The sequence below is a fragment of the Rosa rugosa genome, chromosome 1, assembly GCF_958449725.1.
Source record: "Rosa rugosa chromosome 1, drRosRugo1.1, whole genome shotgun sequence".
NCBI classification, from domain to species: domain Eukaryota; kingdom Viridiplantae; phylum Streptophyta; class Magnoliopsida; order Rosales; family Rosaceae; genus Rosa; species Rosa rugosa.
This window is the reverse complement of record NC_084820.1, coordinates 57,207,180-57,258,592: the sequence shown is the minus strand read 5'-3', so window position 1 is coordinate 57,258,592 and position 51,413 is coordinate 57,207,180. Positions and strand designations below refer to the sequence as shown.

Genomic DNA, 51,413 nt, shown 5'->3' with positions numbered 1-51,413 from the left:
TAAGATCCAATGAATTAATGCAATCAAACAACTAACACATCGCAACTATCCTACATCATCGACCTCGACTAGAGAGTACTTGAGCAACAAACCCTTATCTGCAACGGAAGAAAACAAAGCCAGATGCTAGGACGCGAGAGCTTGACGAAACATTGGTCATTTCAAGATTTCAATGAAGTTGCCCTTGAAGATATTTTAGCGAAGCTATCATTGAAGAGAGCACAGGCTACGAGTAATATTGAATGTGTTCATATTAAAGTATCTTTAGTAAGGTTGGTAATTTTGTTAGTCAAAATAGTTAAAAAATTATTTTATTTGGTCACTTTTAAAATATGAATACATCAGTTCTCTCTATTTTAACTAGTTTTGTATTGACATTATTAAACAATGAAAAAAGTAAAAATATTTTAAATTAACAAAAATAATAGAGAGTTTTTTTTATCACATTGGATATTTAAGAGCCATGTAACTAAAAAATAATACTCATCCACTAGTCTCCTAAGTGGTGATCAACCAAGGACCATCTCCATCTATGACTAGTTAGCCAATTGAAGAGACAGATCCATTATAAAAGTACAATAAAAAGCAAGTCGCCGAAAGTAATCGACGGTTGAAATCACCACTGAAGGTGTTGCACAACACTTGCATATGAAGCAAAGTGATGTAGATGGCTAGGATTGGTGTCGTCAATAGTCATCAATCTTAATCGTGCGGTGGCGATGCTGTTATGCTGTAAACTTTGCCTTGTTCAAGAGCTTAACCCCAAAAAAAAAAAAAGTAAAATTATCGTTAAAATTAATTCCTTTAATCTCTTAAAATGTAGTTAGATGTGAAAAATCAAATTGTTTTATTTTTTAATACACAAAAATAAAATATAAAACAGAACAATGACAACAAACTCTTTTGTTGATTCAAATGACGCTAGAGACATTAAAAATGAGAGACAATTAAACGAAAAACAAACCTTCTATGCCATCATGATGGCTTAAATTAGCTAAGTTTCTTTTTTTTTTTGGTAGAAATTAGCTAATTTATCAACAACAAAATTTGACTCTAAATTTATGTGTATAGTGAAATCAAAGTCGGCCAATGTCCACCATTGCAACTAAAATTTGGGGTAGAATATTATAAAGGGTCTTTCTATTTGAACCCAGCAAATTTCTAAACAAACCCAGCAGCTAAAAAATTGTCCCTAATTTTCCAATTTTGCCCTCATTATATTACACCTAGCATACACAAACCCACAAGTGTAGCGGTTGCTATTGTTTACTGACGACAATCCGGAACAAAAGAAACAACTGAGATCAAGGTGGTTCCTATTGCCCTTAAACTGAAAATGGCTTCCACCGAGATAAAGAAGACATAGAATTTTGCTGCAAGCTCGTCATATTGTTCTGCTGCATTGTTGGCACAGAACTTTGCAAGTTCAGGGATTGCAATTATTACACGAAACTTGGAGATTTTGGGTTAGCCAAACTTGTAGACCACGGAAAGCTATCGAAAACAACAACTGTGGCCGGAACCATGGGCTACATGGCTATGGAATATGTTACAACGGGAAAGGCTAGCAAGGAATCAGATGTCTTTAGTTTTGGAGTTGTTGCTTTGGAAATAGCTTGTGGGAGAAAACCCATTGATTCGAGGTATGAAGAAAAGCAAATCAATTTGGTGGAGTGGGTTTGGGAGCTCTATGGAGAAGGGAAAATTATCGAAGCAGCAGACCCAAAATTGTGCGGGGATTTTGATAAGAAGCAAATAGAGTGCTTAATGATGGTTGGGCTATGGTGTGCTCATCCAGATTACAACTATAGGCCTTTGATACAACAATCAATCCAAGTGCTTAACTTCGAAGTTCCATTGCCCAATCTCCCACTGGCGATGCCAATGGCCTTTGCTCTTCCATTATCACTCTCGATGTCGTATAGTGGTGACACTACTGGAGGTCAAAGTGAGTCTTCAGGATATGGTTCTACCATCAACTCCACACAGCTAACCTCATCTTCTACCCCAAATTCTAATCCATTAGCAACTATTCAGTAAGCTATTTGATAATCTGTAACCCAACTTCTCCTTCAAACCAGGTGATATGTTAGTTTTGGAAATTTATAAGACTGTTATCAGGCGCTCCAGCATTGTCTTGAACATTTTCAGCTACTCAAGCTGATCTGACTTTGGCTGTTGTGTTGTGTTTGCTGGGTTTATTTAAACAAGGTTGCTGGGTTTGTTTAAATCAGGGTAAAATTGGAAATATAGAATAATATTTAGAATGCTGGGTATATTTAGATATTTGCTGGGTACATTTAGAACAACCCTATTATAAAACAAAAGTTTAATAACCAAATTCTCAACAAGACAACAACTGACGGGCTTAATTATGCAATTAGCCCAACCCAGTTCACTACCAAATTTTAACCCCAAAATGAACGGACGATACCTTTCGCCATTCCCTACTAAAATCCTGACCGTCAACGAAACGCAAACAAATACTACAAAACCCTAAACTTTCACTCGTAACACTCTTAGCCCGCCGATAAAGCCCTCCACCCTCACCATTCGAAGCCGCGCTCGGTGAGTACCAATCTCTCTCTTCATTTCGATTTCGATTTCGATTTCATGCCATTCAATCTTCAAATCGACAGCTTCAAGCTACTTGTTCTTGCAATTTTGGATCTGTTTATGATTTAGAGCTTTGTTTTGATTCGCGTATTTGAAATTTTTGGGGAGAAAGTAAGTGAGGTTCCTAGGGTTCTTCATCTTTTCTTATTTATGTATGTATGGTCAATGGTGTGTTTCAGTTTAAGATGTGGATGAGGTTTCGGTGATTGAATCGTATATACTCTTAGCTTCATTCATTTTTAGGTTTGTTTTGAACCACCCTTTTGATTAGGGTGTGTGAAACAAACACTGTTCTCAGAGATATTGTTTTGAGTTGTGAGTTTGCATTGATATTAGGTTCGTATTGATTTAACTGCTGCTATCCACATTTGTAGAGATGGGTGAAGCAGTCAAGGTTGTGGTTCCAGAGTCTGTCCTAAAGAAGAGGAAGAGAGAGGAGGAATGGGCTTTGGCAAAGAAGCAGGGGCTTGAAGCCGCCAAGAAGAAGAACTCTGAGAACAGAAAGCTTATTTACAACAAATCCAAACAGTACACCAAGGAGTATGCTGAGAAGGTACGGGTTTGTTTGGTTCATTATATCAATTTGCAATCTGCTTCTTTGAATTGATTTGCCCCTTATGTTTATTATTCATGTTAACATTGTTCTTGTGTACTTTATATAGGACAACGAGATGGTCCGGTTGAAGCGTGAGGCAAGGCTGAAAGGAGGATTCTATGTCGAGCCAGAGTCTAAGCTCTTGTTTATCATTCGTATCCGTGGGTAGGTCCTGATCCTTAATATTCAGATCTTTATAGTTCTGGTTCTTTTCCTTATACTTTTAATTTTTTTTATTTTCAGTATCAATGCCATTGATCCAAAGACAAAGAAGATCTTGCAGCTTTTGCGTTTGAGACAGGTAATTCTCATAGCTTTGGAAATATTGATGGTTACCTCCAATGTAGCCATGTTGTTTGTTTGGTACTTGATTGGAATCTGCTATTCCTTCATGGTAGAAGTTGAAAATGCATCTAGGAGTATGAAGTTAAGAATTTGTTATTTCTAGTGCACTTGATGTATTTAAGCATTGTATAGTTTGAGTTTCTCACTTTCATATAGGCATGCATGTTTTCATGCATTTTAATTTCTGGAGAAGTGTAAATCTCTGTGCTCGTGGGTTCATCAGACTGATGAATATAATGTATTTCTTTAGTCAATGAGCGTTCAATGAAGATTGTCTGAGAACATTAGCTTAAACAATATTGTCTATTCTTTGTTTTCTGAAACAGATATTCAATGGTGTCTTCCTGAAAGTAAACAAGGCAACCTTGAACATGCTTCACAGGGTTGAGCCATATGTCACTTATGGGTGCGTACATCTAAACCCTTTGTTTCACCTGTAAACATATAAATGTATTGCTAATAGGAGTTGCATGATTTCAGATACCCCAACTTGAAGAGTGTCAAGAAATTGATTTACAAGAGGGGTTATGGCAAGTTGAACAAGCAGAGAATTGCCTTGACTGATAACTCTGTTGTTGAACAGGTTTGTGAAGCATGTTGCTAGTAATGTTGTTATATTTTTTTGCTGTTATTCTAACATGTTTTGGAACTCTCACAGGGTTTGGGCAAGCATGACATTATCTGCACTGAGGATCTTATTCACGAGATCTTGACAGTTGGACCTCATTTTAAGGAGGCCAACAACTTCCTGTGGCCATTTAAGCTCAAGGCACCATTGGGCGGTCTTAAGAAGAAGAGGAACCATTATGTTGAAGGTGGAGATGCTGGAAACCGTGAGAACTACATCAATGAGCTTATTAGGAGAATGAACTAGGTCGGGGCTGTTCTTGATCAATTCTGTTTTTCAAGGGCTTTCTTTGTCACTAGACTAGAGTGAAGAATCTTAGAATTTTTTTATGGAGTTGAATGTATTTTATCTTTAAGGTTGCTGAAGACTTGTTATGATGTTGGAAAGTTTAATCACTTCCCTTTTGAGACCAATGCTACAAAGTTTTGCTTTCATAATAGTGTACTGTGCTGTGATTTAATGATTTAGTTTTGTTCCTTCCAAGATGCAAAATTATAGAGCTTTCTTGCCTTTTACTTCATAACTTTGTTTCTGTATGCTATTTCTTGCCTTGTACCTCACAGGCTCACACCGTGTTAACTTTGAAGTACAGAAAATACAATTCATTACAAATATAATCTGTGTCTTGAGGCATTGAGTTGATAAAGATTGATCCAGAGCCCCTTTAACTCTTCCAGTCCAGGTTATTCTCATGTAGAAAACAGTGACCAGCCGTTTATAAAATGAATCTTCCAAGATGAACCAGCTGTCGGAACACATGGGCATAGTATTCAAGCAAGTCTTCAATAGTCGTCCTTGGATCTCAAGTGCAGAGTTCTGCACTGGGATGTAGTTCGACCAGTCAATAAAACCTTTGAAGGCAGCACATACAACAAGCCCTCTCCGCTGATCATCACACAATTTTGAAGGCAGTTTCAATCCCACCCTGGCTGGGCGTGGACCACAGTAAACTTGTATCATAGGAGAAGTAAATGTTGTATGGGCAGGAAGGATTAAAACTAAGACCAGAAATTTTATGACGCCACCCTCCCCCTCCAAGATTGAAAGTGGCCGCCTCAGAACATTGAAGCAATAACTGAAGTCTTTTCCACTGTTTTGAACCATAGCTTCCGTAAAATTGAGTTTCAGCCGTTGCATGTACAATATCAGAAGCTAATCTTGACATATTCTCGTTATTGAGGAAGGACCAAAGAAGGAGTTTGTTCTGCTAGTACTAGTGGAGTACTTCTGCAAAAGCCAGTTCAAGATGCTATAAGTAACTGATTTTGAAACTCAACTGATGCATGTGGAAGAAAATCAAGACAAAAAGTCTGCAGGAAATGAAGAATTAATTCGTCCTTTGAAACGAGGAATCGCAATAGATGGTCATTTCATTTCTCCTTCCACTGCATTGTGCTGCTCAACAGTTTGAGCTTTCTACGTTTTATTTGTTTTGCTTTTGCGCGCTCAACAGTTTGAGCTTCATAACCTCTTACCATGCATATTTGGTATTAGGAACAAAGTTGGGCGACGAGCCGACGAGATGTTGTTCCCCCAATGTGACCACAACCACAGATGATGAATTGATCAAGTTTTCCAAATCTTGCTTATAAACTAAACGGTTTCCACCCACTTGAACATCCAATTCTGGGTTAAAGGTTCTCAACAATGCACTAATACCCTGACACTGATTCAACTCTTGTTGAAAATGAAGGCGTGAACTTTTTCCATCAACTGGATTAAAAACAATGAGAACTCTTTCATGTAGAAGGCCTCCAAAGAGCAGAAAGCAAACCCTCGAGTGCACCAGTTTTTTAAGTGTAACCCTTGCGTAAGAACAATATTGACCAATAAGGTTAATTAGTTCTGAAAAGCTTCAACTGCTCATAGGTTAAGAGCTTCATTGATCTTAAACCTAAGTTTTATCTCCACGGACAACAGGGCCAAACAATTAGCTGAGAGGAACTGAAGACTAGTCGAGTCTGAAAGAACATGTTCGCGCCTTTGAGGCTGGTAGAGGAGATGATGGAGCCGCAAGTGGCGGTGCCAGAACATGTTCGCGCCTTCAGTACTTCCCTCTAAGTCCGAAGAAGAAGTTGTTTTCTTTACATAGATGGAGTCTATATTTCAACAGGAGTCCCATCCCACAAGGAAGTTGTCCATGCACACACCTATATAAAGCTCTTAACCCGCCGAAATTACACACATATTTCTTCTTAACCCTATATCGAGTAATCCAGTTTACCGTTTCGTTAAAATTTGCACTCTTGTTGTTCGAGCAAATTCAGTGATGAAGATCTTCAGCAGACAAAGAAAGTTGATATGGTTTCGTGATTTGATACGCCGCAAGTCCAAAACAATCTTCACTCGAAAACAATATAAGTCAGAAAAAGAAGAACAAGAACGAGAACAAGGAGGAGGAGGAGGAGGAGGAGAAGGAGAAGCAGAAGAAGTAGGAACAGGGGCAGAACAAGAACAAGAAGAAGAAGAAAGAGGAGGAGGAGGTAAAGACAGGTGGTTCAAGGAACTCCCAGATGACGTCATGCAACTGATTCTGCACCGACTGCCCCTATCAGATTATCTTAATTGTCGTGATGTAAGCCCTTGTTGGCGAGCCGCAATTGACAGTAAGCGTTGGCTTCCTCCTGCATGCTCATCAACTCGCATGGCTTTTGCACGGTTCTAGCGTGTCAATAACAGACATGAAAACATTCTACATCAAAACAGATGACGACTACTTGTTTGTAAGCGATCGGAAAATATGCACATCAAAAAACAATGGCACAGATTATTATCTTTGGAATTGTTTTGGATCAGTTGAGGGATGGCTGATCATGGGTACTATAAGAACAAATGCTAAGAGCTTCTTCTTCTTCTTGAATCCAGTATCAGGTGCTCGAGTTATGCTCCCATCACATTTCGCCCCCAAGTTCTTCCCGAGAGTAAAACTAGTAGCCTCTTCAGTACCAACCACAACAAAGTTGCAGCCGCGGCAGCGGAGCTGTTATGTGACTTGCCTTCACCTTCAAGAAGAAGGTCTTTTGGCCTTTTGCACGCCCACTGATAAATCATGGACCTTCATTGAGGCCGAGAAAGCTCTACAATTTTGGGATATAGAAATAGTTGATGGGAAATTATATGCGGTAGGTAGCCACGTATTAGAGCTTGTCATGGTGATTGACATCCATTTAGATTCCCATGATAGCAGACTTCATACCTACACATCAAAAATGTTGGTTACCCTTCACCCCAACGTTAAGAGCATAGTTGACGGCAGAGTCCACCATCGGACTTCTCATATAGCAAAAATGTTCTGAATCAAAGGAGTTGTTTATGATTTCGCGTCAGGGTCCTATTTGTAAAAAGAGCGAAGGATTTCAAGTGTTGAAGTTGGAGTATATATAATGGTACTACCTGTCCTCAGTGAGTAGAGATTGTTGACCTTGGTGATCGGGCATTGTTTATGGGCGGGACCAGCAGCAAATTTATCACTTCTCATGATAAAACAGTTGAAAGAAACTGTATCTATTTTGTTTTCAGGTCGTATACAGATTAATAATCTGGGGTGTTTTCCCTGACAAATAGGAGCATCAAACCTTTGACTTTTCTCAAGCATCAACACCTTGAACTACTGCATCTGAATGAGTATCTTTGGTTCACACCAAATCCTTGGTAGCTAGCTTTTAAATAGGAATTGATTAAAAGCGACCTTTTTTTGTAGGATTACTTACAAATACTCCTCGAATTATAAGGTTATTTTTATTTTCATATCCAACTATTAAATTTTTGTATTTGTATACCTTAAATTTCATTATGTTAGCATTTTGATACCCTAACCACTGACACCGTTAAAATTTACTGATAATTAAGGACATTTTTGTCAATTCATCAACTTTTTAGTTAAAATTAAATTTTTTTTATTGAACTTTGTAATTAAAATTAAATTTTTTTTTAATGAGATTGTTTCTGGTGTTGCTCAAACCCGAGAACGTTTGTTCACCGATGCACACCAAGACCAATGGCATGGGTTGTTGTGATTGAGTTGTTTCTTATTGGCTTCTAATTTATTTATTTTTTTTAGATTTGGTCTTTTTTTTTTTTTTTTTACTTTGCTTAACATATTTATTCCCAAAAAATATATATACGAATTCTTCTAGTCATTTTTCATCCACAATAATATATTTTACAAAACTTGTAATTTTATTCAACAATATTTTGACAGACTGCTAATATTTGATAATTTCAAAAAAAAATTATAATTTGATAAAGTAGATGTCAAAAGTTATAAATTCACTGAAGTGACGGACATGCCCTTAAATTTTAACGATGTTAGTGGTCAAAGGTATCAAATTGTTAAAGGAATAAATTAATATTAGTGTCTTAGAGGACTGAATGAGACTCACTACTAGCAAAATTAACTATACACATTGAATGAAATCAGTGGATATAAATGCTAGAGAAAAATTCAGCAATTGTCCCCAAACTATTGTGCCAAGGCCAATTTGATACCCAAACTCTCAAACGTACCAATGTGATGCCCAAAGTCTTATATTGTTAACGTTAGAGTCCGCGGGGGTCTCTAGTTAGCTTTAGAGAGAGAGAGAGAGAGAGTGACACGAGATGTATAGTGGTTCGTCTCCCGCCTTAGCGGGAAACTACGTCCACTTGAATATTACACTAGTGTGTTGAGCCTTGCGGCCCAAAGGGATTACAAGAGATGTAATGGGATGGATGTTTAAGTGGGAGGAGGCATTCCTTTTATAGGTGAAGGAAGCCATCTCTTTTACGTTGTTTTCGATGTAGGACAAGCAACCACCATTTCTAGTCTAAAAAGCCTAGTTGTGAGGGCATGTTGGCAAGGCCGGGAAGGTGGCTTCCCGGCGATGTATTTGCCGCTTCCGGATACCGTAGCGTAGCTTGAACATAGGGCTACAAGATGCAAGTAGCGGTTGGGCCTCTCCATGGCTTGTGGGTGTCCCAAAGAGGGTGTTACTTATGCTTGGTGATGTAGCAAAGTAGCTTGCTAGTAGAGGTATCTACATATATTGATATCCCAAGGAGCTTACACAAGTGGCATGGAAGATTTCCCACATAAGTTATCGAATAGATTGTGGCAACACAAATGGATCCTTGAGGTATGTAGAGTTTAGAGTTACTTTAGACCTCTTTACTATTGATATACCTTTGAACCTATTGTAGAAGCTTTGGTCACTGGTTTATTTATATTCAGGTATCCATTGGATCCATATGATCGTATATGGGATGCTCATCAAAGCTTTGCACCATTTCATGTGTCAACTGGTTTGAAGACTCAACTTATTACCTACAATTTTTTGGGATTAAAGGAGAATCTCCCAGCTGATATCCTTCAAACAGCAAGAGTTTTGGCACGGAGGGATGTCTTGACATGTAACTTATATCTTGACACCTTGGCAGATTACTACATTGTCCTCTACTTTGCTGGGATTCTACCTGTGTTTCCTTCATTCGACATCATGCTTAATGGTGATGTTGCACAATCAAATTATACTGTAAGAAGCTCAGAAGTTAGTGCACTATACTTCACGCAGAGAGGAATAAATGAGAAAGTAGTGATGTAAATATCAAGGCATGGAGCCCATCATCTCTGATGCACCTTTCAACTTCTACTTGTTTCTGAGCATGTTTTCATTCTTTTGCTGGGTACATTGTTCGGTGAAATTGAGGGTATTTTGGGGATTAATTAGATTTTTTTAAAAAATAATTTTTATAAATTATTTGCTGGGTGTATTAAGAAATTTGCTGGGTACATTTAGAAACACCCTTTAAAAATATAGGGAGAAAGTGAAAATTTATACATGCCTTAGCTAGAAAACACAAATTTTATGCATAAAAAACACGCAAATTTACATGTAAAGGGTGAACACATATCACTTGACTAGACCAATAAGGTTATGCGGACCAAGAAAATTCTTTTCGTAGCCATATAACCTTCCCCCGGATCGGCGGACTCTAAACTCGAAGTCTTCACCTCCCTCTCTCTCTTTCTCTCCCGCTTCGTCTCCGGCCCCGACGACCGGAGAGATCACCCAATAATCGACCCCCATTTCCGTCAATCCTCGCCGCCGAAACCATTCTAACTCACTCTCCGCCGTTTACCTTTCCATTACGGCTTCTTCATTTCTAGATCGAAGAAAAACCGTTTTCTTTGCATTCCATGTGGCGGCTCTGAATCGGAGGGTTAGGGTTTGCGTGGCATGATGGCTCGGACCAGATCGTCGTCTACACGACTGAGGTACTGTAATCCGGCGTATTACCTGAAGAGGCCGAAGCGCTTGGCTTTGCTTTTCATAGCGTTTGTTTGCGCCACTTTGATCGTCTGGGACCGTCAGAGTCTCGTCAGAGAGCACGAGGTAGGTCTCTAATTCTCTCATTTGCTGAGAAAGTTTTGAGAATTTGAATTATGAAGAGGTTGATCTAGAGAGAGGATTTAGATGCGTGTTGCGAAATGTATTTTGCTTCTTTTGGTACCTTTCAATGTGTGCTCTGTTCTTTCGATTCGGCTTGATTGTAAAGTTTTCGGAGCAAGTGTTGAATTAGGCATGTGGAAAATGTGTAATAACTATGTTAGGAGGAGCATTGAGTTCATTCTAAGAGGTTAAAATATCTTTACGAGTATAGTCTATGATGCTGCATATAGGAGTAACTAGATGCCATAGGAGACTGAAAATGATGTGCGATCCATCTTTTATTTGACTGTTATGTTAGAGATGTAGCTTATATTTGCCTGATTTGAATGATCTTATTTATGACTTGCAGGAAGAACTATCTAAGTTGAATGAAGAATTGAACCGTGTGAAAAATTTGGTAAGCATTTCTGCCTTGGTTTCTGTTACACTCATAGTTCCTTCCCATCAATTTCATTTTTTTGTTAGTGATGGTGTGGTACTATTACACCCATTGTTATCACTGCTTAATATTACAGTGATCATACTTTGTTTCTGCTACTTCTCCTAACTTCACTGTGTAATATGTTTCCGAATAGAAGATTAAAGAACTATAAGTTCCCCCATTATTGCACCTTTCTTTGAAATTGAACAACATTGTCCTCTGTGGCTCTTTGCAGTCTAATTTGACTAGATGTATGTGCTTTAAGATGAACATATGTATCTAATAATATTCTGCAATAATCTTTTAGTCCATTCTTTAAGGGTTGTATATGCGTCTGCTAATACTATATTGTACACTCAGCTTGAAGATTTGCCGATCGGCAGGGATAGTAAGATAGAGGTTGTTCCAGATGATCCAATTGACATTGAAAGGAGAGAAAAGGTGAAAGAAGCTATGATTCACGCTTGGAGTTCATATGAGAAATATGCATGGGGCCAAGATGAGCTTCAGGTACAATGAACCTTTAAAGTTAACAATGTCCGTTTCATGTTTTAATGTTATATCTAAACAATTTGAATCTTACTTCTAAGACATAAAGCATTTTACACTTTAGAAGTTGTGTATAACATTATTCGCATAAGGCTTTTGCGCCAAGTACTGTTCGGTATGGCAAGGTTTTATTTAGTTCATTGTTAGTATTTTTAGCTGAATTGTGTAGCTATCTAATAAAGTTATTGCTTCTTCTAAAAAAATAAAAAATAAAATAAAGTCATTACTCGTAAAAATAAGTGAAATAACAGCCATCACCTATCAAATTTCTGAGAACTGTTACTGTATAGTGCTCAAATTTTCATGAATGAGCTGTACATGATTCCCTTAAGGCTATGTACTCTATCTTTCCCAGATACTAGACAACAATTTTCTCCGAATTTCGTAACCCTATTTATGGTCTCATCTAAATAAGTATGGTCATCTCTTCAGGGAGCTTGTCGCGCAAACCTATTATCTTGTCCTAGGTGTTATAGATACTCTATACATTTTGTAAGCTTTTAAGCAGCAGTAAAATTTAAGTATTACTTGCAGTTTCCAGATCTCAAAGACTCATATGGTGTTGTGGAGTATTATTTTGGTTTAGAAATTGTTTGGCACCTTTTCTCAAGTAATGGTAAAGAACATGGGTAGCAAATATTATGAGGCAGGGATTTTTTGTTGAAAGAATAAATGTTGATGTCCACATTTTTTAGACTTTTAACTAACCTTTCAGGGTGGAAAGCCATTGGTCAATATTCTCGTGGGCATAGGAGAAGTGGAGCTTTTCTGATGTGTAATGGAATGATACACTAGTAGAGAAATATTAGTGAAGTCAACAGAAGATTCAAATTATAAAATACTAGTTTTTATTACTTTGCCAACACAATTGTAGGAGACGATATCCGTACAAAGTTGGTACATGCCAGATTAGTTTCAGCTTCTGTCTACTATGTTGTTCAATAGAATCTATGTAGGTACTATTCATCTGAATCTGTCTGGCCTAAAAGAAGACTAATGCGTGCTATTAGTGACATTTTAGCTTCAGATAGGCCTACAAGCATGATTTGAGATTTCTTTTTTTTTTTTTGGTTGGAAATATGATTCGAGTCTATTGAAAGACTAAAACATGCTATTAAGGAATGAACCAAATTATTGCATCATTTCTGGTCATTTCCCACGGAAAGTCCTATCGTATGAGTATCCATACATGATTTATGTTTGGCAAATATCTGTTGAGGATAGAGAGTTCAATATTAAAAGCTACCATGGGCAGAAAAATTCTTAATGAATCAAGCAAGAAACTTTACCAATATCTACTTTAATATACACTACATCTCTTCCTGTGCTTGCTAAAACAACTATATGGCCTTAAAATTGTCTAGTTACAGTAATAGCTCTATTTGTATATACTGCAAAGTAGATATCTGCAAAATCACAAGTGAAAGTGTTTTCTTCTTTGTTACTGATGATGTTATTCTGTTTAGAAAAAATTTCTGACATCCATTTTTATTTTCCATGGACCAGCCGCAATCAAAGAATGGTGTCAATAGCTTTGGTGGTCTTGGTGCAACACTAGTAGACTCTCTTGACACGCTTTACATAATGGGTCTTCATGAGCAGTTTCAGAAAGCTAGAGAGTGAGTTGAAGTTTCTATCTTCTTTTTACTTTCTTTTGTTACAGATTCAGCGCATAGCTGTATGTATCTGTTAACCTTATTCAGTTCTTTCACATTTTTTTATTGCACTTCTATAAGCCATCATAGATGAGCATTATAATACAATGTCACTTGGTGCCTTTGGCAGGGGGAAAAGAAAGTTCCTCATTCAATACATTCTCTGTTTCTATACCTATATCTGTTAACAAATTGATATTCTCTTTTTTATACTTATAGATATAGTATTCTTATTTGTTTATTTTATTTATTTTTGTTTTGCCATTTTTTGCATCTGATGTCCTTAACTCTATATTTCACAAAATTTTGGTGTTTGTTCTTACTTATACTTCCATTCCACTGTTGACCTCTTGTTTTTCGTCACTACCTCATTCTGCTAAATTATATACAATACTGTTTACTTACTTTATCAGTTATGTTTTGTTTGTAGTAAATGTTCTATTCCCTGATTTGTTAATGTCTTATTTCTGGCAGGTGGGTTGCAACCTCATTGGATTTTAACAAGGACTATGAGGCTAGTGTATTTGAGACAACCATAAGGTTGCAATATAAGGTTTACTATATGGTTGATTTAATTGTTATCTCCCTTTTAGAACAGACTGTATGGGCTTTTACTTTCTTCTTTTCCCTTTATGGAAAGCATCTTTTCTGATACGTCATATTTGTGTCCTGAAATATCCAGAGTTGTAGGTGGACTTCTCAGTACGTATGATCTCTCAGAAGATAAACTTTTCCTTGATAAGGCTATAGAGATTGCAGATAGATTGCTGCCTGCATGGAATACACCTAGTGGGATCCCTTACAACATTATCAACTTGGCACATGGAAACGCACACAATCCTTCATGGACTGGAGTAAGTATATGTCTACTTATTTTCCCATTGTATCTCCAAACAATTAAGATGGACTCCTTTTTTATTCCTAATAATGGCAGTGAGGGCAACTCCAAATGATAAAAGCTGTTCAATTTTTTTTTTTTCGGTCTGGAGCTGTTTCACTTTTAGTAATGAAATAGATGCAGAGGGTTTCTTACTTGGTGCTCTTTGACTGACATCACTTTTGAAACCTTTGATTGCCACTGGATCTACAAGTGATTGGTTAGCTTGGTGTTGTTTCTGTTAGTTTTTATTTGTTGCTAAGAAATACAAACTTCAATTATAAAAGAAGAGAGATCACATGAAAGTTGTTTGCTAAAACTGTGGTATGCATAGATCCTTTTCCGGATTTCCGAAACATTGTAACCGTATGAAGAGTTCATTGGAATTTGATTTGATTATATACTGATATTTGGGTTCACTTTGCTCCTAGGGGGAAAGTATCTTAGCAGATTCTGGGACGGAGCAGGTGGAGTTTATTGCTCTTTCTCAGAGGACGGGAGACCCAAAGTATCAGCGAAAGGTCCGCATATGATCATGTTAACTAATGTTTCTTTCCTTGGTCAAATGATGCATTTGAAGGACTTTAGAGTCTGATATAGCTGATGATGTCTGTCATATTCTGAATTGCTGCTCATAATTCAAAGCTTACCTTCTATATCTATCAATGTTCTTGAATAACATTTCACAAAACCGTGAATTGATTGGCTTGTATGTTGATTTTCAGGCTGAGAATGTTATAGCGCAGCTTAACAAAACTTTCCCTGATGACGGTTTGCTTCCTATTTATATTGACCCTGACAGAGGAACACCAGGATACGCAACCATTACCTTTGGTGCCATGGGTGACAGGTAAGTATTAAAATGTAATATGAATTATGCAATTTTCTTATTTTTCAGCTTTCATAATATATGCCGGTGTCAACGGCTGAAACATGTATGATTGACTTGAACAAATGTTTGCAGCTTCTATGAATATTTACTCAAAGTTTGGATACAGGGGAATAAAACTTCAGCAGTGAAGCCTTATAGGTAATCAGCTTGTCACTTTTTGTTATTACAGTTTACAGCACATGTCATTTTCTAATGATTCAATTTTAAGCACCAAATTTATCCTAGAACTTAACATGGGAATTCAAGAAAGGTGCTAACTCACTTTTGTCTGGATAATAGTAAGAACCTGTAGTTTTGATTTTTTTATTTTTTATTCTCAAACTCTTTCTTTATTTTGCTGCAACTGTGATAGATGTTCTTGGTCTTCAAATTATTTTTTTTTATGCCAATATTCTTTCGTGAAATGTTGGAAGCAGAGATATGTGGGAGAAATCAATGATAGGTCTGTTGAGCTTGATCAGGAGAACAACGCCATCGTCTTTTGCATATATATGCGAGAAGAATGGAAATTCTCTCACAAACAAGGTAAGTTGTTATTTAAAGTATCAAGTATGCCACATTAATCAATCACTATGGTTTGTATTGTTTTGAGTGACATTTTCATTGTCCGGCAGATGGACGAATTAGCATGCTTTGCTCCAGGAATGCTGGCTTTAGGATCATCTGGTTATGGTCCTGATGAATCTAAGAAATTCTTATCACTTGCAGAGGAGGTATTGAATGCTTGAAATTTTTAAGTTTCCTCTTTCAAGATTAATATGAGCCTGTTTGCTATGTTTGCTATTTCATGAAACTTGGACAAACTCTATAAACTGAGATAATATAAGGCTTCATCTGTTAGTGAGAGAGAGGTTAGGGACCCAACTATTCATATGTATTAGTTTTGTAGAAGCAACTGGAATTAGTTAGTTGTCTGGATCCCTATGTATGTGTATGCCTGTTGCACTTAAAAACCCTGGTCTCATTTTTGTGTTAGAGAGCTCTATCATGTGTGTACTAAAACCTTCAGGGCATAAAGAAACTTAAATCATACCTTATCAACTCTTTAAGGTCTAAATCTGGTATAGAACTGTATTAACTTTTGTATATCAGGGCATTTTGGAAGTTTAATAGATAGGATAAGGCCAGTTTATAGGTTTTGATGTGACTACAACAGCTTTATTGCATTTTATTAACTTTGAATGGAATCATGCATCATGGAACTGTTTTTCTCTAATAATTTTTGTTCTAATGGCACCCCCTCTCTCGTGAGAGTATGGTGGAGAATGAAGTGCAAAGCTCAATCTCCAGTGGGTAATTTACCGAGCCAAAAAGAAGAAAAAAGATTGTAGTTATTTTAGTAGTTGCTCTTTTGTTACAGATAATTTTCTTATTTTGTGTGCAACTCGACTGAGCATAGATGGACGTGTCTGTCTTTTATTGTAATTCAGATTTCTCTAATATATGCATAAGTTCATCCTTCCTATTAGAAAAGGTACAAATAAATGCTGCATTATATTTGCCAAGTGGGGAAGAAATACAAGAGTTTCATGGGTGAGAAATTATAAAAAATTGACCACAAAATGGTTTGGTGTCTTAAATGTAATTTATTATCCTTGTTTAGGTTTTTGAGCTCATTCCAGCTGAAAACATTATTTCAAATTCTATTTTAATGTTTTCATAATGATCAAGACATCTTTCTGTGCATTTTGGATCGGCAGCGACAACTCATGTTTATTTTGTGGTGCCTTCAATTCACTTGAGGGGTGACCTAAGCCTTTCTTTGTTTGATAGACATTAGACGAGCAGCAGACAAGATCCAATTAATAGAGATTTGGATTTAGTGATAGTCATTTTCATTTTAAGCAACTTGCAGCTTCTTTTTCTGATCTCTGAGACACATACTATATTTCTGTTTCTGAACTTGTTTCATTATGTTATTTGTCAAGTTAGTGTATGTCTTGTCTTTGAGCCTCTGATTAAGCCTATTTTGCAGCTTGCTTGGACATGCTATAATTTTTACCAGTCAACACCAACAAAATTAGCTGGGGAGAACTATTTCTTTAATGCAGGGCAGGTTAGTTTATCCTAATTTTAGTTTTGACGATGAAGCATCCATAATTCCATATATTTTCTCAAGCGTGTTAATATTTGACATTTTTCAGGACTTGAGTGTGGGTACGTCATGGAATATATTAAGACCGGAGACAGTTGAATCACTCTTTTATCTATGGCGTTTGACTGGAAACAAGACATACAAAGAGTGGGCCTGGAATATTTTTCAAGCATTTGAAAAGAACTCCCGTATAGACTCGGGATATGTTGGACTGAAAGATGTAGGCATTTCTCCAACCCATAACTAAGTTTCCCCAATTCAAGTTTTCTATGCATTATTATACTTTACTTTTTTACTCATGGTTGAAGCTCTCGTGTATGGCGATGCTTTCTTTAGAGCCTGTTAACTGAAAATCATGCTTTTTTCACCAAAAGCTATGGTCTCTTGGGACCAAAATTTTTCATCATATCCTCATATCCTTTATTGCTTTCGTCTCATGTATATTTGAAACAATTAAGCTATTTGCCCTTTTGTAAATTTCTGGCTTGAGCAGGTAGAATAAGTTCATGTTTTCACTGGTTCATGTGACTCTTCATTTACTTCTGGGTTTTTGGTTGTTATCAGGTTAACACTGGTGTGAAAGACAATATGATGCAAAGCTTCTTTCTTGCGGAGACTCTCAAATATCTCTATCTTCTCTTTTCACCCCCTTCAGTTATTTCCCTAGATGAATGGGTTTTCAACACGGAGGCTCACCCACTGAAAATTGTGACCAGGCATGATGGAAAAAGTTCTGGAATTACAAATGGTGATAGACCAAAGATTAGATTGCGTGGCAGGAAGGAAGGTCGACCATGAGATTAACACGGTTTTGTTGCAACCTAGTGTAATTCTATGTCACAGTATTTGAAGGGCAAGAGGGTAAGATATATTAGTCCTACAGACGATGTCAGTTTTTGTACAAGTAAATGATATACGGCGCATCAAATTTCACCTGGTGGTGGAAGTTGTACTCATATGGGTGCCCTTCTTTCATATAGATTAATGGATTTGTAACATAGGATATATAGTCATTATCTCTCATAGGAAAATGGATGTTTCATTTTAGTTTGTTTTGGATTTAATCTCAACTGAATAAATGGCCCGGATGGGCGAAACTTATAATTTATCAGAATTAGTGATGTTAAAAGTAGATTGGTACACAAATGTCTTGGTTTCGAGGAGAACGGCTTAGTGCTTGACTGCTTGGGGTGCATTCGTGCATTAAATTTTAGTCCTCTCCTACCCTCACCTCTCAACGGACATTCAAGAAGTTAAAGAATTCGACGTTGAGAGGTGTCAGGGGGCACCTATGAAATGCAATGGCATGCGACGGTGATCAGATTGCCAAGGGGTGTTGGGCGACCATGAGTCTTCATCTTCTCCTTATTTGCATCGGTGTGTGGTTATATTTTCAACTATAATCAATTAGTTTTAAGAACAAAGAAACTTCGCCCACTTAATCATGACAAAATTGTGTTTGATTATCTCAACAACTTTAAGTTACATCGTAAGGGAAACAAACATAATTGTGTTCAACTGATAATAAACAGATGCGGCTCCAAGACCTAAGTTACTTAATCGATACAACGAGTTTGGGTCGATTATTGTTAGACCTAAATGACACAGTGTATGATATGCATATGATCGAAACACAATACAAGATTACGCCGCTAAAGTTGGGGAAAAAAAACAAGAAGAAGAAATAGTTCTAGTATAGTTTCTCAAAATTTCATTGGCATATGATGATAGAATGTGTGAGATGGAGTGGGTAGGGCAGAGATTCCAATTTTTTTTTTTTTTCCTACAACCTCTCAAATCTAAATCAACTTTATTTCTACCCATATATTTGCATACAATACACATCACGCATGTGTAACCTGAATTTGACACGACAAACACAGTTAAAAAACTGTGATATGAAAATATATATGATCTTTTTACAAGAAAATGTTGATGATATTTTTGGACTAGAATAAAGTATGTTCTCTTTTGAACTTTGAAGTTGTAATTCTAAGACTTTTCAAGTATATAGAAAGGAGTATAGAATAGATCCCAAGTCGATCTGGAAACGACACCGCCTATTCCCCAATTTGCCCCCAACTTTTGAACAACACACTAAACAGATTTGTGTGTGTGATATGAGCGAAGTGGACTCAAACTCACTGAGAATCCAAATGCAAATGACTACATAGAAGAACTGAAGAAGACTCTGCAGATGCAGAGAAAATCGACTTGGTGCAGAGATGAGAACGTCGTCGTTTTCTCTCCTCTCTCGCCTCCGCCACTCCCGCCGCTCCTCCTCAATGATAGGTGGAAGAAGAGGGAGAAATCAATGATAGGTCTGTCGAGCTTGATCAGGAGAACAACACCATCGTCTTTTGCATATATATGCGAGAAGAATGGAAATTCTCTCACAAACAAGGTAAGTTGTTATATAAAGTTTCAAGTATGCCACATTAATCATTCACTATGGTTTGTATTGTTTTCAGTGACATTTTCATTGTCTGGCAGATGGACGAACTAGCATGCTTTGCTCCAGGAATGCTCGCTTTAGGATCATCTGGTTATGGTCCTGATGAATCTAAGAAATTCTTATCACTTGCAGAGGAGGTATTGAATGCTTGAAATTTTTAAGTTTCCTCTTTCAAGATTAATATGAGCCTGGTTGCTATTTCATGAAACTTGGACAAACTCTATAAACTGAGATAATACAAGGCTTCATCTGTTAGTGAGAGAGAGGTTAGGGACCCAACTATTCATTTGTGTTAGTTTTGTAGAAGCAACTGGAATTAATTAGTTGTCTGGATCCCTATGTATGTGTATGCCTGTTGCACTTAAAAACCCTGGTCTCATTTTTGTGTTAGAGAGCTCTATCATGTGTATGCTAAAACCTTCAGGGCATAAAGAAACTTGAATCATACCTTATCAACTCTTTAAGGTCTAAATCTGGTATACAACTGTATTAACTTTTGTATATCAGGGCCTTTTGGAAGTTTAATAGATAGGATAAGGCCAGTTTATAGGTCTTGATGTGACTACAACAGCTTTGTTGCATTTTTATAACTTTGAAAGGAATCATGCATCATGGAACTGTTTTTCTCTAATAATTTTTGTTCGAATGTCATCCCCTCTCTCTTGAGAGTATGGTGGAGAATGAAGTGCAAAGCTCAATCTCCAGTGGATAATTTACCGAGCCAAAAAGAGGAAAAAAAGATTGTAGTTATTTTAGTAGTTGCTCTTTTGTTACAGATAATTTTCTTAAGTCAGATTTCTCTAATATATGCTTAAGTTCATCCTTCCTATTAGAAAAGGTACAAATAAGTTTGGAAAATGCTGCATTATGTTTGCCAAGTGGGGAAGAAATACAAGAGTTTCATGGGTGAGAAATTATAAAAAATTGACCACAAAATGGTTTGGTGTCTTAAATGTAATTTATTATCCTTGTTTAGGTTTGACAGCTACTGTAGCAATTTTACAAGATAAGAAAGCTTCTTGTATTTAGAGCTGATTCCAGCTGAAAACATTATTTCAAATTCTATTTTAATGTTTTCATAATGATCAAGACATCTTTCTGTGCATTTTGGATTGGCAGCGACAACTCATGTTTATTTTGTGGTGCCTTCAATTCACTTGAGGGGTGACTTAAGCCTTTCTTTGTTTGATAGACATTAAACGAGCAGCAGACAAGATCCAATTAATAGAGATTTGGATTTAGTGATAGTCATTTTCATTTTAAGCAACATGCAGCTTCTTTTTCTGATCTCTGAGACGCATACTATATTTCTGTTTCTGAACTAGTTGAATATTTCATTATGTTATTTGTCAAGTTAGTGTATGTCTTTGAGCCTCTGATTAAGCCTATTTTGCAGCTTGCTTGGACATGCTATAATTTTTACCAGTCAACACCAACAAAATTAGCTGGGGAGAACTATTTCTTTAATGCAGGGCAGGTTAGTTTATCCTAATTTTAGTTTAGACGATGAAGCATCCATAATTCCATATATTTTCTCAAGCGCGTTAATGTTTTGACATTTTTCAGGACTTGAGTGTGGGAGAAATCAATGATAGAGATTGGTACACAAATGTCTGGTTGACTGGTTGGGGTGCATTCGTGCATTAAATTTTAGTCCTCTCCAACCCTCACCTCTCAACGGACATTCCAGAAGTTAAAGAATTCGACGTTGAGAGGTGTCAGGGGGCACCTATGAAATGCAATGGCTTTGTCAAGGGGTGTTGGGCGACCATGAGTCTTCATCTTCTCCTTATTTGCATCGGTGTGTGGTTATATTTTCAACTATAATCAATTAGTTTTAAAAACAAAGAAACTTCGCCCACTTAATCATGACAAAATTGTGTTTGATTATCTCAATGATCATAAGGGATACAAACATAATTGTGTTCAACTGATAATAAACAGATGCGGCTCCAAGACCCAAGTTACTTAATCGATACAACGAGTTTGGGTCGATTATTGTTAGACCTAAATGACACAGTGTATGATATGCATATGATCGAAACACAATACAATATTACGCCGCTAAAGTTGGGATAAAAAAAACAAGAAGAAGAAATATAGTTTCTCAAAATTTCATTGGCATATGATGATAGAATGTGTGAGATGGAGTGGGTAGGGCAGAGATTCCAATTTTTTTTTTTTTTTTTTTCCTACAACCTCTCAAATCTAAATCAACTTTATTTCTACCCATATATTTGCATACAATACACATCACGCATGTGTAACCTGAATTTGACACGACAAACACAGTTAAAAAACTGTGATATACATGAACTTTTTACAAGAAAATGTTGGTGATATTTTTGGATTAGAATAAAGTATATTCTCTTTTGAACTTTGAAGTTGTAATTCCAAGACTTTTCAAGTATATAGAAGGGAGTATAGAATAGATCCCAAGTCGATCTGGAAACGACACCGCCTATTCCCCAATTTGCCCCCAACTTTTGAACAACACTAAACAGATTTATGAGCAAAGTGGACTCAAACTCACTGAGAATCCAAATGCAAATGACTACATAGAAGAACTGAAGAAGAAGACTCTGCAGATGCAGAGAAAATCGACTTGGTGCAGAGATGAGAACGTCGTCGTTTTCTCTCCTCTCTCGCCTCCGCCACTCCCGCCGCTCCTCCTCCTCCTACTCTAACTCTCTTATTTTCCACTTGGCCCATCAAAACGACGATCGCCGCCCCTCCCAAAACGCGCCGTTTAGGTCCTCCTACTCCACTCACACTCAGCTGCAGCGGCTCTTCTCCTCAGCTGCCTGCTCCAAACGGTTCGTTTTGCTCGACTTGCTTCCTTCCCCCGAGGACGCTGTTAATCACCATCGAAGTAGGTCACTTTTCAATTTGGGTTTTTTCAATTCCTCAATTTTGCCCCAAAAGGTCTGTGCTTTAATTGGGTTTCTATATATGCAGATTTCTTCACCAGAGCTAAACCTGTTAAACAGGTCAAGCTTGAATTCAATGACCAGCACAGGTACCCATCCACTACATTGTTTCAAAGTTTCAATCTTTTTGTATCATAGTTTTAATAATTATTAGCTCTGGTTTGGTTGTTTTGCATTATCAAATGTGCGTTCTACTAGTCAAAGGGCAGTCACAACTGCATTGTGGTGCAACTTCCTAGTGTTTTCGCTCAAGTTCACAGTCTGGTTATCCACCTCCAGCCATGTAATGTTGGCTGAAGTTGTGCATTCCGTTGCTGATTTTGCTAATCAGGTGGGTGATGCTGCTTTGTGTCTATGCTGAATGAAGGTTCTTGTTTTGAATTGTATTGTAGCTTTCACACTTCACTCGATTTAGGTGATCATTGAATGCTAGAGAAACTAATCTGTGTTGATGACATTGTAGGCACTTCTTGCTTATGGGTTGAGTAGCTCAAGGCGTGCACCAGATGCTCTCCACCCGTGAGTCTTTCTAAACCCTAAACCGCGTAAATCTCTATCAGCTTTCAATGTGTAAGAGATAATTTATAGAGAGATACCGTGTCTACTTAAATTATTGTGTCCAAGAAAGCTTCAGAAGGATGGCATCTGTGACCTACAATAAATCTAGTACTTAGTTTAAGTACTTATATAATTTTGGATTTATAAATTTTGGATTAATTTTATAAATTTAGTACTTAGGAACAGTGAATGCCGTAGTATAGTAGTCATGAGCTATGATTGAAAATTGAATACCTGTATACGTACATATCTGTTTAGGCTAAGAATTAGCTTTAATTATCATGGTTCTCTAGTTGTATTTGGTGGATTTTCTTGACAACCTAAACCTCTAGCAAGGCTCTTTGGATCCAAAATCATTTGTCAGCAAAAACATGCAACACTTTTCTGTGTTGGATGAAGAGACTTTTGTTTGAGTGCTGAATTGATTACTTTGATTTTGGCAGTTACGGATACTCCAAGGAAAGATTTGTTTGGTCTTTGATATCTGCTGTTGGTATCTTTTGTCTTGGTTCCGGTGCAACTATAGTTCATGGAGTTCAAAACTTGTGGGTTTCACAGGTAAGTGAATAGTTGAGTTACTTTTTACTATGCCAAAGCCAAACTCCTATGTGGTCTTTTTAATTTTTTTAATATCAGTATCTCCGATTTGTCATTCTTATCCATTGTGTTTGCAATTGCAACCGTGTTCTATTGAATTTGTCCGTGTTTTTCCTCAGCCCCCTCCAAATATTCAATATGCAGCTTTAGTGATTGGTGGTTCGTTTATTATTGAAGGTACAGTCATTGCATCGTGAGGATAATTGCAAGTCCCAAGCATATATTATCTTTGGTTTTGTCTTTTTAAATTCCTCCTTTAACACTCTACATTCATTCTTTAGGCGCTTCTCTTCTTGTTGCCATACAAGCTGTCAAGAAAGGTGCTGCTGCTGAGGGCATGAAATTAAGAGACTATATATGGCGTGGTCATGATCCTACCTCTGTTGCAGTCATGACTGAGGTAATATTCTGAGTCTGTGTTCCTTTATTCCCCATTGGTTGCTGGAACTAGTTTGTTTCCATGATTGTATCCCCTTTGTTGCGGGTCATATATTTCTTTCTTTCACAAAGGATGTTGCCTGAAATATCAAGCCTATTGGGTTCCTAATGCACCAAAAGTACATTAGTTTATGCTTGATGTTTTATTTTATTTTTTATTTTTTATATCTGATAGAATGTTTGCCCTAATTGTTTTAAAGGAGGTCATCTGCTTGAACCATATTGACCTCCGTTGTGCTCAGAGTCCCAGAATTTTCTAATTACATTGCCATGCTTATTGAAGCAAGAAACTATCTCAAACTTAACATGTCAACTCGTTGGAATCAATCCTTCACTAACCTTCATATAACCCTAGACTTATTTGAAGAATGATAAGGTCACTGATCTTGTTTACTGTCCCATTCTCGTTCTGTGTGTTAGTAGCTTTCAAGTAGTAACTTTTTAGCAGGTGATAATAAAATTTCTGATAGGCTATTTTGTGGCAGTATTCTTTTAGGATTGCCTACTGAACGTACATAAATATACCGCATTATGTGAATGATGCATATAATATGATCAGGTTCAATGGGTCAATGAATACTAACCTGGTTTGGTTTCTGCGGCATTAATAAAAGGGTTCAGTTCAAGATGGCAGAAATATAAAGGTTAAGAGAAAGAGATTTAGCATTGTTTAATTCCAGAGAATGTATATCAAGAATGATATGGATAGTGAGGAGAATTGAGAAGGAGGAACCAAGGCATGAGTGTACACTAAATTTTCATCATTTCATCCATAATTTAATTTTCTTTATAAGTGTAACCTTGATTGTGGTGATTGGAGAATATTTGTTTTCACTAACAGACCAGTCACTCTATTTTTATTGTTAAAATTGTACGCATGTATCCTTAATAGTTATATTTCAAATATGCAGGATGGCGCTGCTGTAGCTGGTCTTGCTATTGCTGCAGCATCATTGGTTGCTGTAAATGTCACAGGAAATGGAATTTACGATCCTATAGGTTCAATTGTAGTTGGCAACCTACTTGGAATGGTATGGACTGCTTGTTATTCACAGTTATGTAGATACTGCAAGAGATTAGTATACTTCTGTTCCAAAGAAATGATGTGAATATTTGCAATTGAATGCCAATCTTAAAGTCTTGTGTGGTTACCTGATGCTGGGCATTTTTTCTTTTTGGTCTGCAAATGCTGGCTCTTAGAAACAACAAAATAAAGAAGACTGACTTAAATACACATTACTGCTGTGATTGTTTAACTCTTTTGAATCTATCATGCAGGTGGCTATCTTTCTGATACAAAGGAATCGACATGCTTTAATTGGTAGGGCAATGGATGACTATGATGTAGAGAAGGTTCTTCAGTTCTTGAAAAATGACCCGGTATAAGTATGCTAAATGATAAATTCTTTGTAGTTGCACATCTTCATGTTATCAGCTTATAAATATCACCGATTTTTTAATAGGTTGTAGATTCTTTATATGATTGCAAAAGCGAGGTGATTGGCCCGGGATTCTTCAGATTTAAGGCTGAGATAGGTTACTTTCTTTCTTTCCTTGACTCTTAGTAGAGTAGGTTATCCATAAAGTCTATGTTGCTACAAATCAATTTCTGCCCATATTGTTGTATAAAAAGTATTGGCATATAGTAAATCTTTTTCAAAATCATTAAAAACTATTAAAATGCAGCCTTGGCGGCATTTATTTTCATATAATGATATTTTTCTTTATGCAAACAGATTTCAATGGAGTGGTGGTAGTTCAAAATTATCTCTATAGGACAGGACGTCAAGAATGGGCAAGACAGGTTAATCATCTCTATGGTTCTTTTGTTCCTGAAAATTTTGGCCTGTAGTTTCTTTTGAGCTATTTTACATGTGTACATATTTGCTAAAACTCCCTTGGCGTACTTGCTGTTCTGTACTTACATATTAGAATTGATGATGCACAGTTTCGTGAAGCTGCAAAGGAGAAGGATGATGCTGCTTTGCTGAAAATGATGTCCAATTATGGTATGCATTATGATTTTACTTATATTTATCATTATTTTGGTGATTGAGTTGGAATTTGTGGTTATTGTGACCGTTTCTTATTGCAGGTGAAGAAGTAGTTACAGCCTTGGGAAGTGAGGTTGATAGATTGGAAAAGGAGATTCAAGAGCTTGTTCCTGGTATACGGCATGTCGACATTGAGGCACACAATCCAATAGAGCTGTCCACGTGATCTAAAGATTCTGTTATGTATGGGGTAATATTTGTGCATTCTGTGTTTGCGATCCATTAAATGACAGCAACTTCTTGCAAACTTAGGTGGAAATGTGATATGCAAAAGGTATATATGAACTGTCAATAGTGAAATTGTGATTGGAATACCAGTTTCCTGAATTTTGTTATCATGTAGTCATTCTTTATTCAACAGAGATTACTTGAGTTGTACGTCAATATTGAATACATATTGTAAGGTCTATGTAGAAGTTGCGACTTGTGAGATCCCACGAAGATTAGTTTGCCATTCTTTTGAAAGTAAAAGAGTGTGAATCTAATAGAAAATTATTGGGAGAAACTTACCTGGCATGGTACTATTTTTTCTTTCACTTTTGGCAGATGAGCTTTGATTTGCAAAAATGGATGGTTTGGACGTAAATGATGACTCATTTTTACCAATTAGGGAATTAGCTACAAATGTTCGAGTCATTGGGTATTAAGTCTCGTAGTTTAAGAAAAACAAAGTCAATGAGCTTGAATGTTTATTTCTTTTGACATAAGAGGGTGCGTAAGTTTCAAGATGATTATGTACGATTTGGCTACGATATAGATTGAGATGTTGTGTTTTAGTTATGATTTAGTACAATTAGCAAATTCATTGGTTCTGAAGTTTTACATATATTATTTGTCTTCCATTCTCTTACAGATTTGCAGCTCATCTCTCGATGACAAACTCATCTAATTGTATCTCCCAAATCTCCCTCATGTTCCTTATAAACCCACGAACAAAACAAGCTTCATATGGTTATGGGTTCTTTTACGTTGAAAATATAGATCTGAGAAGAGAAGAAAACCTAACTGAAAGAGTGAGGAGTGATAACATGGATCTGAGGTGTGCCTTTGTTAATTTGTTGTCACCCAAGGTTGATAGAACCATGAAAGCCATGTTGCTCTACATGTATTGAGTTTATATATATATATATATATATTTTTTGTTATGAATCGAGTTTCTAGGGTTAATTTCTGTTATTTGTAGCTAATTCATCGAAGGATTGAGATTACAAATTAGAAAGAAAGTTTATGGGTTTGATCATGTCGTTCGTAGCTAAATTGTAGAAGAGAATATAAGACTACAAATTATGAAGGAAAAAGAAGAGAAGATAGGGGCTACCCAAATTAGATACAAGATACTTTTTGGTGATGAGTCATTCTCATTAAGAGCAGTTGTAACTTTAAGCGTCTGAACATGTCCACTTTTGCAAACGTAAGGAAGAAATGTCCATAACAGAGAGAAAAAGTAGTACCGCCCACAAGTAATTTGGTCTCAAAATTATTCTGTCACTTTTGAACAACTTCCAGGAGTTACAGTTTTGCTGAATAAAGCTCAATACTCTCAAAACATGCAAGTTGTGATCAATCGTACCATTTTATGATCAGAAGTAGGAATAACTCCATATCTCCATACAGATAATATAGGCAGTAAATACTCAAGAGGGTACGTACTTATTCTGGGCTAGAAAGAGACTGGACTGATAACAGAGTGAAAAAGAGAGAGGAGCAGACAAAAATGGTGATGGTCTCGAAGAAAACCAGAGGGCCGATGCTGCAGGCAGTGTTCTTGAAATGGAATCAGGTTTTCATTAACCATGCGAACTGAATTTACCTCATTATCATTAGGTTGGCAACTGGCGGACGCCTTGCATGAACCCAGAAGCTGTTGATTAGTAGAACTGCTTCCATATATGTGTTGCTTATAGATCGAGGAGCTCTATAGTAAAGCTTGCTATTTGCTAATGGATTTTCACGATTGGAAACTTGTAGGCATCAACTATCGCTTCCAACCCAGAAGGAACGCCAAGAGGTCTTGACGTAGTCTTTGCGCGTCTTATCCAATATACAAAGCTTGTGTGCGGTCATACCACGTTAAACACAAACCTGGGTTTCTTCTAAGGAATCTCTTAGAAATAATATTCTTTGACCATAAAGAACAAATACGACGTAAAAGTCCCACCATTCCAGGAAATCCATTTGCTCAATTTTTTTTCTATTATCAGCTTGAGAAACTTCTAAATTCAATAGATGCAATTACCAATTACCAAATACCAATAACTATTATTGAGACAAGCTAGTGTACTAGTGGGTATGAGATACCCTCATTTACAATTATTTGAACAAAAATTTACAAGTATTTGAATCAAAATTACAACATTGAGAACAAAAGTTACCATATTCATTTACACTATTTACATATAATTAAACAAAAATTACAACATTGACAACGAATTTGTTCAAAAGCTTGTAAAAATGTCGTAAGAGGTGTAATTACCATTATTAGAACTAAGATTACAACATTGACAACAAATTTGTTCAAAAACTTGTAAAATGTCGTAAGAGGTGTAATTACCAGTATTAGAACTAAAATTACACAAAGTAGGACTCAAATTACAACTTTGACAACAAAATTTGTTCTCACTTTTGTAAATGTGGGTATGAGATACCCACCACTACACTAGAATTTCCCTTATTATATCAAGTATTTCGCCCATCACCATTTTGTTGGATATTCATGTATACGAAAATGTTCCCCTGGCTGCTGACCAGGGATTGTGTGGTCACTCACCGTGATGAAATCTGTGATGAGAGCTGTCAACCGTCCGATTGAAATCGGACGGTGAGTGACCACACAATCCCTGGTCAGCTGCTGATCAGGGGAACGGGACTGTTCATGGATAATTGTAGAATTTTCGAATAATTATTATTTAGGAAAAAATGACAAATAGTACATGAACTATACATTTATCTTATAGATGGTGCATGAACCTTATTTTTTTGTCACAACCAGTACCTGAACTCTTCAAGTTCTTTTGAAGTGGTACCTAAGCCACATTCGCTCACTAATATGGCACGTGAGGCACACCTGTCTCATTTATTAGGCACATATTTGGTATTTGGGTTCATTAATTGTTTGATTTGAGATAAGACTTTTGAGTTTTTGCTTTATAGATCAAAAATTGAGAAGAAGAAGATAGTGGCTTGGGCCATGATACAGTTAACGATAATACAAATTGTCATCTTTTACCTTGATAAATGAGATAAGTGTGCCTCACGTGTCATTTTTGGCTGGAGTATTGAGCAAATTTGGCTTTAAGTAACTCTAAGAGTTCAAGTACTGGTTATGACAAAAAATAAAGTTTAGACATCATCGATAAGATAGTGGTATAGTTCATGTACTATTTCTTATTTATACCCTTATTATTTAAATATATATATTTTTTTCTTGCGAAGTTCATTATCTTTTTGCTCTAAGATAGACCAGCAGAAAAATAGAAACCGTTTGAATTAGAGTCCTGTATTAACATGACATTGTATAACCAAATCTTATGTCGATTATCATAGACATTAAACTGTGATAAAATATATAGATGAACACAATCATTACAAGTGATTGTGATTTCACATCGTGGTGTCGTATTAAATAGAAGACGTGTTGTGTACTCAAGAATAATCGACCCAGTCAATACGTTGCAATGTTTGAATATAAGTGCATAGGAGGACCCCGCTACAACAGAATAATGGTCCACCGAGGAAACCTTTTGCTGGGGGACATCATATTATTCTACTTGGCTGCTGGTCATTTGTCCGAGCAGCTGTAATCTCCAAAGCAACAACCCACAAGACAATGAAAAAACTGAAGCAATTTCCCGGATAACAAACCTCGAGACTATGGGCGTGAAAATTCATTGCAAAGAACAATCTGGTCTTCGATGTTTTAATGCAGAGACCCTTCTATATATAAATTGGGTGATATGGTTCTATATGCTTGCATGGGCGGTAGAGAATTATAGGAGGGAATAGAAACGTTGAGGGACTTAGACTAAGATATCTGAAAATACAAACTAATAAAAAGGGGGGGACGAAGAGATAGAGATAGAAAATGGGTGTGTTACAAGTGTTTGATCTGCAAGAAAAAGTGAAAGGAAAGAGTGGTGCTGCGTCAGCTTGCCCTTACTGCGCAGGCCCCGTTTTGGCTTGGGACTTTGATGCCGACTTGATCTTTTTCTGTTGTATACCTATTTCCCACAAAACTAAGAGGAAGTTCTACTGCACCATTTGCTCCAGGCGCCTAGTTCCGGTCACTTGATTATCGATAGCAAAATGTAATATTGTATCTACATTGTCATGCGTTGTATCTTTTTTTGGTAATTCGGGCAAGGAAATGTGAGAGTCGAACTCTAGCCATGTAGTATATGCTAAGGATAATATGTTGTATGATCACTATTAGTACACCCATTGTATACCTTTTCACTTCGCCTTCATATCTAATATTCTGTATGGCTCTGTCCTATGGAAGGAGAGTGCCTTGCCAAAATGATACATGATAAATAATGATGTATCATACCCCATTTTAATACATTAAATATACTCAAAATGGTGAGCAAATTGAACTGATAGTCTTGATATCATTTTGTCTTGTGATTGAAAGTTCGTGTAGACTGTGCACGGCTAGCCTGTGTTTAGAGCTAGCTTATTGATGGACCCAGGTATTGTAGAGCTAGCGATTTTACATGAGGCTTTGGGTAGTTACAAACGATATTAGAGCCACCCCCGCATCACTATACACTCGTTGTGGGGATTAATTAATGTAGGCTTCTTGCATGAGTTTCGGCCTTAACGAAAATGCTAGGGATTCATGTGACTGCCCTAGCTAGACATTAATTAAAGGTTTTGAGTGTGAGTGTCATTTCCTGAAATTTGGTTTAAGCTTGCAAGGAGAATGTTCTTGTTGTTTGTTTAGGACAGTAGATTGGCTATAGAAGCTCCTCAAAAGACTTGTGTGTCATTTCGGATACTAAAGGTCAAGCATTTAGAGTTTAGATCGGGTTTCGTATACATAATCACCCCTAGTCACTTTGTTCCCGATTTCAGGGAACCTCTCTCGTTTTTAAAAATTGGTCTCCAAGTCTCCTCAACACCATCAAATAGACAAATAGTGGAACCTATATGTATACTCTTAACTGCCAGGAAGTTTCATTCTTGGTGCCTTGTTGATCACAGTAAGTTCAGATTGATTGAATCAAGGTCAAATACCACCAAACTGATTTGATTCGTTCCAAATTGTTGCCGACTTCAAGGAAACTGCCAAGGGAAAAACTTGTGATCATGGAAAAACTTGTAAACGGTGGATAGCGTATGAATAGATAAAGAACTATAGGGAAAACGACCCTTTTTCATAAAATTACACATGTGCTGGATCATGCATCATAACCCACTCACAACTAAATCATGATCCACAAGTCCAACCTAACATGAGTACGAAACTAAGAATTCAATATGTTTGGTATTCTTCAATATTATTCATCTCCAAATAGGAGGGTTATAAAGAGATACAATAGTAATCCTAATAGGAAAAAATCTCCTACAATTATACAGAATACATAATTTACATGTACAAGGAAAGTAAATATTTATTCTACACTCCCCCTCAAGTTGGTGCATAGATGTCGATCATGTCCAACTTGTCAATTGAGTTATCAAACACTTTCCTTGACACTCCTTTCGTAAGAACATCTACTAAATGATCTTCTGTATACACGAAAGGGAAACAGATAATCTTCCTATCCAGGTTTTCCTTAATGAAATGCCGATCTACTTCTACATGCTTAGTCCGGTCATGCTGTACAGGATTATGAGTAATTTCAATGGCAGATGTGCTATCACAATGCAAGTCCATATGCTTCTTGAGTTTAGAACACAAATCTTTCAACACATTACGAATCCACAACATCTCACAAACTCCATGTGTCATACCTCGAAACTCAGCTTCCGCACTTGACCTAGCAACAACCTTCTTTTTCTTGCTGCGCCAAGTCACAAGGTTTCCTCCAACAAATGTAAAATACCCAGATGTGGACCGACTGTCCATCTTATCACCAGCTCAATCTGCATCTGTGTACCCCACAACTTCCAACTCACCCCTTTTTTCAAACAACAAACCTCTACCGGGTGCCATCTTAAGATATCTCAGAATGCGATACACTGCATCCATATGCTCTTCACTGGGACAATGCATAAATTGACTAACCACACTAACCACATAAGCAATATCAGGTCTAGTATGAGAAAGATAAATGAGCCTCCCTACTAGGCGTTGGTACCTTCCTTTATCTGTTGGAACCTGATCCGGATAGATGGCGAGGTTGTGGTTCATCTCGATCGGTGTCTCAATAGGGTTGCAGTCAAGCATCCCGGTTTCAGCTAACAAGTCAAGTACATACTTACGTTGAGACAAAGAAATTCCCTTTTTAGACCTTGCAACTTTAATTCCAAGAAAGTACTTCAACTGCCCAATTAAGGTCCTTCATCTCAAACTCCTTAGAAAGATACTTCTGTATAGCCTCCATCTCTTTTAGATCATCCCCTGTGACAATCATATCATCAACATATACTATCAGTGCAGTAATCTTACCCCGGCTACGCTTGATGAACAAGGTATGATCCGAGTTGCTTTGTCTGTATCCAAACATCTTCATAGACTTGGAGAATCTTCCAAACTAAGCTCTAGGGGACTGCTTCAAACCATACAGAGACTTTTTCAACTTACAAACCTTGCCAGTATCGCAAGGCATATTTTTGACCCCTGGCTGCATGTCCATATACACTTCTTCCTCCAAGTTTCCATTGAGGAAAGCATTCTTTACATCAAACTGATGTAGAGGCCAATCTTTCGTTGCTGCAAGTGAAATTAAGATTCGAACAGTATTGATCTTTTCTACAGGGGCAAACGTCTCTTCATAATCAATTCCATAGCGCTGGGTATATCCTTTGGCAACTAATCGTGCTTTGTACCTGTCAATGCTTCCATCAGCTTTAAGTTTTACAGTAAACACCCATCGACCCCAGATGATTTCCTAGACTCAATATTATCTACCCCAAATGATTCATTCGAAATTAAAGGTACCTGAGGAGGAACATTCGCATCGGATTCTTCAGTTGACGGTGTAGAGAGGGGGAAGAACTCTGATAGATGATGACGCATTGAGGCGGCGTCATCAATTTCCTCGCGCGTATTGTCTTCACTTTGGGAATGCTCACTGATGGAGCTAGACATTGGTCCTACGGCTTCACTACTATTTTCGCAGGTGGAGGACCCCAAGGCTGCACCATCTCTTACTTTTCCACTTTCTTCATCATCTTTTTCTTTTCCACTTTGTTTTCTCACGGCAACTTCATGGTCTCTTTGGCAGATGGAGGGCCCATGGCAACAACCTTGTCTCTTTGGCATGTGGAGGGCCCCATGGCAGCAGTCTCCTTTTCTTTTTCGTTTCCTTCTGTTGTATCCTTTTCTTTTTTGTTTCCTACAGCCCCAGTTTCTGTTGTATTTTCAGTTGGAGAATTCCCCACTCCAAATCGTGATTCTAAAGCTTTAAATTCTTCAAATGCAAATAAATCTCGAGGATTTCCTTCACAACCTCTCTCCCCCTGAAGGGAAGACTCCGAACCTCCCCATGAATAATAAGACTCGGATTCACGAAACGAAACATCAAGAGAGACATGTATAGTGCCAGTAAGTGGATCATAACAGCGATAACTCTTTTGGAATTCAGCATAACCAACAAATATACACTTACGGGCACGGGGATTAAGCTTGCTGCGTTGAGGCTTGGGAATATGAACATAGACTACGCAGCCAAACACGCGAGGCTCAAGGTTTGGTAACGACAGAAGTGAAAGAAGTTTATGAAGTTGCTGCTGAGGATTTTGAAATTCAATCACCCAATAAGGAGTACGATTAATAAGGTAGGCAGGGGACTTCACAGCTTCTCCCCAATACTCACGAGGTACATGCATGCCAAACAAGGAGGCCTGCACAACTTCAAGTAACTGTCGATTCTTCCTTTCTGCCAATCCATTATGTTAAGGGGTATATGAATTCGAGGTCTGATGTCGAATTCCATGAGATTGCATAAACTCCTGCATAGGGCCATTAACATATTCTCCTCCATTGTCAGATTGGAAAACTCGAATAGCTTGTTGGTACTGTGTAGACACCATCTTGTGAAAGTCTTTGAACATGGAACACACATCACTCTTTTTCTTCAATAGTGACACCCAAGTCATATGAGTACAATCATCAATAAAAGTTACATAATATCAAGCTCCAAAAAGAGAAGGGATCTTGGCAGGACCTCAGACATCAGAATGAATTTTCATAAACGGGATGGGACTTTTATTAAAACTAGGTGAATATGGAATTCGATGACTCTCAGCCAGTTCACATACATCACAACAAAAATCTGAATCACTAACAACCGAAAACAAATGAGGTTGCAGTTTCTTAAGATAACTAAAAGATAGATGACCCAAACGACGATGCCACAGCCATACTGTTGCCTTAGCATTCTCTACTCCATTGACCTGATTCACTTGTCCCAACAACTGTTGCTCTCCACTTTCTGTCAGATCCAAGTAGTAGAGTTTCCCCTTTCTAACACCATAACTAAGAATCCGCCGAGTCAAAATGTCTTGAAACACACAAAAAGAGGGATAAAAGGTCACAATACATGCTAGTGCTAGAATAATTTGGCCGACACAGAATCAAGGGTTAATGTGTTAGATAGGACAACAGAGCCTTCTCCGGTAACCGGAGTGGGAGTATCATTAGCAGTAGAAACAATATTTTGAGAGGAGGGTTTCAACGTTTTAAAAGGCTAGGATCTTTAGTCATATGGTCAGATGCACCTATTTCAATTATCCAAGAACTATTCATAGATACCTTACCCTTCATACTTGATTCCGCTACATTAGCGGAGGCATTAGATGGTTGCTCTTCCTTTGTAGTAGCTATGGCAGCTTTTCCGAGGTTCTTTCGCGGTTTCTTGGTGAAATCCCACCAATCAGGGTAGCCATTTACTTCATAGCACCGTTGCTTGCTATGACCCACATCTCCACAGATCGGACACTTTGTATTTGCATATGGATTTGTTTTACCCAGAGGGCGGCGTTGTGGAGGAGTTGAGAAGCCTGGAGGAGCATTAGATGGTCCCTGTTTGCGTTGGACAGCCATGACAAAGGACTCAGAGGCATGTCCCATTGCCTGCCTATCAGAATGCACCTTTCGAACATAGGCATAGCTAGCTTTGTTCCAAGTCAAATTTTGCGCAAGATCTCACCACGGACTTGATCATACTCTGAATCGAGTCCACTAATAAACATGTGAACTCCCATTCGTGCCATGGCAGTAGTCTCTTGAACAACAGCAGCCACTGTGTTATTTTGGGAAGCCATACGCTGATCAATCTCTTGAAACATTCCCACCAATTCATTGTAGTAGGTAGGAAGAGTCCCGCCATTCTGTTTCGCCCCAAAGCACTTCTTGTTTAATTCGAAAATCCTAGTTTCATCAGAATCATCATAAAAAGTCTTCTCAACTGCTTCCCAAACATCTTTAGCTGTTGGGAGTCGGATATACCGATTCATAAGTGACGGCTCCATGGAATCAATAAACCAACTCTTCAATTTTTCATTGTCTATGACCCAAACTTCAAATTCAGGGGAGTTCTCATTTGGTGCAGCTCTGGCTCCAGTGAGGTAGCCAACCTTTCCTCATGCTCCAATCCTCATCTTCATAAGAGGTGCCTGTTGGATCATAATTCATATACATATTTGTCCCCTAAAACATGGAAATTACTTGTTCTAAAGTTCAAATTTAATGTTGACTAATCCAATTTCATTATTTCCCTAATCTTGTAGTTTTGCTTAATCTTTGTGTTTATTTATATATATATTTATTGTTTTCCTTATCATGGTAGGAAATGATGGAGAAGAATGGAAATGCACTAAAAAGTCAACCTTAGAACATTTTCTTACTCCGGCTAGGAGAAAGTGAGCTAGACAAGGAAGAAGGAGCGGCCGCCTGACCAAATGAACTCCAAATGAGCTGAAACTCTCCAGATCTATTTTAGACATCCTAAGAAACATTTCTTATGAAGAGTGCAAGAGCCAGATAGAAGTGGAAGGCCTTCAAACAGTCAGTCCAATTTACTGAAAAAGGAAAACTGGAAAACCTGACCTGTACGTATTTCAGAAGCATTTACGGCCGAACCACAGTGAATTTAACTCTGCAATTTTACCAGGATGATCTCAACTCATGGAGGAACATTTTATATGAAGAAGTCAGAGGCCCATTCCGAATTCTTGGTGGAGATATAATTGAAGGAATAAAGGAGCAGAAAGTGAACCCATAATATCCATACTCCACCTCCATACTTCCACTATCATACTCCACCTCATTATTTCTACTTTCACCCATACTTCCACTATCATATTCCTCTTTCTCTTCTCTATATAAACATCCCTTCATCACACTCATCCAACTACCAATTCCACCCCATTACATCTTCTTTCTCTCTTCATCTCCTTCATAAAACCTCATTTACCACCACCACAATCTGCATCATCTTTTCCATCTACCCATTCCATTTCATAGACAAAAAGCTTCACTACTCCACCATTTCACCACTTGGTCATCTCTACATCTCATATTCCATCATCAACCTTTGAAGAAGAAGGAGAGGAGTCTAGCATCACTTGAGGAATCATCATCACCATCACCATTTTCACCATGTCAATGCCTTCATGAGTTCATCTACACCATCCTCAACTTGATTATCACTAGTCCCTTCTCTATCTCTACTTTTTAGTTTGACGTTCATAAACATGTTGAAGCTTATGTATTTGATTATGAGTGAGTAGTTAGTTTGTTGGGGCTAGGGTTGAAAGCCCTAGCCAAACTTGTAATGTATTGATGTTGGAGTCTTATTTGATGCATTTTCCATGATCATCTTCACATGCTAATTCAAGAAGTGAATGCTTGTATTTAAATCTAGCTAATTTGAATACTTTGCATTTGTCATTACATGAACAATGTTTAGAGAATAGCTAGCTTTAGACATTGAAAGCATGATAGCACACTAGGTGTGTATGTGAGGGTAGTGAGTTAAAATCACCTAGATCTAGGATTGGTTTGCTTGCTTGATTATCTAAACTCAAATCTTTATGCATCTAGGAGCAAGGAATTGATACTTATCCGGTAATATAACTTGTTTTTGGGTAGTTAGTTTCGCACTTATCCGGTGGAAATTGATAAAATAAAAGGAGTTTAGGCCTTAGTAGTCTTATCCGGATGCTAAGAGGGTAATTGGATATTTGGGATTTTGCATTACTTATAGTTTGAACATCAATGCATGCAAGGGAGGCTATGGTGAACAACCTAAAGCTCTAACTTCCATCAATTTTATCACATCTCATTTAACATAGCCTAGTTTACATTTCAAGTTTCATTTTGTGTTAATTTGATTCGAAACCATTTTCAAAGCCAAAAATCAAACCACTACACCATCTTGCATATATTCACCATGAACTTTGGTTCACTTGTGAGCTCTTGTTTATGACTTGTACATTTGCATATTCATTTAGCATCCTCTAGGTTTTCCTTAGCTAGAGTGGATTTTCCAATCCCCTGGGTACGATATCCCCTACTCATAATCCCTACACTATAACTTGACCCTTATACTTGAGGGTGGCTATTTGGCTAACAAGTTTTTGGCGCCGTTGCCGGGGATTGGAGTAAAATCCGATTCCTAGCTCGGTTTGTCTTCGGGTGGCTAGAATTTTACCTTTTTTTGTGTTTCAACATGTGTTCTTATATTTTCTTTGTTTTGTTAATTTTTGTGGTAGTCACCTTATTTTCGAATTTGTGGTAAGTACTTTGATAAGTAAATTAGTAAATTGTGGTAAGAAGAATATAAATTGTGAGCTTGTTGAAAATAAAAAAAGAATTAATCTTGCCTATTTGCTATTTGCTTATTACTTATTGCAATTTCACTTTCTAGTTGCAAAATTAAATATTTGATAGTTAGATTTATTTCTTTTGGATTAGAAGTTGGTAGAAATTTGAAAAAAAAAAAAAAATAAATAAATATAAAAAAAAAGTGTGTTAGTATTTTAATTGTAAGTTGTAAAATGAGAGGAATAGGTGAAGTCTCTTTTGTTAATATTGGCCTAAACTCCTTATTGGTACCTAATTCAGGTCCCTTAAGGTTGAGGGCGGTCTTTATTAACACTTGTTAAACTGTCTTCACACTTATGACATTTTTCATCTTAGTAAGTATAGCCTATGTGGAATGGTGTCTAGGAAGGGGACAACGTTCATGACGGGTTTTTTTGGATCCAGAAGTGCTTGCAAATGGGCCTAAACCACTATGTGGGAGTAGCTCATGCCAAAATGGATTCTACCTCTCGTGATCGCCCTCCCCTACCTGGCCATTTCAGTAAGGTTGCCCAAAGGATGCTAAAGGGAATTTGTGTCTAGGCGACTATACTTGGACTGCATGTCCACTTGATTTACCGCTTGGAATTAGATTCGATATTAACAATATTTATAAAAATAAAAATAAAAAAATAATAAAAAAAGGGTCGCATTTATATATATATTTTTTTTGGCGCTAAATTTTTGTTTATACCTTGCATTTTATTTTAATTCTAGTTATTTATATCCTTCACTTTGTGTGTTCTTTAGGTGTGTATGAATCTTATAGCTCAATCAAGTGAAGAGCATTCATCTCCTCCAAACACACCAAGTGACGATCAAGACTATATCATTCAAGAGGATAGTGGTGAAGAAGAACCTCGTCCCATCGGTCCACCCACTCTACTTCAATACGTTGATCAAAGAGCACAGGAGTTGTTAAGGCAACTAAGGGAGGAGTGTCCTGAACTAAAAATGGGTGATGAACCAAGGCCATTGAAGGACTACACCGTTCCTACTTTCACAAATCATCCAAGTTGTAGTTGGATTCATTCAAGGCAATGCCTGTTGGAAACGGATTCAAATTTGCTCACCACCAATATTTTTGTGGTGATACCACCACTCAATATAAAACTGCCATGTGTTATAAAACATAATTATAGTTAGGGATAATGATCACTTACCCATTTTCAGCTTAAAAATTGCCCACTTACTCCACTAAGAGTTTTTTAACCCCATTTACCCGATCTAACATCCATTGACAGTTTTGCCCCTATTTTAATCAATAAATTACATCTCTCTCTCTCTCTCAGACTCCCTCTCTCTCCGATCTATTTTCTCTCTCCTCCCCCCTCACCGATCTCTCTCTCTCTCTCTCTCTCCCCCATCCTTGTTCACTCAGGCATCGATGCTGCACCGGATCGCGTCGACGCTTAATCGCCGGGGCAGGGAAGGGGACGCTCTGTTCTGGATCGATTTTGCTGCACAGTTCGAATCATGGTTGGCTCGTCGGCGGCAAGGAGACGATCTGAAAGATTCTTCAATTAGACCTGGTAGGTGCGCGGCAGCCGGAGTAGAGTAGCGAAGACGACGAAGCACTTGAAGAAGACGATGCCGGAGTCGAACACTCGGTTCGCAATCTCGGACCGGGGAGAAACGGGTCCTGCTTGTATTGCTAGTGGGCTTCGGATTTGGTCTGGGTTTGGGAAATTCAAGCTTTGGAAATTGTCTGTTGCTTGGCCATGTCCCAAATTCTCTGAAATTCTATTGCAGCAGCAGTGGGTGGAGGGGGGTGGGATGCTGGTGTGCCCGCAGGCATCAAGGCTGGGAAGGTAGTGGGCTGGGATGAGCCTGGGCTGCAGGCGAGGAGGATTTTTTTTTTTTTTTTTTTTTTTTCGGGTCTGATAGAGGAGAGAGAGTTGGAAACCAATTTACTAATAAAGATAGTGTAATTGGCTTTTCTTGGGGTCTATTGGGCGGCAATGATATGATTATTGAGGGCAATAATATGATTATTGGAGGGTAATAATATGATTATTGGGAGGCAATAATATGATTATTAGGAGCCAATAATATGTTTATTGGGGGAAAATAATATGATTATTTATTTGGATAAACCTACTAAAACATTCAAAATTAAAAACATCTTCATTTTCACTAATTATTGATCCCTAATGAACTTATTATTGGGGGGCAATAATATGATTATTGGGGGGCAATAATTTGGTTACTGGGTATTTCAGATGCCGGAATCCGGTCACCAGTCCGGTATCCGGTGACCATTGGCCGGATTCCGGCAAGGTTTCCAATGACTTCTCTCTCTAAGTGACAAAGAAAGAGAGGACAAAAATGTCCCAAAAATAAATAAAAAGAAATAAAAAAATAATTAATTGGGTATTAGGGAAATGATCTCTTAGAGTGTTTGGGTAAATGGACAATCTCTTAGAGTGTTTGGGTAAGTGGGCAATTTTTATCCTAAAATTGTGTAAATGGTCATTATCCCTTATAGTTAATCATGATGTTTTATTAAAAAAATATAATTTAAGTATTCAATTAATTCTAAATGACGTGGCAAGTTTTAATAGGATAGTAATATCACCACAAAATAAAAGTTGTGAGCAAATTTAAATCCGTTGGAAACGCTAAATTATCTTGAGCAGTGGTATGATAATGATTGATGATTGGAGGCATATTGTGGAGTGCAAGGGTGGCAGCATCATATTCCATTGGGCAGAAGTGGGGCCTGCATGTGACCAAAAAAGGAGGGATGATTGTAGTAAGGCTTGTCGGCTAGGCCTAAATTAATAGATGTGGTGATGTAGACTTGTCCCCACGTGATGCTTCTATGCTGCAGCTTTCAATGTAAAAGCAATTTCAACTTCAAGATGGTTTTGTGGTGATGGGTAGTAGAAGAAAAAACAAATCTAAATTGATTAGGTGATTTGTGAAGTTCTTCGAGATTCGGGTTTCGAGTTTCAAAGGAATACAGGGATTGAACCTGCACTGATACCAAGTAGAAATTAAGAGTTCAATATGTTTGGTTTCCTTTAATATTATTCATCTCCAAATGAGAGAGTTATAAAGAGATACAAGAGTAATCTTAATAGGAAAAAAATCTCCTACAATTATACAGAATACATAATCTACATGTACAAGAAAAGTAAATATTTACAGAATATTCTACAACATAGGAACACATATTTTAGTTGTTAAAAACGACTCTTTGCAATGACGTACTCTATTCTTACCTAAGGGAAATGCTATATACACACGCAGCTGAGTGTGTGTTAGCCACACTCAGCCATGTGTCACTTTTTCATTTGACACAGGAATAAATCAGTCAACCCACTTCTCTCTCCTCATGTGCATGTTTTTGGGTCAATTTTACCCCGTCTCACAACCAACTCTCCTCCACCACCACTCCCTCCGACTTCCATTTTTGATCCAAAAAATTCCACCATGAATTCCGATCTGGGTCTCAGATCTAACCACCTAGATAGCTCAACGATCAAAAGAACAAAACCTCCTCCTTCTCCACCACCTCGTAGCCATCCAAACCCGCCTGGCAACCCAACAATATCTCATGGACCCACCACCTCGCTTCGGCGCCCCATACGCCTCTCAACGACCCAACTTCCATGGTCGGAGAAGGGAGATGACCACCAGCACCACCTCCGTGAGCTTCGCCGTCACCACCTTTATGGGGATTTGATAATTCAATGAGAGCATTGCAAATACTGAAATTTGGGATTTAGGAAAGATGAAATACGATTGGGTTCTTCTTGCTTAAAGAGTAGGCACAAAATTAGAAGAGAGAAAGCAAGGAAAGATGAAATAAGAGAGATCTGTTGCTGGTTTATTTCTCTAACAAATGAAAAAGTGACACTTGGCTGAGTGTGGCTAACACACACTCAGCTGCGTGTGTATATAGCATTCCCCAATTCCCAAGTCTAGGAATACAATTATAAAAACGAAGGGTAAGGTGATCAACCTAATTCATTTTTAATGAACAAAAAATCATTTCACTAACCACTTTACAGCCACTAATACTAGTTCAGTCCCCTCCATTGCAGGTGCTATTACCCCAAAACTTACTAATAAAATTACGTACGGTGGGGTACCTAGAAGCTATAACCAGGGCAAACTTACACCTCCAAATCAGTGCCAAGGCACCAAACTGCCTTGTTGACTTTTCTATTGCCACCTTTTGCTTAAATCAGTACCAATATAAAACCAATACTGTTGGAGGCAAAATTGTAGAACTATATGAAGAAGAAAAAGTGCCATCTGGCACAATGTACTCAAATGTATTCTACAGCATATTATATAAAAAAAAAATTAACTACAAAATCAAATAAAAACATCTATCGAAGAAATTAAGCATCACGTTCCTCCATGGATGCAACTTGAACTCTGAAGTTACATGGTTGCAGCCACAAAGTTCTCTTTCTATTGCTTTAAAGACTGCCCCTGTAATGCCTGGAAATCAAAAGCTGTCAACATAACTATCCTCATGTAATTGCATGTGAAAAACAGTACATTGAATAAAATACAAACAGAAAATTGCAAAATAAATCCATACAATATGATGCGATAGATTCAGTTTCAACTTCAACTTTGAAACAAAGAGATGCAGTATGACAATAGCAATCCAAAGCGCGCGCGCATATATAGAGCTGAAGCTTCCATCTTAAGGAAGGTTAATTAGCAATTTTTTGTAAAACTATTACGCTTAGAAGCTTATACTGAATTTGAAAGACACATTACGAAAACAGGACTTTTGTGCAGGGATATATACAATCCTAACATTAGCGATGTCAGACCCATTGCCTCCAACTTCAACGTCATACAACGCCCAATTTTTTCAAGAATGTAAAGCCTGAATACAAAAAGAACATAATACTATTCCTCCGATCCCTTTTACACCATTAACAGAAGATCAAGAATTATGTTCCATGTACTGTACAAAAAAAAAAAAAAAAGGAAAAATTTCAGTTTACTACCCTGTGGTTTGCACTCAACATCATGTTAGTTCATGCCCTTTCAATTTGATCAGCAACACCCCCATGCTTTCAATTTCAATCAGCCATGCCTAAATTTTTCCGAGACATCCCAATCGGACGTTAAGTGGTGAGCTGGCAGCGACAAAATCAGCGAGTGGGCCGACAGAAAGGGGTAAACTCGACATTCCACTTAATTTCCACCCAACTCAAAAAACAAACAAAACAAACAAAACAAAAAAACCCAAATTTCCACCCAAACTCATAACATCCGAAATTTCCACTCAAACCAAATTAAAAAATTACAATTAACAACTATAAATTTAAGCTTGCTAATCATCTCAGACCAAACAAAAAAGCTAATAATCATAGATCAATTATGCAACATAGTTGGAACAAGAAGAGATAGAGAGAAATGGGTGGGACTGCTATGATATATATGGGCTTTGGCAGAAAGACTCAGAGCCAAGAAGGTGCAGAAGAACAGATGGTAAAAAGTGGAGGTGTTCAAATGAAGCATACCCAGATTTCAAGTACTGTGAGAGGCATATACACCAAGCAATTCTCATGAACCAACTAGGAACAAATTAGAGTTTCAAAAATTTGAATTGAGGTATACGGTGAAGAACCCATATTAGGTGTAGAAGATGGCTATATCTGACAAAATTCAAACAACCCAAATCCAAATGAACAGCACAGAGCATAGAAGTGTTCAATTTCCTTTCGATTAAAGGACACACATCGAGAGAAATCCTTGAACTCAATAGCAATTCACGACCAACAAAAATGACCCAATAACAATTACCCAAATCAAGCAATTACCGCCATGAAAAAAACAGAAACAAAATTATCCAAGTGGAAGTCAGAGTCGCTCGAACCTGAGTTTCTCAGCTCCATCATCTTCATCGGAGTCGAAGTCGAAGTCGGTGAATGAACCGTAGAGAAATCAAAGACACAATCTTTGCTGACCCATCTTGGATTTCCACCTCATTCGAATCAAGAAAACTAATCAAGCTTGGAGATTTCCGAGGGGCTTCCGGCTAGGAGATCGAACTTGGCAACGAATCAAGCTCTCGTGCGCCAGAGCTTGGACGTCGTCTACACTGTAGAGCACGGAGTTGAAGATGGTGGCTCCGACGCCGAGATCAAAAGTGGCGCGTGCAAGGTTGGTGAGGAAGGAGATGGCAGCTTGGTTACTTCCCATTAGGGGTGGGCTCGGGTCGGGTCGGGCCCGAAATTTGGTGAGACCGAGACCGAGCCCGAAACAATCGGGCTGGGCCGGTTCGGGCTTTTTCAAGAATGGAAACTGACAGAAACCGACCCCAAACGGGCCGGTTCGGTCTTCGGGCTTTTCGGGTCCAAAATCCAGTTTCCCAACTTTATGCAAAATACACACAAAATTGGGTGAGAGGCGAGGTTTGAACCCTCGACCTCTTGGACGGACACCTTGCTCCCAACCTCTGGAGCACATGATGCTCTCTGTCTATCATGTTCAACGTTTGTATGTATTTTGTCCTAACTAAGTGGTAGAAATAAAACAAAACAAAAGGCTCTGCCCTCTTTTACTCTCTAATCTCTCCTTTCTTTTCTAGTCTTCTTCGATACTTCTTATTCTTATTCTTCTGCAATTCTATACATATATTCTTCTTCACAACCAGCGCCGCCTCTTCCTCTTCACCAGTCCCCCTCTCCTCCTGTACCGCCGCCTCCGCCGTCTCTATTCTCAACAGCACCGTTTCGGCCTCCACCGCCTTCTTATAAGCATCAAACATTCTCCGAAGCATCCCATCCATCAGGTGGTTAACATCCCTATTTTGCTACCTCACAACCCAAAAGTCCCTAACCCAATTTGGCTCCAGCAGATGTCTGAAGTACCTATCCAATTCCAGAAGCTTCTCTGTGTAGTGTGTACTCGTCCAGCCAGAAATAGCTCCAAGATCGGAGCTTGGAGACCTTCACGATTAGCTTCGCTCCCTTCTGCAATTCGACGACGACGGACTCGATCTTGTCGTCTTGATCGTGGAACTGCGTGTTGGGTTGACCCGGAGGACTTGGGTGAATAGGTGCCCAGATCACTGGATCCAATTATTCTACTGCCGATTGGGTACCACCACCGGCCCACCGCTGGAGCACAAAGTTGGAGTAACAGGTCTGGAGTTTCAGGCTTTCAGCCAAAATTGCTAACAGGTCTGGGGTTGAATCAAGAAAGGGATGCTATGCTGGATTTGCAGATGAAGCCATGAACGGGTTGGCTGAGATAGTCAAGATGGAGGAAAATCGGGCCGGATCGGGCTTTCGGTCTCTGAATATGTGAAGCCCGAGACCGAACCGACAAAATATATTCGGGTCAGGTCCTAAACCGAACCGAGAATTTCTATATCAAACCCAAACCGAATCGGGCTTTTTTCGGTTTTTCGGGTCGGGCTTTCGGTTTTTCGGGTCCGGACGCCCACCCCTACTTCCCATCTTGCTCCCCATTGTGGTTCTCATTAGTTTTGGAGAGAACCCATTAACCAGCGAGGTGGTACGAAAATTTGGGTTTTTTTGTTTTGTTTTTTTTTTTTTTTGAGTTTGGGTGAAAATTAAGTGGAAATGTCGAGTTTACCCCTTTCTGTCGGCCCACTCGCTGACTTTGTCGCTGCCAGCTCACCACTTAACGTCTGATTTGGATGTCTCTGAAAAATTTGGGCACGGCTGATTGAAATTGAAAGCATGGGGGTGTTGCTGATCAAATTAAAAGGGCAGGGACTAACATGATATTGAGTGCAAACCACAGGGTAGTAAACTGAAATTTTTTCTAAAAAGAACTCATCAATCTTTCAGATCAATCACTGTAATACTATTGGCACTGACAATTTATGGTGGCTAAAAAGGGGTGCTATTGGGAAAAATTGTTGTAGTGATCCCATCAGAATGAAAGGAAGATAAGCAATCTGCCAATCTTCATGTATGTGTGTGAGTGTGTAGTTCTACTGATGTTACAACTCAGAACAAGGAAACCAGAATTTCTACCATAATAAATAGAGCTCCTATAAACAAAATCAAATATAGAAGTCAAATGGCATGGATATATATATATTTCACTTCAGTTGAAACCTAATTAGACATGTAAAAACTACGTACTTTTGACCAAAACAATTCTCTCCCGTTTGTTCTTCTCATTATTCCTTCTTTAATTTCTCTCTCCTCTTTTCTCCTCTCTTGTCTGCTAAAGAGTGAAGGGTTTGAGACACTAATATTACTAATACAAAAAATTAAAAGCAGACCTAATTCCTATATAAAAGCCAGCTACCAAGGATTTGGTGTGAACCAAAAGAGTCCGATTCGCTACTCCAGGGTGATGATGCTTGGCAAAAGTCAAAGGTTTGATGCTCCTATTTGTCAAGGAAAACACCCCAGATTTGTATCCTTGACTATCCGCGAAAACAAAATAGATACAGTTTCTTTCAACTGTTTTATCATAAGAAGTGATAAATTTGTTGCTGTGCGTGCCCAAAAACAATGCCCGATCACCAAGGTCAACAATCTCTACCCACTGAGGACTAGTAGTAACATTATACTCTAACTTCAACACTTGAAATCCTTCGGGCTTGTGATAAGGATAACCCTGATACAAAATCATAAACAAGTCCTTTGATTCAGAACATTTTGCAAAAGCCCGATGGTAGACTCTGCCGCCAACTATGCTCTTAACGTTGGGGTGAAGATGTCACGCCCCTGATTTTTAACACAATTAAAAATCGATATATAACCCCATAATTATACATGCGTGAACGTTCAGCCATCAATACCAAATACCTGGAAAATTTTTTCCCTTTATACAATATACATATCGATGCCCTGAACCCACTATGTCAATATTGACCCGCCCACAGAGTCATATATTACATAAGCTTACGAATTAAATTGTCAACAACAAGATAAAACGTAAAAGCTCCTAAGAGTTTACTATAAAGCGGAAGTCATAACAATGGCAAAGCCAATTAAATTTGCTTCCTACCAGTTCTGCTGCCAACAAGATACCTCAGCTTCAGCCACGATTACCCTGACCTGCAAGATTAACCCCTACACCGTTTGAATAGTGCACCGGGTTGTCACACAACAAACCCGGTAAGCTTTTGCAAGCCCGTATGAGTAACTCAAAACAACTCACACCAAATCACGGGATAAAAGCCCGCACAACTCACGCCAAACACGAGGAAAACCTTTCGACTCGAGAATAAGGAAAACATACCATGCTTCCCAAAACAATACTCTTTTCCCAAAAGGAAATCACAAAAGTCACACAGTGGCAAAATCATATAAATCGTTAACCTAACAATTCAAATATGATAAATCGATCCAACCTGGATAAAACACATCAAAACGGTCCAACCTGGACAAACACATACTCACATCAATCATACCTATTGTTAACCTAACAAATAGCATATGATTCTTTTAGTCCAACCTAGACACACAACACATCAACACAGATTCACCACGAAGCCACTAATGCATGAATACATATGTATATATATATATATATCCCATAATATATATATGTACACACATAGTCATCCACTCAGGAATGCCACTAATACCATCTATAGTCACAGTTAATCCCATAACTCCAAGACAATATGGTAACTAGGCTCATAACACAGATAAATCATTGGTCACCATCTGTGACTCTTGGTTTTCAGACCCCGTCTGGTCTTAGAACCAACCGTTGGTCACCATCTGCGACCCATGCTTTTCAGACCCCATCTGGTCTCAAGTCAACGTTAAGTAAGTCACACCTGACCTAAAAACGTTACGACCATCTAGTTCGGCTTTCCCCATCCCTGCTCACCATCTATGACCCTTGGTACAAGGACCAATACATTCAAAATGAGTCACGCTTGACTCAAAAATATAACATCAAGTTCAATACTTTTCAAACAATAGAAAACATATTTTTCCACAATATTGTTTCAATGAAAAGTCGCATTCAACAATAATATGAACACCATCATGCGTATTATTCATCACACATCATCCACAAGAATATATATATATTTCACGTAAATATATATATACGTAGTCATTCGCTCAGGAATGCCTACTAATACCAACTATAGTTTGCAGTTAAATAATTAACGCCAAAACAATAATGGTAATTCCGTTCATAATGAACCTTGTGAGATTACTCACCTCGAAACTCCCGCTGCGTCTTCAATACAGAACAAGGCAGCCACACCACAAAACAACCGTCCAAGGATACCTCGTCAAGCACCTAATCACATACGGTTTCAACTTAGCAACAATCCACAAACGATTTAAGTCCGAAACCCCTGTTTTGAACTAAAATCCCCAAAGTGACGCCAATCGAGGTGAAACCACATCCGAGACCACCCAATGTCTCCGGAATACTTCTATGATCGATATGCCAAAACCACAAGTCGATCGGAAGCTCAAATCCTCACGGATCAAAACATCGAACGGTCCGAAACCGTAAAAATCACAACATGCTCATACGATCTCCAAAAATTACAAACAATATATCGAAATGCTCGTATCGACGAGTAGATCGAACTCAGGAACAGAAACTATCCCTGAGGTAGCCGGAAAACACCACCACAGTGGTGGCGCCGCCGCCGGCCCAAAGTCGGAATTTGACAAAACTCCCAACACCAAAGTTCTTCATCTCAACCCCAATTTCAACTTTCATAACTACACCAAAGACCAAATATGAACCAATCGATCGAATTTTACCTTAGAAGCCGACGGATCCGATGAACCCTAGTTTTGAATTCGCTCCAATTCGATCTCCACAGATGAACTCGATGCAAGCCACCTTGGGGGAAATGATCTACGTCCCTTGAAGTGCAGAATCCCTTTTGGAACCACCGCCAAAGGTGGCCGGAGCTGGGAGAACGAAGATCGGCGAATAGAGGCGATTCCGACCTCTTCTCAGGTTTTTCTCGACGTTGTAGCACGAGCTACAGCTCGACCCGCCCTCGATTGCTTCCACAGACGTGTAGAGGGCAGCAAGGCGAACACAACCCACCTTGGATCGAGTCCTATGGTGGCCGGAGGAGGAAGAGCGAAGCCGGCGAAGTGGAAGGTGCGACGCAGGCTCGGGAGAGAAGAGAAACAGAGCTGGGTTTCCCAAAATGGAAACATGGCCTTTTTTGCAATTTCCGGAAAAATCCTCTATATATACCAAAATGGAAACTTTTTCCGACGGCTATAACTTCTTCATACGAACTCCGATTCTCTCGTTCCATATGTCCACGAACTCGTATCGACGCGCTCTACAACTTTCGTGAAGGAAGTTTTCGGAGAAACCCAATGAATAAAAAGTCAACCCTTGCGCCCCCTCTAAAATGACGCTTCCTGAATAATTATTCGCCCGAAACACTTCCGCTCCATCCACGAGCCACGAAACCGTTCGATACCCACAATTTAAATTCCGGAAAATCCTCGGAAAATAAATACGAATTTCCGGGGCATCACAGAAGAGTAACTGAAAATACTAGGATGAAACAAATACGCCTAGAGGGGGGGTCAATAGGCTATTCTCACAGAAATCACACTTTCTTTCAATTCAAAAAGTAACAGACAATACTAAGGATTGAAACACAGATATGAATCCCAAAACAGCAGTGAGATAACTAGGCAAACAAAGATAATCACAAACACACAGCAACCAAAAAACCAGAATTGTTTGCGCAGTAAAAACCTCAAAAATGAGGAAACAACTGCGGGGCCTTTAAGATTAAAGACCCTAATGAAAACAAATCACTAGATGAGAGAATACAAGTTCTTTACAAACAATCCAAAGCTCTGAGCTCGGCTTACTTACTAGACACACTAGTAGATTGTCTGATCTTGTCCTCGTAGATCTTCACCACCTTTGAACTGTCTTCACTGGTTGATAGGTGTTGATCGACCTCGACCTTTAACCTTGTACGCACATCAATTACTCCAACTGACCTCGAGAACACTTTGATGTGAAGAATGATGAATGTGTTTGACTCAATGATCTACTTAAACATGGATCAAGTAGTTCATAGACTCGAATCTGAAGCACACGGTTTCTCACAAAATCAATGGAAAACTTTGACTCAATAGATGCACAAATTCTTATTCGCTTTAAGGTCCCAAATGAATGCCTTTACAAGTTGTATATATATTTCAGACTCCCCCTAAAACCTTGGACAATAAAGACTCCAAAACCTAATTGACTCCTAATATGGAAGGAACAAATCATAAAAAGATATTCAACAAGTAAACATGATTCTATCCTTAATAAAGACGATAAGACTTAACAGATCAAATCATGTAGAGAAATATCCTTTTAAGACTCAACTAATGAATGCGCACAAAACGTGAAAAAGAAGAAACAATATCCAACGACCTGACCTGACAGGGATTGCAGAACAGATTGCAATCCCAGTATGCATGTAGGTTGACCTTTATGAAATGCAAATGCATATGCTCTTACCTGGAGTGCTTCGAAGAGTCAGCTGGAGCATTGTATGACCATATATCTCTTCCAATTTACACTTGATAACTCTAGCAGACCCATGATTCTAGCTTTTGTATTAGGAATGCCAACATACATCAAACCTATACTAACAGTAACCAACCTTTCTGATGTGTGGGTATGAAGTCTGTTGTCATTGGAATCTAAATGGATGTCAAACACCATCAAAAACTCTAATACGTGGCTACCTACAGCATATAATTTCCCATCAACTATTTCTACATCCGAAAATTCTAGAGCTTCAATGAAGGTCCATGATTTATCAGTGGGCGTGCAATAGGCCAAACGACCTTTTTCTTGAAGGTGAAGGTAGGTCACATAACAGCTCCGCTGCTGTGGCTGCAACTTTGTTGTCGTTGGTACTGAAGAGGCTACTACTTTTTCTCTCGGGAAGAAATTGGGGGTGGAATGTGATGGGAGCATAACTTGAGCACCTGATACTAGATTCAAGAAGAAGAAGAAGATGTTAGCATCTGTTCTTCTAGTACCCATGATCAATCATCCCTCAATTAATCCAACACAATTCCAGACTGTGATGTCTTTTGGTTTGCAAATTTTCCGATCGCTTATGAACAAGTAGTCATCATCTATTTTGATGTAGAATGTTTTCATGCATGCTGCTGTACTAGAACAGTTTAAAATCCATGGGAGTTGATGAGCAGGAGGAAGCCAACGCTTGCTGTTAATTGCTGCTCGCCAATAAAGGCTTACGCCACGACAATGAAGATAATCTGATAGGGGCAGTCGGTGCAGAATCAGTTGCATGACGTCATCTGGGAGTTCCTTGAAACTCCTGTCCTTACCTCCTCCTCCT

General features: G+C 38.2%; 4 protein-coding genes and 1 long non-coding RNA gene across 7 annotated transcripts; 4 read left to right on the top strand and 1 right to left on the bottom strand.

Moving 5' to 3' along the window:
• Positions 1-2,426: 2,426 nt before the first annotated feature.
• LOC133725624 (large ribosomal subunit protein uL30y-like) lies at positions 2,427-4,660 on the top strand. Of its 3 annotated transcripts, none has more exons than XM_062152959.1 (7): positions 2,427-2,568; positions 2,991-3,169; positions 3,279-3,376; positions 3,455-3,512; positions 3,883-3,962; positions 4,037-4,139; positions 4,215-4,660. In XM_062152959.1, exons 2-7 carry the CDS (start codon positions 2,993-2,995, stop codon positions 4,428-4,430), a joined length of 732 nt encoding a protein of 243 aa, XP_062008943.1. In that variant the 5' UTR covers positions 2,427-2,568; positions 2,991-2,992; the 3' UTR covers positions 4,431-4,660. The 3 variants fall into 3 exon arrangements, with proteins under 3 accessions (XP_062008943.1, XP_062008944.1, XP_062008945.1); XM_062152960.1 differs by lacking the exon at positions 2,427-2,568 and adding an exon at positions 2,583-2,727; XM_062152961.1 differs by lacking the exon at positions 2,427-2,568 and having other exon boundaries at positions 2,967-3,169.
• A 5,434-nt stretch (positions 4,661-10,094) lies between these two features.
• LOC133725622 (mannosyl-oligosaccharide 1,2-alpha-mannosidase MNS1-like) lies at positions 10,095-18,233 on the top strand. Its single transcript, XM_062152956.1, has 14 exons — positions 10,095-10,555; positions 10,962-11,009; positions 11,394-11,543; positions 13,089-13,201; positions 13,712-13,777; positions 13,920-14,091; positions 14,546-14,635; positions 14,840-14,964; positions 15,079-15,144; positions 15,423-15,531; positions 15,621-15,719; positions 16,982-17,062; positions 17,151-17,321; positions 17,666-18,233. Exons 1-14 carry the CDS (start codon positions 10,400-10,402, stop codon positions 17,897-17,899), a joined length of 1,680 nt encoding a protein of 559 aa, XP_062008940.1. The 5' UTR covers positions 10,095-10,399; the 3' UTR covers positions 17,900-18,233.
• A 934-nt stretch (positions 18,234-19,167) lies between these two features.
• LOC133731271 (mannosyl-oligosaccharide 1,2-alpha-mannosidase MNS1-like) lies at positions 19,168-21,203 on the top strand. Its single transcript, XM_062158687.1, has 4 exons — positions 19,168-19,505; positions 19,595-19,693; positions 20,953-21,033; positions 21,123-21,203. The coding sequence occupies exons 1-4, from the start codon at positions 19,299-19,301 to the stop codon at positions 21,201-21,203; spliced, it is 468 nt and encodes a 155-aa protein (XP_062014671.1). The 5' UTR covers positions 19,168-19,298.
• Positions 21,204-21,984: 781 nt separating this feature from the next.
• Positions 21,985-26,638, top strand: LOC133725621 (metal tolerance protein C4). The gene is made up of 13 exons (XM_062152955.1): positions 21,985-22,428; positions 22,515-22,575; positions 22,685-22,817; positions 22,950-23,005; positions 23,488-23,602; positions 23,761-23,818; positions 23,923-24,041; positions 24,991-25,110; positions 25,358-25,459; positions 25,543-25,615; positions 25,816-25,883; positions 26,028-26,088; positions 26,175-26,638. The coding sequence occupies exons 1-13, from the start codon at positions 22,173-22,175 to the stop codon at positions 26,297-26,299; spliced, it is 1,347 nt and encodes a 448-aa protein (XP_062008939.1). The 5' UTR covers positions 21,985-22,172; the 3' UTR covers positions 26,300-26,638.
• A 15,688-nt stretch (positions 26,639-42,326) lies between these two features.
• On the bottom strand, positions 42,327-44,284 carry LOC133742649 (uncharacterized). Its single transcript, XR_009862661.1, has 2 exons — positions 43,965-44,284; positions 42,327-42,565 (listed from the first exon to the last, which is right to left on the bottom strand). It is a non-coding gene; the product is annotated as an uncharacterized LOC133742649 (long non-coding RNA).
• Positions 44,285-51,413: the final 7,129 nt, after the last annotated feature.

What these genes read in the sequence shown, in the direction of transcription:
- LOC133725621 (XM_062152955.1), top strand. Translation starts at nt 22,173, where the DNA reads ATGAGAACGTCGTCGTTTTCTCTCCTCTCTCGCCTCCGCCACTCCCGC. An exon ending in GAATTCAATGACCAGCACAG is followed by an intron (nt 22,576 to 22,684) that starts GTACCCATCCAC and finishes GCGTTCTACTAG; the next exon opens with TCAAAGGGCAGTCACAACTG. An exon ending in AGTTCTTGAAAAATGACCCG is followed by an intron (nt 25,460 to 25,542) that starts GTATAAGTATGC and finishes ATTTTTTAATAG; the next exon opens with GTTGTAGATTCTTTATATGA.
- LOC133725622 (XM_062152956.1), top strand. Translation starts at nt 10,400, where the DNA reads ATGATGGCTCGGACCAGATCGTCGTCTACACGACTGAGGTACTGTAAT. An exon ending in TCAGCAGTGAAGCCTTATAG is followed by an intron (nt 15,145 to 15,422) that starts GTAATCAGCTTG and finishes TGTTGGAAGCAG; the next exon opens with AGATATGTGGGAGAAATCAA. An exon ending in GATATGTTGGACTGAAAGAT is followed by an intron (nt 17,322 to 17,665) that starts GTAGGCATTTCT and finishes GGTTGTTATCAG; the next exon opens with GTTAACACTGGTGTGAAAGA.
- LOC133725624 (XM_062152959.1), top strand. Translation starts at nt 2,993, where the DNA reads ATGGGTGAAGCAGTCAAGGTTGTGGTTCCAGAGTCTGTCCTAAAGAAG. An exon ending in CCAAGGAGTATGCTGAGAAG is followed by an intron (nt 3,170 to 3,278) that starts GTACGGGTTTGT and finishes TACTTTATATAG; the next exon opens with GACAACGAGATGGTCCGGTT. An exon ending in GAGCCATATGTCACTTATGG is followed by an intron (nt 3,963 to 4,036) that starts GTGCGTACATCT and finishes GCATGATTTCAG; the next exon opens with ATACCCCAACTTGAAGAGTG.
- LOC133731271 (XM_062158687.1), top strand. Translation starts at nt 19,299, where the DNA reads ATGCAGAGAAAATCGACTTGGTGCAGAGATGAGAACGTCGTCGTTTTC. An exon ending in GAAATTCTCTCACAAACAAG is followed by an intron (nt 19,506 to 19,594) that starts GTAAGTTGTTAT and finishes ATTGTCTGGCAG; the next exon opens with ATGGACGAACTAGCATGCTT. An exon ending in ATTTCTTTAATGCAGGGCAG is followed by an intron (nt 21,034 to 21,122) that starts GTTAGTTTATCC and finishes GACATTTTTCAG; the next exon opens with GACTTGAGTGTGGGAGAAAT.